We start from the raw sequence: 60,948 nt of genomic DNA on the forward strand, positions 1-60,948 counted from the left end.
AAACTCTACATTACTAATCCTTGTATTACTAATTCATGCGTTAGTAATCCCTGCATTATACATCTTTGTACCAAACGACTCCTTATAGCTTTAAGCTTATAAGCTACTTCAGAAAAGACAATTCAACCACTCTTAAGTTGGGACTATCCAACTTTTGGATTTTAGTTTATTTTTATAATTTTTCCACCTAAAAAAAATACTTAAAAGTATCTTTTGTCTTTTCCAAAAACATTCAAAAACAAAAGTCTTAAAAGCCAAAAACAACTGAAATAAGTGAATCCAAACTCAAGTATCTTTGTGATTTTTGTAATTTGTTTTGTGAACTTGCTTCGTACTTAAATTGTTTTTTTTCTAAAAAAGGAGCCGATTGGTTATGTTTATGTACTTGTCATTTTATTTCTCGACAAATAGAAACAAATTCTGAAGCAATTTACATTATGCTGTTTCTCACTTTTGAGATATTTTTACCATTTTCAGAAATAACATTACAATTTTGATTTTTTATTTTTACCATCTTCAAGAGCGAAATTGAATTAATGTTGGGGTTATATTAAATTAGGAAAAATTACATAATTACATGACTTAAAATAATATAAGTTTTAAAAGTTTCAATCATTTAAATTAATTATAAAAATCTCTTTTTCCTTCTCTCTCTTAACATTCAGATACTCTACTTCTATTAGATCCATTACAACTTTGTTTGTATACAATGTATCTGATACAAATATTATTATTGATACCTAACCCAATTATTTCAAATCTAAATCAGTATAAATTTGATTTATAGTTATGCATATGATACATAACTTATATATCTGATACTCTCTTTGTCCCTTTTTACTTGGTACACCCTAGTAAGAAAATATTGATTGCTCTAGTGAGTTTATCATTTTACCCCTATTAATTGATAAGATTCCAAATATCTTTACTCACTACATTTTTCAAAAAATATTAACTTAAAGTTAATAAATTGAAGGTATAATAAGTAAAAAACAAATTGTCATTTCTTAATTTGTCAAAAATGACAAATAAAAAGAATAAATTGAACAGGTAAAAAGGGACAGTGAGAGTAAATAACTATAGTATCATTTGCTATGTGTTAGACGGATGGGCAATGTATCCACAAGTTTTAAAAAATTCAAAATTATTATAATTTAAGAAAATTTTAAGATATGATTTGATTAGGGGCCATTTGGTTATGGGATAAACACAAAGCTAATACATGAATAGCTTTCATTATTCATATATAAATTTTATACCATGTTCAGTTTGTAAATAGGATAAAATTATTCACGTATTACTTTTATACAATGTTTGGTTGGTAAGTTTTTGAATGTTTAGTTGTCATTTTATTTCTCGAGAATTTAGAAACAAATTTTGAAGCAATTTACATTATGATATTTCTCACTTTTGAGATATTTTTATCATTTTCAGAAATGGCATTAAAAATATTTTTTTCATTCTCTCTTAACATTTGGATACATAACTCCACTTTTATTAGATATATTATAACTTTATTTATCTTGTATAAATATTATTATTAATAAATAATCCTAATTATTTCGAAACTAAATCAATATGAATCTGGTTAAGAGTTATGCATACATAAATTGTATATATGATACTCACTCTGTCCCTTTTTACTTGTCAAATTTTGATTTGATACACCTATTAAAAAAATATTGATTGCTATAATGAGTTTACCATTTTATCCTTATTAATAGGATTCTAAATACCTTTACTACTATTAATTTGATATTTATAAATTAAGGGTATAATAATTAAAAAAATAATTTTTTTTTTAATTTGTCAAAAATAACAAGGAAAAATGATAAGTAAAAAGCGACTGCGAAAATACATAACTTATGTATGCATCAGACGAATAAGCAATATATGGGTGAGTTGTAAGAAAAATTAGTAGAGTATACTAATAATTTAGAAAACCGTCAAAATATGATGTAATTAGTGGGTGCGTCAGCAGAGACTTGCCTTTTAGTATCTGTTTTTGTTAGATTAGATAGAAGTAGTAGTAGCAAGTTGAAAACAAAAAAGAATACCCGAATGAATATGGCACAGTGATCTAGAACTTGTCAGACGAAATCCTGTAAATTAGCATAGCGTGTAAGGCGGGACTTTTCGAAACTTTCCCCCCTAAAATTATATATCTCTCCCTCCACCCACAGTTTTTTCACTCTTCTTACCAAAACCCTAACCCCCCCAATACATACTAATCAGGTTTGATTACCTACCTATCCCTTTTTCTTTTGGGGGGCCAAAACGTCGATTTCAGAAAAAAGGGAGGATTGTATTGTAGTTAGTAGTACAAGGAATTTTGAGAAACTGCGATTTGGGTATTATGGAGGAAAGTATTGAAAAGAAGGTAAAGTTTGATTCTTTCGAGGAAACTATGGTGAAGAAGGACGATATTCAGGTAAAGTTTCAATCTTTGGAGGAAACTACTGTTGAGAAGAAGGGGGATATTCAGGTAAAGTTTCAATCTTTGGAGGATCTTAAAGTAGAAGAAGAGATGGTTTTGACTGAGGTTGTTAAACCAAAAAAGAAAAGGGGGAGACCACCCAACAAAAATAAGGGAAAACAAAAATTGGAGGAATCTGCAGGAAAAGAGACTTGTATTAAGAAAAGCAGGAATCTTGGTAGGAAAAAGAATGATGTCAATGAAAAAGAAGACGAAATTGATAGCAAGAGAGAAGAGGAAAAGATTGATTCTGATACAGTGAGTACTACTCATAGGCCAATGAGGTCGTCATGTAAAAAAGCTATTGAGAAGTTAAGTGAATATACTCAACAAATGAATGAATGGGATGCAGAAGACCGTAGTACTAGTAAGAAAAGAAGGGGTCAAGGCAGGAAGAGTGGCGTGAAAACAGAAGAAGAGAATGTTGATAGTGGTGAGAAAATTGCAAGTAAAAAACGTGGAATAATGAGTTCGAAAGAGAATGGTGGAGATTCTGATAGTAGAGAGGAGGAGGGTAATGGGAGTAAAAAACATAGGGCTGAGGAAGAAGACAAAGTCGAAGGATCAGAACCTGGAAGGCAAAGCAAAGATAATGCATCAAATCCCCGTGCTAGAAAGAGGAAGGATGAGAATGTAAAAAAAAATCTTGCTTTATTTGAAAATTTTATCATTTAATTTGTTCTTTACTAACCCCAAACGACCTTCATTCTGAAATTCAAAACATGGGCAGGGTAATGAGATTGTATCAAATATGTGTCATCAGTGCCAGAGGAATGACAAAGGAAGGGTTGTTCGCTGCACCAGCTGTAAAACAAAGCGATACTGCATTCCTTGCATAACCACATGGTACTGGAAACTTTTACTTGGTTGTGTTTGTTTGTCCGAATAACTTATATGAGATTTTAATTGTAAGTTGGACTTGTAAAGGCATAATACTCTGCTTCTTGTGGCTTTATTTGAGCAGTTTGTCTCTTGATGATATGTTTATATTGTCACAACTGATATGATGCAAAGCATGATGAACATTTTAACAACTCGAAGCATTATATGTTCAATCAATTTTGTTTAATATTGTCAACTTCAACACAAGTTATCATTCAATCATGTAGTTTTTCTCATGAGTGCATTTCCCTTTATGATCAATAATAGGTACCCTGGAATGCCCGAGGAAGCTTTTGCAGAGTCTTGTCCTGTTTGTCGCAAAAACTGTAATTGCAAAGCATGCTTGCGTTTGGATGGGCCAATAAGGGTTGAATTCTTTTGCTGTCCCACTATAATTAAGTTACAGTCTTATTTTGCAAGTTATCACTATGCAATATGCTCTTATGTTAAATCTTTTTGCAGGCTTTGAAGGACTCACAATGTGAGATAAGCGAAGAAGAGAAGTTTGAATATTCTAAATACATTTTGCAAAAACTTTTGCCTTTCCTGAGAAGATTTAGTACAGAGCAAGTGATGGAGAAGGATATTGAAGCTAAGATTCAAGGTTCTATTATCTTGTTTAGAAATAATGCCACAACAATTGTTTATATTTTTCAGTTGATAGGCCATATTTTTTTCATGTGGGCAACTGTAAGTGTGCATTTTAAAATCTGGTTAGGTAATATCTATTGCACAGTTAGAAAAGATAACAACATAGCCATTTTCCATATATCTGCAGTGTTGAGTTTGAATTGTCAAACAGGGAATGTGTTAATGTACTTTCTATTTCCCAAATAAGAAAACATAGTTTCAAGTAGTAGGTAGGGAGATACTAGCTTCTTCCAGGAAAAACTGTATGCCTAATGCATCTTCACTTGCTACCTGTTGTAACTAGAATTTCTTTTACATCTGGGCAGGGTTATCAGTGTCAGAGTTAGAGCTGAAGAAGGCGAAGTGTCATAAGAATGAGAGAATGTACTGGTGAGCATGAAGAGCCTCTTCTTTCCTTGCCAGTCCTGTAGAATGATGTTCAAATTAGCTAAATTGGGCAATCTTTTGTGCAGCAACAACTGCAAAACATCCATTTTTGATTTTCACAGGAACTGTTCTAGCTGTTCCTATGATCTATGCCTTACTTGTTGCCGGGAGCTTAGAGATGGTCACCTTAAGGGAGGTGATGAAGAAGTCATCGTGGAATTCGTTGACAAGGGGGTTGGTTATTTGCATGGTGATGTGAGGTGTGGTTCTTTATCAGATACCCGAACTTCAAGAAGGTCTAAATCTTCCAAGAAGATGGTTGAAAATGATTCGGTGGATGATGCCAGGTTTGCATTTGAAATGGAGCCTGGGGATAATGGAGGGCATCTGCAAGATAATTCTGGTGGTCCTGCTGGTGAATGGAAATCCAATGAAGATGGTAGAATCCCTTGTCCACCACAGAAGTTTGGTGGTTGTGGTAAGGGAATTTTAGATCTGAAGTGCCTGCTGAACAAGACAGAAGGTCTCTCTGAGTTGTTGGCAAGAGCTGAAGATATTGCCAAAATATTTGAATTGGAACGCATGCCTGAAATTTCTCAGGGACCATGCTGCTGTAGGAATTCAGTAAATGAAAATGATATCCAGAAAAGCAAAATGTGTAAAACAGTATCTCATGATGGGTGTGATGACAACTATTTATACTGCCCAGCAGCTAAAGATCTTCAGCAGGAGGATCTGAAGCATTTCCAATGTCACTGGCTGAAAGGTGAGCCTGTGATTGTCCGCAATGTGCTTGAGACTGCGACAGGGTTAAGCTGGGAGCCCATGGTTATGTGGCGAGCCTGTCGCCAGATAAAGAACTTAAACCACCCTCTTCTTTTGGATGTCGTTGCCATCAATTGCTTAGATTGGTGTGAGGTGAGTTTTAATACTTGCTAGTCACACATTCATTAACATTTTCTCCTTTTCAAGTAATTCTACTTGTCTTAGTAATCCTTAGTTTTATTTACCATTTTGGCCTTCTTCCTAAAGCCATCAGTTGTGGATTTTTTAGTTCTTTGTTTGTCGAGACCATTAAACATTGCAGCTAAAATTTAGCAAAATTTTACTTTCAGAATAATATCAAATATTTATTCTATAAGTGCAGTACAACAGTTTTTTTTTAAATCTTGCTTAGACTTTATATAGTAACAGATTGAAGTACCTATCAGTTTAAAGTTTATATCAATATCTAAGAACATAATGCTTAATACAGTGTGTATTACTATGATTTCAACCCTGTTAGTGTGTTTAGGTTAAATCAACTTGATGGTTGTGATTTGTAGAGTGGGAGTAGGTTCCAAGTATCTCTTTGAATGTATTCCTATTGGATTATTTATCCTTTCTTAGTTACTTATCTTATTATTGATAAGCAACTTTTACTCTATTTTGTTTTTGTTGAACTAGTTTCAAAAAACAATTTAATCGAGTACCTAATTCTATTAATTGAGGATAATGTTGCTTTTATCTGGTATGTTCTTTTAAGGGCTGTGTAAATCAATAGATTGGTTCATTTACATTGTCAGCCGGAGTTCTGTTTAGAAGAATAACTTGATTAATGTTTGTTATAATATCAGAAGTTCTTTTTTTAATTTCAAATCTTGTGGAAAACTCCTCTAGCCACATATATATGGTGACTTACAAGTGATATTCAAATAATTAAGGATGTTTCGGTCAGATAATAAAAATCATGGTTCTTTGAGTAGAAGTGAAATCAATTTGAATGGGATTGAAGAAGTATGAAAGGAAACATTAATTTGTTAATACATTTTGCTATGTAGTGCACAGCTAGCAGCAATCTCAACAATTTCAGACCAAGAAGTGAAGTAGTGTGTACAATTGCTAGACCAATGCTTTATCTTTTACCATTTGTTGTTAAGAAATGGAAAACTGTGTCGGTACATGCGTTTTTTTGTGTTTCTATTTTTTTTGTGCGGCAAGTGTTTTTTGTTTCATTTTTTATATGTTTTTATCTTTTAATTTTTGTAATTTGAAATCAACCCAAACTATTCATGTCTCCTTTTTCTTGAAAATAATAGCTCAATGCGATTTCCCATTGACCATGTGGAATTTTAGGTTTACTGGAGCCAGTGATGTTCAATGTTTTAGCAATGTTTTTTTTTTCTTGTTTTTTGTTTCATTTTATTTGTGTTATTATCTTTTAATTCTTGTATTTTGACATCAACACAAACTATTCATGTCACCTTTTCTTGAAAATAATAATAATAGCTCAATGTGATTTCCCAAACACCATATAGAATTTCAGGTTTACTGGAGCCAGTGATGTTCAATGTTTTAATAATGCTTTTCTTTCTCGTTTTTTGTTTCATTTTATTTGTGTTATTATCTTTTAATTCTTGTAATTTGACATCAACCCAAACTATTCATGTCACCTTTTCTTGAAAATAATAATAATAGCTCAATGTGATTTCCCAAAGACCATGTAGAATTTCAGGTTTATTGGAGCCAGTGATAATGTTTTAACAATGATTTTTTTCTCCATTTTAGTTTCTGAAGTTAGTTATTTGCTGTTGAAGTGATTCTAGGTGTGATGGATAATTTTGTTATTTCTTGGATGATTACAGGTAGAAGTTAACATTCATCAGTTTTTTAAGGGATATTTGGAAGGTCGAACTGATAGTGCTGGCTGGCCCCAGATTCTGAAGTTGAAAGATTGGCCTCCATCTGATTTATTCGATGAGCGATTACCTCGTCATGGTGCGGAGTTTGTTAGAAGCTTGCCTTTTCAAGAGTACACAAATCCACAAAATGGCTTCCTGAATCTTGCTGTCAAACTGCCACCCGATTCGTTGAAGCCTGACATGGGACCAAAGACATATATTGCTTATGGAGTACGACAGGAGCTAGGGCGTGGAGACTCTGTGACTAAGCTGCATTGTGATATGTCTGATGCGGTATACCTTGTTTTTTATCCATTCTTTTTTCATGCGTATTATTTTCTATTTTGTTTTGCATACTATTCTCCCTTGGGCACAGTTGGGATATTTCTTGAAGAATGTGGACATTCATGCCATGCAGTTTATTTGCAACTCTGTAACTGTGATTTCATTAAGCTAATAGAAGCAGGCAAGCTGGTTCTACATGTTTCCCTGTCAAAAAAGAAAAAGAAAAATGGAAGTCCTGAACATGGAATGAACTGTTGATTATTGTGTTCACCAATAAAAGATGGATTTCTTAAGTTGTTTGGTTTCCTCTTTTAAATATATCTAATATCTACTTCAAAATTGTTTTGTAGGTGAATGTGTTGACACATACTCAAGCAATAAACCTGACGCCTGACCAGCTTTCAGTAATGGAAGAAGTGAAAAAAAAACATGCTGAACAAGATAAAACTGAACTTCAGATGGTTGAGGACGAGAAAAAATGCAAAAATGAAGCATTATCTGAGTTGATTGATGACCACTCTGTGCACAGTGACAGATGTAGCAGAAGAGATGAAGGAAAAACTGAACATTTTGAAGTTCAAAGCTTGAGTTGTGAACCAGATTGTGGCAATCATTCAATTATTCCATCTGCTTCTTGTGTCGAACCAGAGGGAGATACTGGTTCTGATATGGTAATAAATGGTGCAATCAATTCTACTAGCTATTGTGAAGCAAGCGGAGGAATTAAAATTGATAATGATAAAAATGACGAGTGCAAAGATAACCCAGTGTTCGAAAAAAATGAAGTATTTGAGGATATGGAAGGCGGTGCACTCTGGGACATCTTTAGAAGGCAAGATGTTGCTAAGTTGGAGGAATATCTTTTGAAGCACTTCAAGGAATTCAGACATATCTACTGTTGCCCGGTCCCACAGGTATTAATAAAACTTGCTATGGTTTCTACTTCTACAAGTGCAAGGTGGTTTTTAAATTTTTTATATATATATGTGTGTGTGTGTATCTATATATATATATATATATAAGCTGGGGTGGGGGTAATCCTTTATCGTTTGTTCACATGTACCAGAACTCTGCAACTTGACTTTGAGATATTAACAATTACCTGTAGTTAGATGAAAAGAGCCTAAATAATATGCAGTTTCAGCAAGAAAGCCAAAAAGTTAGAGACTTAAGTTCCTTAATTAATGTGCTGAAAATATTCTTTCAGATATCTAATACTTCCTAAAATGTCTAGATTTGACTTGACATGAAATGTAAGAAAGAAAAAAGAAGACTATTGAATCTTGTGGTCTTAAACTAAAGATGTGTAAAATGTATCAAAGTGCCCTTTAATCTTGTAGTGTTAAACATGTCATGTGGAAAGTTAGAAGTGAGTTGCCAAAAAGGAAAGAAGCATTCTTTTTGTGCCGCATCGAAAAGGAAAGTAAGACAAACAAAAACAAATTAAAACAGAGGGAGTAAGAGAGTGCTTCAACCAACAGCCCAGACATGCTCCTTTCTATCACTTTTTTAACTGATTCCTTATGTTATTTACCTGTACATGACATTGAACTGCAATTACTTTTGTTTTTTTTGTATATGCAACTTAGTGGTCTGGCCAGGGATCTATTGGAAACCACCTCTCTACCTCTGAGGTAGAAGTAAGGTCATGTACATTCTACCCTCCCTAGACCCCACTTTGTAGGATTTTGATATGTTGTTTTTGCAGCTTAGTAGTCTGCTTGCTCACCTTGGAGACAACATCCTATCATTTTACATCATGTGATATTACATTTTGGGCAAGGATTTTCAATATGGGACATCAATTTTTCCAAGATGAAACCGTAATTCCAAGTCTTCCAATTTGTCTTCTAATTCTTTATTAGAGGGGGTGGGATGGTTTTGGAACTCAATCATTCAATGTTTGGGCGAGGAAACAATTTATGACATTGTTTTGATATTGGAATCCCTCAATGTGAAGTTTGGTTTTAGCCTTTATGACATTTATGATGAAAATGCTTTTAGTTGATCTTGGCTTTGTAGTAAATGTATATTCTTTCACGATTAAAAACGAAAAGAGAATGTTTATCATTTCATTTTTTCCAAGGTTAAAATTTATTAATTGCCTTTGTTTGGGTCATATATGCTTTAATATGTTTATCTAAAAAAAAAGCTTTAATATGAACATTTTTAGTGGGGACCCCATGATGTGATTTAATGGTCGATGAAGTGGGCACTAACCTTAGGGATTAGGGTTCAAATCCTAGCGGAGACAAAACATTAGAAGGTTTGTTCTCATTTGCTTAAGTATTGGTGGTTAGAGTTACTTGGTATGTGTTAGTGGGTGGTAGTAGGTACTCGATGGAATAATTGAGGTATGCAAAGGTTGCTCAACACCACAATTGTTAACAACAACAACAATGATAGGACTTCAAAATGAAGTGTTGCTCTATTTTACATTTGGTGTACATAGTTTTTATTAGCTCAAATAGAAGACATCTTTGATGTTCTAGATTGTTTATATGCAACTTATATAGTTTTCAACTTTTGATAGATTGTAATACTCTTGAAGGGGAACTACACTTTTGATTGTAGTATACTTGTGGATATATAGAGTAAGGTTATTAGTTTTAAAAAAACAATACATAGGTGGTGTAACTTCACAAGTCAGGTCTAGGTAGGATATAGTGTACACATACCTTACCGCTATGTCATAGAGATGTAGAGGTTGTTTCTGATAGATCCTTAACTTAAAATAAAGCAAGTCAAAGCAATCTAAAAAAGAGGTACAAAAATCAGAGCAGTAATATTAACATAATAATGTGCAATGGGAGCAACACAATACATAATAGAAAGAATAGTAATACAAACAAATTAATGCTTAATTGAAGCACAAAAACATAGAAACTATGAGAATAGTGCTAATACCATCGGTAAGAAAGAAGATCCAAGTACTACCACCAATTCTATCCAATAGGTAAGCGTGCAAGCAAGAGAAACAATTATCGTCTTATCTTCTACCATGACTTGCAACCTCCAAACCCTCCTATCCAAAAGATATATCCTTTGTAAGCTCTAGATGTGCCATGTCCTGGCTAATTGCGTCACCCCAATACTTCTTTGGCCTGCCTCTATCTCTCCTGATGCCCGCTATTGCCAACCTCCCAACACCTCCTCATTGGGGCATCTACACTTCTCTTCGCATGCCTAAATCAACTCAAGCTTGGTCCTCTCATTTTATCCATCACTGAGGCCTCACCTACCTTGTCTTGGATATTTTCGTTCCTAATCTTATCTCACTTAGTATGCCCATACATCCACTCCAACATTCTCATCTCCGCAACTTTCATCTTTTGAACATGTGAGTTATTGACCAATCAACACTTGGTTCCATACAACATAGTTAGTCTCACCACCACTCTTTAAAACTTACTCTTTAACTTTTGGGTGGGGGGGGGGGGACCACAATTATTAAAAATATAAAACACGCTTATACTTAATTCTTTATGCTTATTGTTTTGCTATGTTTGGAGGAGAGCCTTGGAACAACGATAAAGTTATTTTCATGTCACCTTAGGTCATTGTTTCGAACCGCGTAAGTAGCCACTAATTCTTGCATTGGGTAGATTGTCTACATCACACTCTTTGAGGTGCAACCCTTTTTCGGACCCTGCTAATGCTAAAGGCTTTGTGCACTGATCCCACTTCTTTAAAAAAAATATGTTTTGCTATGTTTCCTATAACTGCTAACTTTTTGGTCTTGTAATGTAGGTTATTCACCCTATACATGATCAAACATTTTACTTGACTGAGGATCACAAAAGGAAGCTTAAGAAAGAGTATGGTTAGTGTTCATATATGAGCTCTTAAGTTTTCACTATTCAATAGTTAAAACTCTTTACTTGTTCCTACTGACAGTTTTTATATTTATTATGTATTTTACAGGAGTTGAACCATGGACCTTTGTTCAAAAATTGGGAGATGCAGTTTTTATACCTGCAGGCTGTCCTCATCAAGTTAGAAACTTGAAGGTGCAGTTACTCGCCAACCTCTCTCTCTCTCTCTCATACACACACCCACACACATATTCCTCTTGATTTAAGACTTCTAGTTAATATTTGAAGCTATACTAACATATATGTTATGCAATCCCTAGAGGATGTGAAGGTCTGAAGGATAAATTATCATGTTTAAATACTAATGTATCCTTGGTATGTATTAGGATGAGCAGATGTTGCGATGGTATATTCAAGTATTTGATTAAATTATAGTGTGCAGGAAAACTCATCAAAACATCTTTAGGACTTAGTTGTAGTAGGCATGTCTTTTGCTCCAATGTTTATTTGCAAATAGGTTGTGAGCTATATAATTGAGACATCTTGCAAATTGTTGGTTAATTAGGTACTTATTGAAATACTGTTAAAGATTATCAGTGTAGGCTGATTTATTCTTGGTTTTAATCAAAGATTCAGGATCCTAAAACCGAGAACCAAATTGAATATCAAAGTTCTAAAGAAAATATTGAACCAAAGAACTAAATTAATATGGTCTGGTCCTGTTTTTCAGTTTTTTGTCCCACCATATAATAATAACCCTAAGTAGCCACCCCACCAAATTTCCTCTGCTTAGCATGTTGCACTTATTCTACAATCAGCCGTATAGAAATGTAACATTCATTTCGGAATGTACTAATAAGGAAATAATATCATATAAATTGCAATAGCAGAAGTACTATTTAGGTCATAGTTTTGCTCAAACCTATGACCTAGGTCACAAGTCTTTCAAACTGTCACTTGAACTAAGCTCGGGAAGCTTCTATTTTCTAATTATTTATAAAGCAAACACTTTATTCAATGACTTCTAAGATTTGATGCTTTTTATAGAGAAGCAAATTGTTTGGCAAACTCTTACTTGTTGTATATATCAACAAACAACCTTTTCCTCGTGAAATCAATATATTACTACTTTCATCAAATAATTTTTATCACTTCTCATGTCCAGACTTTTAGGAACTTCTCTTTTTTTGGTGTTCAAGATAATCTTGTATACATAACATTTGTGTATAAAGGGGATCATTGGTGGGAATGGTTCAGGCATTTTGTCGAACAACAGGATCTGCAAATTCTTGTTGGGGGCAGGGAGTGGATTATAATTGCTATACTACTAGTGCAGGATCAGTTTGTGCTGCCTATGCTTACTTTATTCCTCAAATGGACATTGGAAGTACATTATCGAATAAAGCCAAAGATGTGCTTCTTGTACCTCTAACCTTTAGTGGAGAGCCAGAGCACTTCATTGTTTAGGTTTTTTATTTATTTTTAATGCTATACAAAGGCGTAATCAACCTCATGAAAATGCTTAGTGAACTAGGTTTGATTAGGTTACCTCTGAGTTAGTAAACTTGTACTTCACATTAAAAATATCTTGGCGCACTTTCTTGCCAAATCTTCTAAAAGAATTGAATTAGAAAAAACTAAATTGGATTGAACTAATTTTGGTTCGATAATGCACTGGTGAGGAACTGAAAACCAAAAAACCGAAAGCCCGCCCCTAGTATATTAATACTTAACCACCATTTGAAATGTAATTGAGAAATAACCACTTTTTAAGGGGAACATAAAATATGGACAATAATACCCTGAGTGAAAATACGGAGAAACTTATGCTCATAGTGCTCGAGTTAAAAAATTTAAAGTGAAATTCCAACAAAATGTGCTTGAGTTTGTACTTGAGGACAAAATCCTTTAGTTCTTAGTTGTAAAAGCACAAATTCTAGTTCTCTTTCCTCGAGTTATCAGCTATAGAACCACAAACCTTGAGTTCTCACTTGTTGAAAAACACCATAATATAGTTCTTGAGTTATTAGTTATAGGACTATGAACTCCATTACTTTTTTCTCGAGTTCTCAATTGTAGGACCATACGCTTCCAACTCTTATTTCTTGAGTTTTAAGTTGTAGATTGCAAACTTTAGAACTCCTCTCGTTGAGTTCTCAATTGTAGAATCATGAGTTAACACTTCTTTGTCAAAGTTTTTATTCTCTATTTGAGAATGAAGCAATCAACCATCTCTTAAAGACAAGTATGCTAGTTACTCTGACATTTATTGGCTTTCATATACTTTGTAGTTACTAACTTTCATATACTTTGTAGTAGTTACGAACTTTTATATACTTTGTTTGTAGTTACTACTTACTACAATGATATGATTAAAGCTTCAGCCTTCTTAAAGTATTCTTCATATGAAGTTGGTTTGCTTTGGCAATCACTTGTAAATTTATGTGGTGCTCTTCATACGCTTTTCACCTTTTAACAATGTGGTGCTCTATATTAGCAACATTTATCAGTACTCTTTCTAGCTGCATTTGTATTCTTTTCAAAATGCTGGGTATGCTCATCATTCATTGACAAAGTATGACTTCTGTTTAGTAGTTTCTGCTGATCTTGATCTGCAACTTGATTGATTGTTTTTATCTTTATCTGAGTGAAATTCTTTTAATACATTTACTGTCTTTGTCTGGTTGGTAGTATTTACTTCCCTATGCTGTTGGATACTTGGACTGACACTGTGTAGGAAGTTTAAAAGCTTGATGTTGACTTACAAGTACTTGCATCTTTGTGTAACAGTCCTGTATTAAGGTTGCTCTTGACTTTGTGTCTCCCGAAAATCTTCATGAGTGCATCCGTCTGACTGAAGAGTTCCGCACTCTTCCCCAAAATCACAGAGCCAAGGAGGACAAGTTGGAGGTATGTCTAATTAGATAAGGAGTTTGGGTTCTTTGCTTCTATTTGTTCAGGAGTGCTTATAGTATTTTTTTGAAGGGATGATTATGGTAGATTGGTTGTGTGGTCATTGGTGTTTTTTTTTTTGAAGGGATGATTATGGTAGTTTGGCTTTCTTTAGCTTTCCAGAGTTTGGATGTTTTATACCATTAAAAAGTGACAATGAGTTGAATCCTGCATTTGAGGAGAAGGTGTGAACCAGATGAATATAGCAGTAATCTTATCATTAATTGTTCGTTGACATATGGTCATATTTTAATTATGGAAAAATTGTTTTGATCTGTTTTTATTTGTTCATGTGGGATGTCTTTGGATAGTAAGCTGCTTGGATTATTGGTTTAACTGTAGCATTTCTTTTCTCAAAAAAATGTGGAACGTCTTTGGAGAATTTTGTATTTTTTGTGTGTTAAGGTTTTCTTGGTGGTTGCTTAATTGTGACAGGTGAAGAAAATGAGCATTTGTGCAGTGAGACAAGCTCTAAATAAATTGGAAGGACTTTCAAAGTAGGTCTCATCAACTCTAGCTTCTCGTTTTGTCTCTATTCACCTCTAATAACCCTGTTCCTGTGAACTTTTCGCATATTTTATGATTCCGTACTTTTCATTATGATTCTATAGTAAGTAATCTACATGTAAATATTATTTCTTGGTGCTGAAATTTTCAAGTATGGGCTGGCCAACCACCCAGCAGCTGGATAGTTTATCAAGTGAGTTCATATCATGAAATCAAAATGCCCTGTCAACCACATTCTGATTTCTAAGTTAAATCTAGGTTCTGTTCTTTGTTATTCATTACATGCCTTTAAACTTTTGCGGGAAGAACTATATCTTCAGTTTCATGGGTATAACAGTGGAGTTTTAGTTCTTACTCACAGAATAAAAAATGTTGTCTCGCTTCCAAGCTATAATAGTTATTTGCAATTACTTTTAGATTTCAATGATCACCAACTGTGACAATTAGTGGCAGAGCCAGGAATTTTACCAACAATATTAAGAAAGTAGACACAAGTAGAAAATAAGATTAGTCAATATATTGTATATAGACTTGAAACTAAAGTAGACTTAGCTAATTACTATAATTTTCCCCGTAGGTATTGTATTTTTGTGTAGATATCATGGTGCATTATGACTAATTTTGTACCTTGAATTATAGGGATTCAACTGGCAAGAATGAGAAAAAAAAGCATAAAGTTGTGAAAGATGATAGAGAACATTCAGGAGAAGATTAGAATGGGATTTGGCAGGATTTTGAAGATGACAAGATTCAGCAGGACATTTCAGTAGCTGGAAGGAGGGAATGACAAAGGCTCTAATTGTGAAAAATCACTTTTTGGATTATGAATATATAGAATTATTCTATCATTTTTTGTTCAGTTTCTGGGGCAGCCATCTATGTGCATCTTTTTTGTCTAGCTGGTACTTGGATGGTAACAGAAATACTGTAAGCCTGATGTTCACTGTCTTAATACCTCCTTCAATGTAATATAATGTCATTCATTACTCTTCTATTAGAGATCACATTAGCGTGCTCTTGGAAATGGGTTGAGTAGACGTTTGTCATGCTGCATTCGTTTTAGATAGATATTAGGCTTCGTTTCCGGCTTCAAATTAGTGCTATACATATTTGATTGGAAATATCTGGGATACTTGGGGTGTGAACTTAAATTGTATTGCTATTTGATTGTGGTCTTCTACTTGCACTAACGATTTATATTAATTACATGAATTGGTGAGCATGGTTTGATTTATAAAAATGTCATATCACTTGCTGGTAGGCTATATGTATGTGACCAGCCACATCTTTAGGTTGATAGCACAAGGTCGTAGTTTAGTGGATAGCAAATTTTTGATGCGAAAATCACTTTGGTATTCTATATTAAGAAAATATTTCTTATTTATAATAATATAATTTTTTTTGAAGCATAACAATAATTTTTATTAGGGTAAAGCATATACACATCAGAAATTTATACAATTTTGAGCAAATATACAAATTAAACAAATAACATGATTTAAGAAACTATGATTGGCGAATCACAATTGATTCCAAAACAGTAGCTATAACATTTAATATCATTTAAATATTTTGTTCTCTGCAATTTTCATCCAAAGAATTTTATTCTCAAATGGTTGTTGCATACTAGCATTCTTCAATTACGGTTCTTACTTTTCAATTTAGAGGAATTTTGATTCAAATTCAGATGCATTTTGGTAAACTCATCAATGTAGAAGGTGAAACTTAACTTTTTTTTTTTGGAATTTGATTGAAATTTTGAAGATTTGAAAATTATATTAAAGTTGTATCAAAGCTATTATTAAATTATAACGATAATTGTAATATATTTTGAATTCAATATCATGTGTTGTTATGAATTCAACAATTGTTATTCTAGAACATACACAACATATTCCGAAAACATAAGCTAATTTAAATAGTTCTTGAATGTCTAAATTCAAGAACAATATTTTATTTGAATATACACCCACTTATAATACATATTGTAGATAGGAGTAGGTATAAATATCAGAAAGTTGAATCGAATCAAACTAATTCGGCTCTTTGGTTTATCGGTTTGATGTCGGTGTTAATTTTCAAAAGTTCGATTCTTCGATTTGGTGTTCAGTATAAGGGTCTTAGAACTTCGGTGCATCGATGAATCAAACTTTTATTAAAAAAAAGTGTATATATCTAGATCTATCTATCTATCTATCTTTACTACCTTAAAAACATGAACTCTTAAACTTAAATGTTAAATTGCTATAATACTCCAATTAAAAATACTCAATTTATTTTATTTATTATATTATATTAAAAGTAGATACCTTTTCACATTAATGGATTGTGACTTTTCCAATGAGTTGTGACTTTTTTGAGGGGTTGTGTCATTTCCAATGAGTTCCGACTTTTTTTTGAAGGGTTATGATTTTTCAAAGGGTTGTGTCTTTTCCAAAGGGTTGTGCCTTTTCCGATGAGTTGTGATTTTTTCAAAGGGTCGTGACTTTCTGATGAGCAGTGACTTTTTCGAAAGGTTGTGACTTTTCTGATAAGATACCTATTCATATTACTATTTCTTAGCTATAAATAGAGGGGTTTCCTCTTACTTTTAATCTACGTTTTTTACTCTTCTTCTTCTTAAAAGTCTCAAATGTTATTTGCAACAGTTGATTAAGTTCAAAATTCAATGAAATTTGAGGTACCACTTAAGAAAGAGTTGGTGAATACATTGTAGAAAATCATTCCTTAATTCACACTCATATTTTTCTCTTACGATTTTCATCACATACATACTTCAATATCATTTATATCACTTTCAAACATTAATACCCTTTTAATTAATCTACATATTTTATGTATTAAAAAAAAGACTTATTTACTACGAATAGTTACAACAATTTCAACCTTCATGTTTCTTCGGTCATAAATCATAACCATTCACTTCTTATAAATTCTATCTCTTTTCTACGACAATTTGACATAGTTTACAATTTTCATAAATGATTCATCCGCAATCCATTGATATGGCTCGCCGAAGTTCTTAGCATGAAAAATTTGGTATTGGCTCTCTATTAAATAAGAAAAACAAATGTGCAATTAATTGTACACTTTGTTTCACACAAAAAACTTTAATATATAGTGCACACAAATTTTCATTTCTTTTTCTTGTTTTGTTTCTTCAATTAATTTCTTTTGTATTTTCATTCAAGAGAAAATTTAATAATTAGTGTTCACATAACAAGTGTACAATGACGAATACACACATTGTGAATTATTTTTTCTAATAAAATTAATAGATCAAGTTGTGGTAGAGACAATAATAATAAACAAATATAAAAAAGGCACATGATCTTCTTTGTTTTTCCATTTTTTATTCTTTTACCCTCAAGCGAAGGAGTTTCTTCCTAATCTTTCTAAAATAGACGCAGTCCATTGAAATGTTAAGTCCACTATTTCAAAAATAGATTTTCACTTTTACTAATAATGTGATAATATAACCATGATAATTAATACTATTTTTTAATAGATATGTAAGTAAAAATGAACGGAGAAAGTAAAGTATTGGTGACAAGAGATTTCAATCAAATGGAGCACAAGAGTGAATATAGCATGAACATATATTTTCGTCTTCCTTCTTCATTGGTTATGAATTGTGTTTCATATATTTTTTTCTTTTTGTATATTTATATTGAGTATAAAAAATTTTAAGTATGGATTTCCTATTATTTTGTGTTCATTTTAATCTAAGAAAATGTTATGTCGCAAGATACACTCCTTGCTAGCTATATAAAATTAGATAAGAAAGTAATGATTGATCATAAAATGATCTTAAAATCAAATTAAAGATTCTATAAATAATACTTTAAATTTTATTCATTTCTTTTTATTGAAAAAGTTTAATGTTTTATACCATGATACAACTTCCATAATATAATAGATACTAGAACTTTCATTAAACAATAACTATATGATATGTGAGCAACAGAAAAAAGGAGAAGACTACAATTCCGCAAAGATAAGGTAGAAACTTTAAGAAATGAAATATTTTTTCACCATAGATCATGTTCATATATTAACATTAAATTATTCTATTGAAATATATATATATAGCCTTAATCAAATATTAATTGAGTAAAAATATATTCTAAAAAATATATATTACGTATAAAGATAAACTATTGAAATATTTATGGTAATCGTTATTAGTGTCATGCACATACTAAATTTCAAGTATGAATATTTAAGTGAAAAATTGTACTTAAATGATGTCCATCATTTATGGTCATAACCTTAAGAGGAAAGATGATTTTGATGACCTTTTTTATATTGATATTTTTTTCTATTTTGTTGGTTAAATTTGTTTACAAAATTGAGTGAAGTAAAAATACTACTACTAAAGAAATGTCACTTTCTCCCCATATTTAAACTTTAATGTATTTTGAAATGTTTCAATGATATCTGGTCATTTTGATCTTAAAAACAACTAACTCAATGATGATATGTGTTATACCCCATTTTAACTCGAGGTCAAAATGTGTACAACATATTAGTGATTTTCAAATTATTTACTAACTTAAGAAGTCACCACCTAATTAATTACGGTGAATTATGACACCTAAAACGATTAAGTTATTATCTAAAGTTAACTTCATTTTAAGGTCTACTAAACATGAGATTCTAGGTAAGGGTTCTAGTTATCCTAAAGGGAAGGGGTAATGCATCCTTTAGGATCAGTTTGAAAATTATTAACCGGCCAAACTTAGATTAATTAATTTTTTAAAAAAAGATATGAGTGCTAAAGATTAAGTAATTGAGTAACCAAGTTGGAAAATATTTTTTATTTTTAAAAGCTTTTTGCAATTGTATTAGAATGAAAAAGAGTAATTTCTTTAGATCAATTTAGACAAATCCATGGCTAAAAAAAGGTAATTAAACAAAAAATAGACATTAGCTGACAAAGTGTTCCCTTTAGAAAAAGTTTTAGAAAAATGAAGTGTTTAGAACAAAATATATAATTTTTTTTTTGAAAGACATTGTCAAGTTTGAATAAAACTTAATAAATTTAGTTGATTTAAAAATGGTGCAAAAAGAAGTGTTTTTAAAAAAAAGAATTTGCCAAATGAAGCTTATAAAAGCTAAAGTAACTATAAAGGTTTGTTTCTAACTAAGGTACCCAAATTCAAACATCTATATTAAGTCAACTATTATGAATCCAAACTAGAAATATCTAAATCACACAAGCAAGTATAACATGTAAAGAAAAACACATAAACAAATAATGCAAAAATGTAAGTAGCCATAAGTGACTCCAAGATAGGACCACTTGTTTTGCTTGCACTTTCGAATGGTCAAAGATGTAGTGAAGACTCCATGTGCGGGTGTGAGGATAATGTTGAGTCTATGAGACTCGATAATTGGTAGAATCCCAAATCAAGACTCCATTTTTGCTCCCAAAGTGTTCATGTAAAAGCAAGAGAAAATAAGGAGAGATTAGTAAGACAGGTCAACTTTAACGATATTTTAAAATAAGTTAGGTATAGAATTAAATAACATCATGAAGCAAAAATACTATTCAAAACAAGAAATATGCAAGCATCGGATAAAACAATCATTTGTAATTGAAGATTTTCAAACCAAACTAACGAGGCAAATCCATACTACACATTTTAAACAATTAGATAAACTCAAATTCCAAACATGTTTAAGCTATATGAACCCAAAACTATATCCATGGGTGCATCTAATGTATGCGCCTAATCTATGTATTCCCAATATTAATGAGCAGTTCACTAGAAAAATTAATATTAAAACTATATGAACCCAAAACTATATCCATGGGTACGTTGTTGCACAAATTATGGTCTGCAACAAGTACCAACTTCAATCACAAGTCTACACTCGAACAAAAAGGCGAGTATCACCTGTTGTGGGGCAGCGAACAGGGTGTTTCGATCACAAGTCTACACTCGAACAAAGATGAGTTTAAACACACTCAAGACTCGAGTGAAAAGATGAAATATTTTAGAGCAAATATTAGTGCTTATGAGAGTATGAGCGGCTGGGATTTTTTTTTTTTTTTTTTTTTTTTAAAGATGGGCTGAATGCGAGTATTTATAGGTGATTTAGAGCTAGGGTTCGACTTCTTTCAATTTGGGCGGGATTTTGGGGGAATTTGATTGAAAAAGGATCGTTTGAATTTTGAACGTTGGAAGCCATTTCCAATATATGACAACACACGCAGAGATGAAGCAGATTCTTAAGCCAAAAAATGGCAAAAAAGAAAGTAGAAATATCGAAACGAGAAAAGGTCTCACTTTTGATTGCTCTTCTCAAAAGTTCATTTGAAAATCTTGGTCAAAGTCTTCAGATTTCTGCAGGAAATCATTCGAAACAAGCACACAAACTTTGATTTTTCGACATAGAGGTCAAGCTTTGTCCAAAAATGAAGATGGAGCCAAAAATTCCTCCTTTGTTGTTACAGAGGGTGAAAGCGACGATTGAGGAAGAGAAAGAGACAAATTAATGAAAAAAACGTATCCGCACCGGGTGTTTATACCAAACTAATGCAATTTCCATTATTACGTGATTTATTGAAGTAAAACACATGTTGATTAATTAAGATTTAAGTAAAATGAACTGTAAATTTAAACACATGGCGTGCATGTATTGGATTTGTGTATACACCCGATGCAAGTAAGTTTTACCCCAAATTAAGGGCTGCAAATTCGTTTTTGTTAGGTTAAAAATTAGGACGGATTTGGGCTGAGTAGGTCAAGATTATTGGGCTTTTGGCAAAATTTATTTGGGTCGTTTCTCTTCTTCTTCTTTTAAATAGTTTTGGGCTTCTAACTTAATAACCAATACGATATATATATTGTAAGATGACAATTAAGAATTCATGAAATCAAAATATTACCATTACGACTCTACGCTAATATAAAATAGATACAAAAGTATGGATTTATAGTTAATTAAATACGTATAAAACTTGAAATAAGATGACGATAAATTCGTTATTTAAGGAAAAGAGGTATAAAAATGATAATAGTAATTTCGATAATAGTTTAAATAGTAATTATAGAAACATGACAACGATAATAACAATAGTAGCAATAAATATTCGTAGTAGTAAAGGATAGCTGTGAAAACGGATAATTTGTTACGTTATTAAATTAGAAGCTCGAAACAATAAATTAGAAGAAATGAGGGTCAAAATTGGGTGTCAACAATATGTATTAATCATTTAAAAGCACATTTTCTATGTTCTTTCAATTATAATCATTTAAAAGTACCTTTTCTATGTTCTTTCAAGTGTGTGTATATATCATTCATGGACAAATCGAAATAAAAAGTCAACTAACAATTAAATCATTCATGAACAAATCAAAAGATCAAAAAAATTATAATTCAATAGTTAACTTCAAAAATTAATTTCCAAGAGGAACCCAAACGTATTTTTATCGCTGTACGTTATGTTAATGAACCCGTCTTCATACTTGTTTTTCTCAACAAGTAGTTGGAGGCACAATGTTCTGGACAAAGACAAATATAGTGTTTTAGTTAACATAATAAGTGTTTCACATGGTGAGACACATCATCCTTTAACATAATTTTAAAATTTAAAGTGTTGTATACTTTGATCTTTTCCTCATTTTATTTTCCATTCGCATCAAACAATTGTTTTAAAACACCGAAACAAACCAAGTCGAAGTAGAAAAAACAGAATCGAATTGATGGTTTTATGTCTTTCAATTTATGTAGTTATGCATGCCTAGTGCTTTTTAGTACCACTTGTGCAATGCATGTTGGGAAAACATATGAAATGACATCATGTTGATAATCTCATGCAATGAACTTGTTTACTTTACTTATGATTTCAAGTGTTATTATTCATTGTGATTGTGCACGTGTTTGTGATTGTAGGTTGGCTCGGATACCACGAAGGTACATAAATACTAACGGTTGACTTGAATACCACACATGGTATAAATTCTAACATTGATTGACTGGAGTAATGCACTGGTACACTAACAAATTGTGTGTGGATTCTATAAGAGGTTCGAGTATATGTAATTGTGATCTTGTGGGATATGATTCATGCATTGTTTATTCATGATGTTGTGATTAAGAGTCTATGTAATTGTGATTGCGGCTATATGTGTTTTCCTTCACTGACCTATAATTACTTGTTTACATTTGTGTGTAGTGGTGCATTTCAATTCAGGATGAGGACTGAGAGTCCAGACTATGTTGTACTTGTGAGTTGATTGCATGTTATCTATTGTGTTAGTTGTGGTGATTAGATCAGGCTGATGACCGGAGATCGGGTGAATTGTTTAAATACGGGGATCAGGCATGGTTATTCCGTGTAAAAGTCTTGCATGTGATCTACTACAATGGGTCAAAGACTAGGGTGTTGACATGAGAGGTTGAGAAAGACTAATATGTTGGTTAACAAAGTTGGTAGTGGTCTTGTATTCGAGAAATTTCTATGCAATAAAAGGGTTGGTTATTATCTAATATAAGGTGGCATATGGTAGGTTTGGGAAGCCTTAGAGTGACCTAGATGGTGGAGTTGGCAGCAGAAAAAGGTGTGATAATTTGAGATAGAATGTATGGGTTCCAAGAAGCGTGGTCGTATCAAGCATGATAAATCGTGATCCAGGGTCTTAGTTTATTATTCAAGTTCATGTTTCCTAACTAATTGCATTATATTATGTGGTAGATTCGGGTTGATCGATGATGCCTATCAGTACGTGTTGTTTGTACTGATATTATTCTTGTTGTGCCACTTGACATAGTCTGATTGCAGGATTTAGTGATGTTTCATAGATGAAGACGAAGATGATCTCTGATAACTTCTACTTTCCTTTGGAGATGTATCTTATTTATTTCATAAATTATTTTCTTTAGAAGCTCTTGTACCTATTTAGAGTAGTTTCTTGGGGGAGGGATCAATGTATTTTCTTTACAAAGGTATTCTAATTTGACGAATTGTGAGTACTTCAATATATAAATAGATTGATTAGTTAAATTCTTATTTTTTTCCTCATGGTCTAATTTAAATTGGGTATAAGGGTTCTCCTATCTAGGTGTTAGAGTAGACACTTGCACAACCTGATATGTTGGGTCGTGATAGCAATGTACACATATGTCCTCTATAGATATCTTTTGTTAAGCAATACACCCCCATCTCATTTTATATGAACCTCTTTGACTTGACACGATATTTAAGAAAAAATAGAAGACTTTTAAAATTTGTGGTCTAAAATAATTCTTAGATATTTGTGTAAGTAAATCATTTCATTAACGGTAAAAAGAGAATTTTAAAGCTAAATTATTTTTTATTATAGTAAGGTGACGTTCTTTTTGAGACAGACTAAAAAGAAAATAGTTCCACATACAATGGGATAGATGGATTAATATATTAGTTCTTTCACGACAAAAAAATGGAAAAAGAATGAGACATGCGTTTAGAAATGAAGATGTAGGGATATGTAAAAAAGTAGAGGTGAACAAAATCAAATCAAAAATCGCACCAAATCACAAATCAAGAAAAAAATCGACTAGTGGTTTGGTTTGGTATTGACAAAAAATTCGACTATATTTAGGTTGATTTGGTTTTATCTTTAAAAAGTCAATCCGAGACCAAAACAACCTGACATTATATATATAATTTTTTAAACTTATTTTATACATAAAAGTATTTACTTTAATATAATTTATAAATGTTTGTTATACTTTTTCATAGTTTTTATCTTTTAATATGTTATTTCAAGTTTGACTTGGAATTTTAAATGATCTAGTAAAGGTTATAGTCCATAGATACATATTAGTAGCTCTAATAAAGTTCAAATCAAAATCAAATCAATACTAATGCTAACAAAAAGAATCATTTCAACACTAAAAATCACAATAATATTGATTTTTTGTTCTTTACTTTTACATTGGTATAGAAAATTATTTAAAATACATAACCTAATTTTCGTTTTCTTAATGTTTATCTTGCAATTGATACTTATTAGACTTATTTTAGTATGATTTAGTACTTTTAAATTATGGTCATTTTCATTTTGACTTATTTATTTACAATATTTATTTTATGCGATTTCATTATTATTTTTTGTTGAATATTTTAGTGTCGTCACTCATCATATTTTGTGTCATTTTCTTAAAAAAACACCTTAGATCATTATATTTTGGTAAGACTAAAGAAATATTTGAAGCACTAGTTAATTATATGTTTGTATCAATACTTTACCGGAAAATCTGAAAATCCAAAAATATCCGAGGTTGAAAAACTCGAGTTTATTGATTTGGTTTGATTTATAAATTTAGAAATCCAACACATATGGTTTGATTTGATACTTGAAAATCCTGAACCAACCCGATCCATGTACACCCCTACGTAAAAGTACTGCTTTTAAAGCTATTGATTGTTTTACCCTTTATTGTCCCTATTGGACTCACCTTTATTATATAGTTTAATTAATAGTGACTGGTAGGGCTGCTCATGGTTATGGTTTAAAAATCAAATCGAATCGCAATCCGAACCAAACCGATTAAGCAAATCGATATTTGGTTTGGTTTGGTTTTATATTTTGAAAAACCAATACTATTTGGTTTGGTTTTGGTTTTACTAAAAAACAACCACAAAAATAATCAAATTGAATCAATAAATTAGATATATAAATTTTATAAATATTTATATATTATTCATAAAATAAAAGATAAATATTTTTAATCAAATTTAAGTATTTAATTTTACCATTTTCTAAAGCCCAACACTTAAATTTTAGCCCAACTATTACAATCTTAAGTCCAAATCCATCAAAATCCATTACTTTAGTCTTTACCTACCCTACCTCACATAAGATAGTCACAGTCTCTTAATTGAATCACTCTAGTATTGCTTAATTGCTTAATTGAACCGACAGTAGCTTTCCTATTGATTGTTCATGTACTAGGTGTTTGTGTCTATTGAAATACGCATGTCCTCACAAAATTTATTACTTTCAAACAAAAAAGCCCAGAAAAACTGTACCAAACCGACAATTATTTTTTTGCTTGGTTTGGTTTTAGAAATTTTAAAAACCGACTAGATTGGTTTGGTTTTAACCAATAACCGATCCAAACCGAACCACTAACATGCACCCGTAGTGACTGGGGGTATCTGGTGGTTATTAGTTTTAAGCTAGAGTTTTGTCACTCCTGAGCCTACACCTTGGGAGGAACTGTCACTCGAGAACCATTGTTGGCTCCAAGCGAACCCTTGGCCTGGTTTACTTACTCAACGGAAGACTTTTAAGCATTAAGAAGAGAACCCAAATACAAGATAACTCAATAGTCTCAAAACTAAACTCATAATGTTTCAGAAATAAACATTTAACTTAGCCAAAGTGGAAACTCAAATCTGAACATAAGCCAATAACAAGATAATGAAAAATGAACTAACATCTGACTGTCTGTCTATGAAGCCTCTAAACAACTGAGATGGATGTTGGACAAGACCCAGGACATCCTAATGAACTAACTAATACTGAAAGAAATCAAAAGGGATCCTCCGGAAGCAAGGAGGCTCACCAACAAACTCTGGAGCTCAACTAGAATCAATGATCCGTTGGATGCTGATCCGGGTTACCTGTATCTGCATCATAAAAAGATGAGGCCAGATGACATCAGTACATTGAATGTACGAGTATGCGAGGGGAATTCTAAAATAAGACATAAGCTTGAAAAGAACCGAAGAACTTACCTGGCTCAACTCAACTCAACTTAACTGAACCCATTTCAATATAATGCAGTATAAAACAAGTGCAATATAAAGAAAAGCTTTTAAAACATGGATCTCAACTCTGTGTATTTCAGAATACAATAGTAACTCTGATGTGTATGCAAAGATACAATAAAACTCTGAGATGTATATAAAAATACAAAATAATACTACTGTGGGAGTTTCTCTAACCGACAACCATCATGTAAGAGCTATTGTGATGATACAAAATTTTTTCTCATGCTACCAGGGCCGTCCTATACCTTGCCGAGGGTATATAACCTGACTACAAAGTGGATCCACTAGTCTATGCTAAAAAGCACTAACGTAATCATCTAAAAAGTATGACCCTTTTCTACCCGTGATGGCTACATGGTTTATGGGGACTGTGAATTGTATGAACTCTTCCCCATATTGGTGCTCAATACTACTCCCAAAATATGATACTAGCTCTTATGTTTAAAAACATACTTCTTTTTGTGATTTGAGATAATTGCTCAAAAACTTAGCTCAAAGGCAATCTTGGAAACCAAAGTTTCCTCCCTTGCTTAATTGTGAAAGCGTTTACTCTTTTTTGAAAACTAGCTCAAAGGCTCTTTGGAAATACATAGTCCCCATATACTTTTGAAGAAATGAACTTCAATCTTTACTCCTTACTCTTTACTCAACTTGAACTTTAAGTCTTAAAACAAAGTTAAAACATTTGGAAAAGACTTTTGGAAAACTTTAAGAACTTTTCTTGACTTGACTCTTACTTCTCTTGACTTTGATCTTAACTTTCCTTGAATTGGATTATGGATTCAAGGTTCATGATCTCATGTTTATGGATGATTTCATGATGTTTAGACGTACCTTAGAGTGTTGTAATTAACAAGAAAACATAGGTACGTTGCTAAGGAACTAGTACGGAAAGATGGGGGAGGAATGGGAAAAACTGGCGTCCCTGGCGCTATGAGAGGCGCGGGGCGCCAGAGGGAAAACTTCAGAAGCTGGGGTGGGGAGCGCTGGCTGGTGCGGCACCCCAGGGTCCAAACTTCAGAGTCCTCTTCTCGGGGCTCTGAGAGGAGCGACCCCCCAGCTCCCTGCCCAAGTGCACTCCGACTTTTCTCCTTCTTTTTCGCCTCTAAACCCTCTATTTCAACTTGGTTCTATCCCCATACACTTAGGATCGATTATACCCTCAATATATACAAGATTCAACTCAAAATCACACCCAAAAACATGAATCGAACTCAAGAAACTGCAATAACACAAGCCACAAGAATTCAAACGAATTCCATCAAGCACTCATAGGATTTACTTTCAAATCAAATAAACTTCGCTGAATTGAATCATTATTGGCGCGTGAGTGAACTAACCCAATGCTATGTGATCTCACATACCTCGTAGGATTGAATCCTTGACGAAATCCACAATCAAACTTGAACGTACTTGACGAATCTTGCCTGTTCTCTTTCTTTCTCCTCTTTTCTCCTTTCTCATAGCGTAAGTTTCCAATTCTCTAAACTGACCAAATTCTGATTTGACCCCAATTAAACTCCTAAAAACGGATTAAAATAATTGTGAAAGGAAAAGACTAAAATACCCTTCCAAAATCCGGTTTAGACTTTCCTTAAACGAACAACTCAACTTCAAATGGGAATATCTTACTCATACGAACTCGGAATCGTGCAAAATCAGAGGCATTGGAAAGATTATTCCAAGATCTTTCCTACGAAATCTGGAAACACACCTAAATCTTCCTGAGCTAGGGGTTATGGTCGTTTGAAGTTGACCAAAAACTCAAACTTAACTTAACTTAACCAATTTTCTAGATTTTAATTATTATCAAAAATCACTCTTTCTAATTCTAGCTCTTTCTAGTTACGGGGTGTTACACGTTTGACCACAAATTATCAAATATTTTTGACAAGTCATTTTTGAGTGAAGTTCCACCATGCGTTTCGCCGTAGATTTTGGGAGAAATATTTGACTTTAGAAAAAAATGATTTATTCCCATAAGTTCTAATAATTATTAAAAATACTCATAAATTTATATTATCATTTTATAATAAAAATGTTCCGTGAAAATGACAACAAACATAATTAATATGAATTTAAAAAAGAGAGGAAGAAAACAAAAGGAAAATACCAATGATTTGTATACAAAAAATTACTATTACTATTTGTAATTGGAAGTGAGAGCAAGCTTGGATAAAAAATGTATAATATATATATATATATATATTTTGTACAACGAACTATGAATGAAATTTAGTACAAAACTATAAATGACGGGTGTTCTTATAAATTATAAAAGTTTGGGGTAATTTTTAAATTTTAAAAAATTCCCAAATACTAAAATTTGACCCAAATTCTATTTTTTTTCTAGAACTTAAAAACTTGGATGGTTGCCAAATATATTTTCCAAGTAATGGCAAAATATATGGCTAAACACTAGTTATCAAATATAAGAGTGTTATTTGGATCTATGTTAGTTGTTTTAATAGTCTGTGGCTGCGTTTGAATGGTGTTAGTGGTCAAGGATATTTATATCCTTAGTTTAGGTAGAGGAATGGATTGATTGATCTTTGGTGTTTGTTGAAGTTTCTTTATTTAGAGACATTGATGACCCTCTGGGTCTTTTCCTTTGTTTTGAAGTAGATGCCATTCCCTAAAGGTGTTCAAGTTCAGATAAACATGCTTTGGGTCAAAGTTTGGGGATGTTGTCTAACGAAGCTTCCTGACTTTCCTTTCGAGAGGTTCTAGGTGTGTTCTCCTTCAATTTGCCCTACTTCGATATATCGACGTTATGTAGCAGTTGTGTTTTTCCATACTTTATGAACACTTGTATAGCCAAATTTCATATGTAAACTGATCCTGTGCTGCATAATGCACAATACAAAATGACAAGTCTAACAATTATTTTGCAACTGTCCATAGTTAATTACATTAGCTCCTATTCATGGATTGTTTTGCATGGAATAATCTAAAACAATGTTCAATGCATTTCAGAAAATATTCAAATAATTGTGCTCGAAAAAATGTTTCCAAATTCAAAATACACAGTAACATCTTAACTGACTAAATATGTCACAACGAGGCAAATTTTGCTTTAAAAGCCTGGCATTTGTAGCAGATCGATTGTCATATCAAGTACACAACTTGTACATTCTTAATGAACTACACTTTGAATCTTGTAGTTCTTAAGCCTGGATTAATGTTGCTGATTACATCAAAATCTACTGTTTGACATGCTCCAATTCTTATCAGCAAATTGAGTATACACAATGGCTAACAGTTGGTGGACTTGCAGCTTTGCCTGCCTTGTGTCGTGGCTGGAGGCAATGAAAGGTATAATTTATCGGAGTCTCTGTGTGTATGGAACTCGAGACTTTACAAAACAAAATTACCTTTGAATAACACCATCTATTCAGACTTTTCAATTTCTCGGAATCTTTTCTCCCATTGTTGTGCATCATAATCTTGCTCATATAAGTCCTTGTCTGTACTGTAAACAATTCGATCCTGGCCAATAAAAGTTCTCTGTGCCATATCCCGGGCACTCAGAAGCTGAAAATTATACATATCATTAAGAGAGTTGGTACATCTTGAAAGTGGGAACGAGACATAAGTAACAAAAGCTGTGAACATAATCACTATGCATCAAACATTGGTATTGATTTGTCAAGCATTGGCTCGTCTCACTCAGGTCAATTTGCAGAGAAGGGGCATTGTGTTAAGCAATAAATGTTACAGGTGTGGAGACAATTAACCATTTTTTTGTACACTGTTCTGTAGCAGCTCGAGTTCGGCAAATGTTCTACAACATTTTGCGTTCGAGATGGATGATGCCATTGTCCACTACAAAAGTTTTGAAAAGCCGGAAGAGAAAAGATTTGCCTAAAGCAATGAAGAGCATGTGGAACATCAGTCCAGTGTGTATTTGGTGTAGTACGGGGAGAAAGAAATATAAGAATCCTCATTGACCATGCTATATGAATACGTTTACTTCATTTAACTCATCTCAGAACCACTATTATACAAACTAATAATAATAACAAAAATAAAAAGTATGTTCTTTATATTTTCTTTTTGAGCTTATGTTCTTTATATTTTCCAGTGATGTATCTTTGAAAGGCTAAACAACTGCTAGAAAGGCGTAGAACGTAAGTAAAAATGATGACATGACTAAAACAACTACTCCCTCCGTCCCATTTTATGAGACACAGTTTAACTTGGCATTGGCATGGTGTTTAAGAAAGAAAGGAGAACCTTTGAAACTGGTGGTCTAAAATAATCTTTAGATACTTGTGTGACTATAAATCATTTCATCAAGGGTACAATGAGAATTTTTAAGTTAAATTGTTTCTAATTATAAATTTATAATAAGGTGACATTCTCTTTGGGACAAACTAAAAAGAAAAGAGTGTCACATAAAATGAGACGGAGGGAGTAATAAGTAGAATCTAAATGGATCTCTTTTTTTTTTTATTTGTAGCCCAACTTTTTTTAGGTCTTAAAGGATCACAAGAGGTTGTAGGCAGGGGCGGATCTACAAACATGGGTCAGGGTGCCATGGCATCCGGAAGCCTAAGTCGAAATTTTGTATATGTATAGCAATATTCTCAAATGTTTTTTGTGCCACCCATAGTCACAAAGTAGCGTGAGGTTCCAGTTGCAACCGGTTAATCTATGTCTCAAGGATGTGAGCTCGATTCTAGTATGACACTCTTGTAGAATTTTTATGCTGTGTTCTTCATTTCTTTTGAAAAAAAATTCATGCCCGAATGATTCGAACCCACAATTACTTGATTAGAAGTCGAGCACTTTATCCATCAAGCCATGGGACAATGATCTTCAAATGTATCAATATATTGTATTTAGCTCACACTAATCAAATACGTTAGTTGTAAAAAAAATTTAAACTTAATTATTGTTGACCTTGGTAACTGTTGGGGATGACAATGGGGAAGGGTATCTTAACCCGCAAAAATTTCAACCCACCCGGCATGATATTTTTCTTTGATTTCAACCCGCTCCGCCCCGCCCGGCATAAATCCACTTCGCCCCACCCCGCATAAGTATTTGTTTTCTTTTTTCTACTTTGTTATTTACATATGATATTATTTTCCTTTCCTGTAATACTTTAAAAATATTGTGCAGAATAATAAATTAAAAATAAATGAATTTTAAAGAACATTCAAGTTAATATTTAAAAAAAAAAAAGAAAGAAGAAGAAGTTAATATATGACTAATACTACAGGGATTGTAGTGTTAAGAAAATAAAATCTTAAATGACAGAAGATGAATATCCTCGACAGATGCCCAAACCTCTGATCATGTTGCCTTTAGTAATTTTTTTAATGGTTATTTAAAACATTAAATAAACTTATTTTTAATCCACTCTTTATTTCATTTTTTAATTATTATTGTTGAATGTTGATTAATAGTAAATCTAAATTGGTTAAATTAAATTCAAAAGTGGTTAAAAAAATTGGAGTTCAAATGGGTCTTCTAGCACAGATTGTGATGAGTGAAATTAATGTTGAAATTTCAGCCATTTGTTTCAACCCACAACTGCCCCGCCCCGCCCCGCTTGAAATTTACAATTATTTGTTAGCACCCGCCTCGCCCCGCATAAGCTAAAAACCGCTCTGCACCTGCTCCGCCCCATTGCCATCCCTAGTAATTGTTTATGTATCTATTATGAACCAAAACAATGCATAGGTTGCACTAAACCATATTTACAAGAGTATTCTATGGTCTACTACCCTGTGACTATTCAAAAGGGATCATCAATAGGTTTGATAGTATCAGGAGGAATTTTCTTTGGCAAGAGAATAAGGAGAGAAAAGGCTACCATCTAGTCAAGTGGAAATCAGCGACACAGCAAGAAAAATGGGGGGCTAGAGATCAAGAACTTCAAATTACAAAGCAAGGCTCTGATTACATTTGATTTCTTCGGCCTCTTTAGATTTATTATTATGTCAAGGCTTGAGACTTTTTTTTTTTTTTATGACAAGGGAAACCCGCAGTCGCTACACCTTGGGTGCGCACAAGGTAAAACCCTTGCTCCTATGCAATAGCTTACAAATCACATAGGAGAGGTAACCCGCACTAGGCAAGCCTGGTGTGACAAGCTCAAATCCCTTGCTTTCGCTGGCAAGGGGTTTCGAACTTAGACCTCCAACATGGAAGTCCCAAGCCCAAACCATTGGGACTTCTTAATATTACTTCGTCTAAGTTATTGAAATTATGTATGTGAAGATCTTCGGCCTCTTTATATTTAGTTTGTTACTTTTTTTTTTGATGACTATGGTGTTTGAGTTAGCTTTTGCGCACCTCGACTTATTCCATGAGATACTTGTCACCTCTCACCAACAAGTACCGGTAACTCTGTGCACCAAGGCAAAGACAAATGTGAAGAATCATCTAGTATTTTTTGTCCCTGCTGAGTTTTGAACCTGAGACCTTAGGGTTCTCAACCACTTTATATTTAATTTGTTACATAAAGTGTTAAGTATTTAAATAATACAAATAGTTATGCCATCATTAAGTGTTTTTAGAATATGAAAACTTGTCGAGTGCAATTAAAAATCGATGACATATTTATGATATTACTAATATTGTTAAAAGCTTTTTCTTGGCACTAAGTTGTCATAATTATTTCAATTTTTTCGTTTGATCGATTTGTCTATATAAAGAAAAAGACAAATAATCCGAACCAAAGCGCAAACGATCATATCTTTACCTTATTTGGACTTTATAAATAGCAGTGTTGTGTGGCACCCCTACCCTCCAAATCCTGGATACGCCTTTGGTTTTAGGTCCTTCGAGACAACTTCCTTCCAAATGGCTCTAGGTCTACCTTGTCTTCTTTTAACGCCTTCACTCACCATGATTTTACATATAGAACTGATGCGTTTGGCGGTTGACACATGGCATGACCGCCATCTCAAGTTGACTTCTATTATTTTATCCTTGATATGTGCTACTTGACCTTATCACAAATGTGGTCATTTCTAATTTTGTCTAGTCATGTATGACCACACATCCATCTTAGCTTCCACATTTCTGCGACACTCATCTTGTGGATGTGTTGGACTTGAGCGGCCTAATATTCACTCCCATAAAACATTGTTGGTCTTATAATTGTTTTGTCGAACTTATCTTTCACTTTGGTAAGACATCTTTCTATCACATAACACCTCGATAGCACTCCCCCATTTCAACTATCTGATTTTGAATCTTTGTGTGACATCTTAATCTATTATTGCATGCTCTCGGAATAACAAGCCTAGATATCATAATTATTTGCATTTACACACCACAATCCCGTGTAATCTCACCTCAATTTCCGAAATAGTTCATACATGTATGGCATACATAAACGGGGATGTTTTGGTTTATTGATGTAATAAAATGTATCCCACAATCTTTGAGCCTTACTTTTTATAATATATATTTACTATTTCAACAGAAAAACACCAAGTGTAGATGAAGTCCAAAGAGACCAGATATAAACTTACAGAAACTTAAATACCGGACTGTTTAGCATGGTAGAAGATTGCACTAGGGTCGCGACGTCCCCCACAATACGTGGTCCCTTCTTGCCAATATAAAAGGTCGCTCTACTTACCAATTCTCAAAAAAAATAAAATAAAGGATATTCTCACATTCATAGTTTGAAAATAAGTACTTATCAGTCCAATAGGTTATTCATTCATCAATTCGCACTTGCATTCTCCTACAGTTTTCATCATATACATACTTCAGTATTATTTATATCATTTTAAAACATTAATACTAATTAGTATGAGATATACGTGTTCGAGAACTAGTGTGTGTATATATAATGATTGAATCGCACAGACATTCTTATCATTTGGTAAATCCAAGTCCATGGTCTAATATTTTTTTATTTTTGATGGTCGTGGTGTCTAGGCAAGCTTTCGCGCACCTCGACTAATTCCACGGAATACCTACCACCTCCCACCAGTAATAGGCAACCAGGTAACTCTGTCCACCAAGGCTAGGACAGATGGGAAGAATCACCTAGTGTTTTGTGTTTTGACTCCGTTGAGATTTGAACCAGAGACCGTAGGGTTCTCGACCACTTAATTGACCACTAGGCCACACCCTTTGGTGCAGTCCATGACCTATTATTAACTACATAAAACTACTTTTTACAGCCTACAACAAGATAACCAAAGACAAGTTTAAGTAACCAAAATACACAACTAAAATGTGGTTAAACATACCACATTACTTTTGTGTGGTTATAAAAGGATGTCATTAAGAACAAAATGAGAAGTTTAAGTTGATAGAATTTCCAATTTAGAAATTTACCATTCTTTTTGGAACGAAATAGAAAGGAAATACTACCACATAAATTGGAACGGAGGGAGTAGTAAAGAAAGCAGCAAAAATTTGATACCTTCGTCCGCAGTGAGACATCGGGTCGTTCAAGTGCTTGTGCATATTGTTCCCTGGATCGATTTCTTCTTTCAATTTCACCATTTCTCTTTTGAACAAGAAACCATCGGATCAAGGGAATGGTGAAAAATGAGCCAGCATAAATCTGCAAGTAACATCATACAGTAGTTAATGAATGAGCAGTTCGAAACACTATTTACTTCCAAATAACAAGGGGAATACATCTGAATTACAAAACTGCTGTATAATATTAGAATCACTCAAGACATGGAGTTCCCAAAATAATTAATTGGTAATCAACTAGCACTGGAATTTGCTATAATTTACTCTAACTGCAGGCCAAAATTCACTAATACAAAGATAAAGAAATTCAGGCTCAACCATGGCAAAGTTTTAGTAAATACAATCAGACAATATTTCAAGATTATGTTTTCCAGTTATCAAGTCGGTTCGTACATCATTATTTCAAAAGAAAATAAGTTCCAGATGCACTAAATGACCTTGAAGAGCAAGTAAAATCATCAAACAAAGTTGTGAGAAATATAGGAGAAAATATTATTGAATTGTTGTATCTACATTGTTACATAGAGACCCTATTTATAGACACTACAATACAATCCTTTACCAAGTAGGATACTATTTATTATTCTTATTCCTAATACTATTCCTATTCCTATTCTAAGTAGGATTGTATATATCTATTCCTATTCTAACACTCCTCCTCAACCTGGTGCATACAAGTCATATGTACCTAGCTTGTTACAAATGTAATTAATATGAGAACCGATGAGGAGCTGGTGAGATATTTGCAAGTTGATCACTCGACTTGACAAGATTGACAGTCAATCTCAATGTGCTTAGTCTTCTTATGAAATATTAGATTTGATGCAGAATGTTGATAAAACACAAAGCAACTAGCTCTACTACGAGTCATGCCAAACTCTTAAATTACTGTGCTGAACTTCCCAAATCAAGCTTGAGAAGAACGTTTTACATTCAACATACAAGGCTACTCAACTCCCCTGAGCAGCAAAATTAGATGGTTGTTCCATATAGACTTCTTCCCAGTGCATGGTCGCCAGAAAGTGCTCAAAATCGGAACATGCTCATGTGTCAGAGTACTAGATTTGATGGCTAAAAGTGGTCACAATTTGAGAAATAAATTATATGGGTCGGGTCGGGTCGGAATGATGACACGATCCTACTAAGAAAGAGAATTATATGGTAGGGTCTGAATGATGACATGATCCTATTGGTAAATAGAAATTATATAGGTAGAATCTGATTAACGACACCACCCTACTAAAAAAGAGAAATTATACGGGTAGGGTCGAAATAATGGCATGACCCTACACAAATAAGGAAGTAGTCACCGGAAAAAATGATGCTACGCAAATCAAATATGAAAAAAGTAGTCACCAAAAAGATGGCACGGTGCTAAACGAATCGGATATGAGAAAGTCGTCACCAAAAGGATGCATGGTGCTAGACAAATAAGATATGAATGATGGCATGGTGCTACACAAGTTAAATATGAAAAAGTAGTCACCGAAAAGATGATACAATGCTACACAAATTAGATATAAGAAAGTAGTCATCGGAATGATGGCACGGTGCTACACAAATTAGATATGAGAAAATAGTCACTTGAAAGATACACGATGACCCAACTTTCGCTAACATAATCATTGGCCAGAGTCGCCCGCCGACAGCGGAAGCTCTTTCATTCTCTACCAAGATCTTAGAGGCTCTAATACCATGTGAGAAATATAAGAGAAAAATATTATTGAATTGTTGTAGCTACATTGTTACATAGAGACCCTATTTATAGACACTACAATACAATTCTTTACCAATTAGGATACTATTTATTAATCTTGTTCCTAATACTATTCCTATTCCTATTCTAAGTAGGATTGTATATACCTATTCCTATTCTAACATCATTGTTTCAAAAGAAAATTAAACTCCAGATGCACTAAAATAAAGTTTAGCTCACGGACAATACTACAATTGATACCTGAAGTAACGGAAATATCTCTGACACAAATGAGATGAAGCTACTTGGACTGACTGTCATGTTCCTTCAAAATACAATTCAAGCAGTAGATGTTAGAGAAACATTGCAATGACCCGAAGTAATGATTATAATTATTGACCGCAACATTACTTACATAAATATATAAGGGGGGCGGAGGGGGGGGGGGGGATAAATTACAATTTGGGCCTGAAAAGAATTGGATAACTAGCTAAATTGAAAGGTGGTGGGTCAAGTCCAAACCCATCATCCGGTAACGGGTAACCACAAGATGATCCACAAACTAGTTGCAGATTCCAAACAAGAGCTATGATTATTCAAGTGTGGATTATAAGAAATCATGCCTTATTTGTTTGGCTTCATACAATAGCTACTCTTATGGCTATGCAGGAAAAATGATGTATCAAAAGACATAGACTTCATTGGTAAAGTAGTGGTAGTGGCGGCAGAAAAGGGGGTATTTAGAAAAGAATACAAGCTGATTTGATTGGTTGTAATTGTCTACATTAATGTTGATGATATGGAGGAACAATTGGGATTAAAGGAAGCAATGGGCTGGGACAGTAGGCAACGTTGAGAGAAAGTTGATCGAAAGCTTGCATAGTGTCACCAGCACAGTGAAGAAAAACTGGGAGCAGTGAAATAGTTAATTTGTGTCAACTGCAATTTGAGGATGACAGTACTCCTCTTTTCTTTTCTACAGTAATTTCACCACAATTTATTTTTACGTTTTTTCTGAGTCGGGATCTATCGGAAACAGCCTCTCTACCTCATAAAGTAGGAGTAAGGTTTGCATACACCCCACCCTTCCTAGACCCCACCATGTGGGATCATACTGGGTATGTTGTTTTTGCAATTTGAGGTATCAGTGTATTTTCCAATACAACTAATATTATTTTTAACATGAATCCAAATATACCTAGATTTTTTTTTGGAATAAATACATATTCCAAAATACGACTCTCTCCATCCCAATTTAAATGTCTTACTTTTCCTTTTGGTTTGTCCCAAAACGAGTCTCTTTCAATAATTAGTTTAAGTTTTTCAATTTCAACATTCTACCTGGAAGTTCAAGACCACAAGATTTAAAGGACTGCACATTTATATTGGGATTGAGGGAGTATATGAATCTTCAGCACACAGATTGTGCTAGAAACCAAAAGATGTATACAACAAAAACCAAACTACAGACCTTGCTCTTCTTACAAGGAATCGAAAACCTGTAAAATTGAATTAAGATTATCAATATATTCAGTTTTACACACACAAAATAAAGGAGGACAATGCAGTTCATCTTGATCTTATGCATATTGCTAGTTGTATCTTCAAAGCATACTGAATTTCTCTCCTTCCAAACAGTCCACCAAATAGCTGCTAGGACGATCCTCCATCTGGCTTGTTTTGTAGTAATTTACCTCCTTCATTCCAACATGAAAAAAGTTTAGTTGTTCTACCTGGCATTGCCCTTATAATACCCTTGAGGTTAATAAACAAGTCCCACAGCTGACTAGTCACTTGCAATATAATAATAGATGGTTGATTGTCTCTACCTCTTGTCTATACATGTAACTCCTTGAACAAATTGATATACCTCTTTTCCTTAGATTATCCTCGGTTAGAACAACTTATTTAACTACCAACCAAGTAAAGCATGTCACTTTATATTAGACAGTTAACATCCAAGTCGAGCAGCTCGAGTCCTTGCCCAGATATAACTCCTATCGTACCACCATCTATTATTTATTTGTAGTCTAATGTTGTATGTAGGAGTCCTAGACTTGGTTTACTCTATTGTGTATATGTTCCCTTCATGTATCAATTCAACAGTGAGCAAGAAACAATATACTTCTGGTTCTGGCAGTACCCAACCTCTCTCCTTCAAGCAATCACGAATGAATTCCGGCAACCCATCTCCTCCATCACCCCTCAATCATGCACACCACTTTATCTCAATCACACTTAATTCTTCTACCTACCTATTCTGGCAAACACAAATTTTGTCATTCCCTCGTGGCCAAAACCATTTTGGATATGTTGATGGAAGTAACTTATGCCGTCCATCTCACCATCTCGGGCAAATAAAATAACGATAAAGAAGTTATCCCAATCCAGTCTATTCTCAATGGATTATGTAGGACCAAGTTATTCTAAGTCTCCTTATCTCATAACTCTCTGAAGAAATAATTTTAACTGTTATTGGTCTTTCCACAACCAAAGAAGTTTGGGACGCGTTGAAGGTTGCTCTCTCCTCGCCTTCCAAAACAAGAATTCTCAATCTTCATATGCAACTTCAAAATATGAAGCAAGATATGAATATCACTCAATATCTTTTTTTTAATGACCAATGTGTCCGAGCCAGCTTTCGCACACCTCAACTAATTGCACAAGATACCTGCCACTTATGTTGCCCAGACTCTTCAAAAATGTCAACGGGTGCGTGCGGATTCTCCAAAAGTAGTGTATTTTTGGAGAATCCGACACGCGTGCGGCATTGAAAGTGAAGAGTCTACGCAACTTAGCCTGCCACCTCCCACCAGCAACAGGTACCAAGTAACACTGTCCACCAAGGCTAGGACAAATGGAAAGAATCACCTAGTGTATTTTTTATCGACACATGGGTTTGAACTTCAGACCTTATGGTTCTTAACCACTTCATTCACCACTGGGCCACACATCACTCAATATATTATTAAAGCGAAGCTCATATGTGATGAGCTAGTTGTTGTCGTTCGTCCTTTCATATTTTCCTATCAGAATAACTACATATTAAAGGGCCTGTGAAGTGACTTCAAAGATATCGCTACAACTTCATTAGCTTGGCCAAAACCTGTCGCGTTCCGTGAACTACATAGCCTTCTTTTAGATCATGAGTTTATTCATGGCCAGACCCTCCCATCTGTGTCCATCACGGGCTCATCATCTTCACATATTATGTCCAACGATGTTAAATTCATTCAGCGCTCTTCCAGGCCAGATTGTACCACAAATTATAATAATTATTGTGGTCGAAACAATTGTCATGGCAGAGGAAAAAATCATTGGGTTGGGGGGGGGGGGGATCCAATTCCGATTGAGGAAGCTCAACTACAAGGCAATAGTGGTTTGCCAATGATTCATGCCAAAGACATCAAATTCACAACCATTTTAATCATCTAGCCCCAAAGTGTTTCTAGAGGTACAATCACACCATCAACCTACAACTTACTTGTCCCATCATGCTCAAGCCCTTATTATCCGCAAGGGTTTCCTGACATTTGGCTACTTATAACATTACTCTCGATCTTACTAGCCTACAACAAGTGGAAGACTAATGCGGCGTGGATCAAGTTCATGTTTGTGATTGTCAAAGGCTCCACATTCATCATACTGTTAATTTGAGTCTATCTATCTCTTCGAAATCCCTTTTCCTCAAAAAATATTCAAGTTCCTTCTATTAGAAAACGTCTACTCTCGGTTCAAATATTTGCACAAGATTATAACGTATTTTTTGAATTTCATCCCTCTTATTATCATGTAAAATATCAAGCATCCCCGACACTTCCTTATTTTGGGTCAGAGTAGTGACAACCTCTACTCATTTCCCCTCAAGTGAACCTCTAGGCATCATCCCTCATAGTCTCCCTCCACCTTTCTTTCAACAAAAACGTCCTCTACCGATTGGCACATTCGGCTAGGGCATCCTCACCAACGTGTCCTTCATCGACTTATTAGGAAGTATGGTTTACCTTGTTCAAGTTTTAATTTCAATCATATTTGTAATGCGTGACAACTTGCCAAGTCGCACAAGTTACATTTTCCAATTTCAATCAATATAAGTACTTCGCTGTTACAAATACAATTCGTTGACGTTTAGGGACATGCTCCCACCTACAAAGGAGAGAAAATACTCAACTACCAAACTAACTTGTTATCCTAATCCCCGTCTTTTGTTGGATATGTTTATGTCATGTCTAATTACCTCTCCCCAATTCTTCCTCAATCTACCTCTCCATAGACCTATCACTACAAATCTCTCCCACCTCATCATTGGGGCATCTGTACACCTCCTTTTCACATGCCCGAACCATCTCAGCCTTGTTTCCTGCATCTTGTCCGCCTCTAAGGCCACTCCTAGTTTACCCCATCATTCTTAATTTTTCTCTCCTAGTAATGCTCACACACCCATCTAGCATCCTCATTTTCGCTACATTCATTATATGAATGTGTGAGTTTTTGGCAGGCCAACACTCTACCCCAATAATATAGACAGTCTAACAACTACTCTATAAAACTTACCTTTATGTCTTGGAGGGACCTTCTTAACACATGATGCGAGTTTTCATTTCATCCATCCCACTCTAATACAAAGTGTAAAAACACATCATCTATCTCCCCATTTCCTTGAATTATTAACTCAAGATACTTGAAGCTTCCTCTCTTGGGGATGACTTGTGAATCAATCCTCACTTTTGTACCCATTTCATGTGTTGCGTCACTAAACTTGCACTCCGTGCACTTTGTCTTAGTCTTGCTCAACTTAAAGCCTTTGAACTCTAGGGTCTATCTCCAAACCTCCCATCTATCGTTATCTCTACCATGTGTTTCGTTAATCAATACTATGTTTTGCAAATGCCATACACCATGGCACCTCCTCGTGAATATGCCTTTTCAATTCATCCATCAACAAGGCAAATAAAAATATGTTCAGAGTCTCCTCCTATTGTTCTATATTCAGAGTCTCCTCCTATTGTTCTCACTCAGGTCTTGACACCATCGTACAAGTCCATAATCACTTTAATGTATGCCACAAATGGATCTTTGCTCCAAGCCTCTCTATAAAACCTCTCTTGAGACTCTAGAAATATTATTAGGATACATTACATTACAATCCTTTTTCACATAGGACAATATATATAATCCTATTCCTATTCTAATTTCTAACCATTATTATAGTTCAAATCTTCCCTCCCAGTGTGTTTGTTAGTTGTTGCATGTTTGCCCCTCATTAACCAGAAAAATGTAACTCTTCCTTTGGTTAATGTGTATCCCAAAGATAGCTTCAAATAGGATCAAAATAACTATTAAATACTTAGACCAGGCTTTTCATTTGCAACACAAAATATTAGTGTATCGTCTGCATACGGAAGGTGAGTTACCTCCAACCTGGTATAAGATTGTTTGCTATATAGTATATTCAACCTCCCTAATTCATTCATTACCATTAGCAATTTTGATCATATTGTTCAAATACTCCCTAGGAGCCTAGTTAGTATGAATAGAAAAGAAAAGGTGAGAATGGGTCACCCTATCTCAATCCCCTTTGAGAGGGGAAAATACCCGTAGGATAACCATTGATTAAGATGGAGAACTTGATGGTGCTAACACAAAATCTGATCCAACTCACCCATTTCCTTTCCAAAATCCAGTTTAGGAAGAATACGTGATAGAAAGTCCAGTCCACATGGTCATATACCTTCTCAATGTCAAGTTTGCACATTATTCTAGGAATCTTCTCCTTGATATTGGAATCTGTACTTTCATTAGCAATTAGGAAAGCATATGTGTTTTGTCTACCTTTTAGAAGGGTCATCTGGTTTGCATCTACCAGTTTGTGTATCACTCTTTTTAGCTTTTTAGTGAGTAACTTAGATATAAATTTAAAGATAACTTCCGAAGTCCCTTTAACTCCTCGGCTCTATTCTTTTTAGGGATAAGAGCCACATATGTAGCATGGAAGCACTTTAGAGAAAACTCCAGAGAATGGAACTTCTTAATAGTTGCCATTATATCAGCTTTGACCACTTCTCAACACTTTTATATGAAGTTAAACCATTAAAACATGGTATTTAATGGTGGAAAGTAGGGATTTAAGACTAAGGCTCCTAAAATAGAAATTAGGGAATTGAGGGAGTTAATGGACTCCAATTCAAAATCTAATTACCTAATTGGACTCTACGACTTATGGCTGACAAGAAATGTATTTAATTCGGGGGTTTTGATTTTTCCCCGCATTCAAATTATGGAGTTAAGTCCAATGGATTATCTAATGTTGTTAATAATTCCTCTAAATAGATCAGTCATTTGGAGGAGATTGCGCATGGAAAAAGGGTCATAAAACAACAGCTTGGCTTGGATGGAGGTAAGTTAAGGCCTAACAGAGGAGGTTTCCCCTTAAAAAGTATAAGATTGTGTAATTGTTGGTATTTTTGATGGATTTGGGGATTCCATACATGCGAGGTGACAAATGTATATACAAGATCTGGGGTATGTTACCTTATTAAAAAAAATATAAACGAGAACCAAGTTATACTATCAGGTTGCTAAAGCATGGTTACTTTTACTTATGTGTGGTATGTGATATGCTTCAATGATTGATGTGCATACTATATATATTCATGCACATTGCTTATGCCAGTTTTGGTTTTTGAGAGATGTAACCGGGTTGCGCCTCCATTTGTTCCATATTGATATATATGCGTATTTTGAAAGATATTATCAACTATCCTAACCATGTCTGATATATTGTCAAGATTGACTATATTATGATTTTCAGTTTATGTTAATAAATATTGTGTTGTGTGGTTTACTTGTCATATTTTTTGCTAAGGGTTGTTAACATGTCAATTTTTTTTATAATGGTGGTTTACTTATCCTATTATATTGATTATTTTGGTAAGTTCCACCACAACCCTTTCAACGGCAGACCAATGAAACTTACTTAGTACTCTACATACTCATCCTTCTTTCACTTCTTACATCCATGCAGTGATAGTTCTGAGTGCCATCGAACCAAGTGTGTAGCAGATCAGCATTTGTGATCCAGCGGTGAGTCAACCACTCCAGTCCTGTGGTGACTAGATGTTTTAATTTATTTACTTCTACTCAGTATTGTCAGGTTGCGTCCCACTTGATTCTGAGATTCTCCTTTGACTGTTGTTGGGTTTAGATTTATGGATTCAGCTATATACTTTGGATTTGATCATCTTTTGGGCTATGATATTTAGAATTCCTTATCATTAAATTGTAGTTTTTATGCTTAGAATGTTTATGGAAATGCTTAAAGGGATGGTTCACTCGGTTAGGGGTTGCTGGGTGCTGGTCACAGATCCTTGTGAAATTTCGGATCGTGAAAATATATAGAAGCAAAAGTTAAGAAGTCTAAAGCACCACATGGAGATCCTTACTTCAACATGGTACCAAGAACAATGACTCCAAACAAATTGAGCCCACCCAATCCAATGACCAATGCCCTTTCCGATGAGCTTGTTTTACTGCATTGTAAACACTCATCGTTGAGAACTCAAATCCACAAGTAAGAAATCCAAATTTACCAGCAGTTAAGACAAATGATACCTAAATTGCCACTTCTTCTCTTGAAGAAATCTTTCAACCTGTCCAACCCAGTCAGTCCATCTTTTTCCTACATACTCCTTCCTTCCACTCCTTTGTGGAGCAGCTGTACGCTGAAGTGATGGAAATCGGTACAGGATATTTCCCTGGAACAAACAATTTATATAGAACAAGAATGTGAGAATGTTTCTGTAAAGAGATCTTTGGGCGTCTAATGAGAGAATGAGACATCAAAAACCCCTCAACAACCATGTATTTATGCATAGAGTCTCTTATAAACTATTATGTTTGCCTTAGTAGCCCTTTATATCACTTTTACCACAGCACCCCATGCTGTTAACTCCCGTAGGACACTATAAAGATATTTAAATTTTGGCACCACACTTGTACACAAAAGTCAATGACACCAATAATATACACAACAGCTCAAATCAACCATTACTTCTAAATTTTCTGAGCCCTTAAAGTTGAAATTTATTCAAGAGGAGAAAAAGTCATTTACGCAGTGATCTGTGCTCTTTGTACTAGAATGCAGAAACAACCTTTCAACAGATACTGAGAAAGAAAAAGGAAGCCCAAATGAGACAGAAGTTTACATCGTCTTGCATAATATAACAATGAAACTCTTTCATACCCCTTGTTTCTTTAAGTTCAACTCCTAATTTCATTTACATTGTTGATGTCTAAATCCTGATGAAATTTAATAAAAACATAGAAATGACTACTTTATCCCGTATCTTGAGCTTTGTTATCCAAATTTATAGATTAGGAAAAAAGACTTGGCTCTGTTCAAAGCTTGGACAATATATTTGACCTTTTCAGATATCCTCTTAGGTCAAAATATGATAATTAATGCTCTCTCAAACAACTCGACATATGAGTTAACTACAAACAGAGCTCAGGTGTGAAATTGAGATTAGTATGTTAAAACTTTTTACAGATTCTTTAGATTATTTTGAACTATTAATACAATTACAATATCCATAAAATAACTAATCAAGTTTGCCTTTTGGGCCGAGCTCGTCGCACCGGGCTTGCCTAGTGCGGGTTACCTCTCCTATGTGGTTTGCGAGCTATTACATAGGAGTAGGGGTTTTACCCTATGCGCCCAAAGGGTAGCGGCTGCTGGTTTCCCTTGTCATAAAAAAAAAAAAGAACTAATCAACACAAGTACAATACATGTTGAAGATTTCAGGAATCAGGGTGAGGAGTCTAAATGAAAAGGCTGGCAAAGGCAACAGTGTCAGTAATGGGGTTAATTGAAGTGAGGAGAATTGATGGACCAAAAGTTTAATAACTTCTGATGTCTGTCGCCCAGAACAAGGTTTCAGAAAATGACATTAGAGACTTCAACAGCAACATATCCAGTCTGACTCCATAAGTGGGGTCTGGGGAGGGGTGGGTGTATGTAGACCTTACCCCTACCTTGTGTGAGGTAGAGAGGCTGTTTCAGAAGCTAAAATTGATTCTCAAAATTTTCTTGAAGTCAAGGTTGCACTATGGAAGACATCAAATCCTTTTCCAAAGCCACGTGCACAGAAAAAGGCATCAACCATACTAATCCGAAGGAAGAATTCAAACAAAAATATATCATTTATAAAGCTTTCACATACTTCCTCATCTACTTCTGGCTGACCATCAAACCGCAAAAGCACCGGAAGAATGTATGACTCATCATCCTGTCAGAGAACCCACAGGTAATTCAAAAGTCAATTCTCAGAACAGGAGTAAGATAGCGAAGTGTAAATAAGCACCAAATTAAAGCAAGATGAACAATCAACAAGATATCAAGTATAACTGAAACGCAAATCATGGACTCTCAGGATTACCATATAACTAAGTACTCAAAATGTTCAATGGATTTAAAAATAGTTTTCCTGAATAGGCCACTGGAACAAAAATTATAGCACATTACTGCTGTGGAAGGGGAAAGACAAAGCAAAAAGATAATGGACAACAAATCCAACATATGGGTCGTGTAAGACCCATCAAGTACCGTTTTATTAGGAGTCTCCACATCAAGAAAAGGAGCAAGTTCTTCAGCAGCAACAACGCCACCATTTGATGATATATACTGCCCTACCTGCAAAAGTTTTTAAACAATGGTAATTATTATATGTTGCTAGAAATATCTGATTATAACATAAGAAACTGTAAAAGTTAGTGACAGCACATACATTGAACTTTTTTTTTATGACGTAGATGTCACTAAAAAGCGTCAACAGATGCAAATGTAACAAAGGAGAGATTCAATAACACTAAGGAGCTGACAAACTCCAAACAAAGATCAGTGTTATTTACAGGGGAAAGGTTAAGCCAACTAAAATGACTAACAAAACATCTAACCTTCAAGGAGTAACTTGAATTTGTGAAGGCATCAGAACATCTATGATATGATTTCTCTGTCCGTACATACAACAACTATATACCCAGTGTAGTCCCACGAAGTAAGGCATGGGGAGGGTAAAGTGTACGCATACCTTACCCCTACCTCAGAGGCAGAAAGGTTTTTCCGATAGACCCTCGGCTCAAGGAAAAATAATCCAAAGAATTCCAAAACAAAGTAATGAAAGAAAAAGCATAACAAATCATTTGAAACAGTTACTACAACAAAACATTACGATAGACAAAGTACAAGAAACAACAAATAGTAACAGAAATCGAAGAAAATGAAACTACAATAGCAATACTACGACTACTAGTATGGACGGATAACAAGACAATGCACTACTACCTACTAACCATCTACCCTAATTTGTGTCCTCCACAACCTCCTATCTCGGTAAGCTGAAATTGTGTCATGTCATGTCTAATCGCGTCTCCCCCCAACACTTCTTCAGCCTACCTCTACCTATTCTGAAACCATTCATAGTCAATCTCTCACACCTTGGACTAGGGCATCCGAGCATTTCCTCTTCACATGCTCAAACAATCTTGGTCCCGCTTCGTGCATCTTATCCTCCAATGCAGCCACTCCCACCTTATTCTGGATATCCTCATTTTCTAATCCTATCCCTTCTAGTATGCCCACACATTGATCACAACATCCTCATGTATGCAACTTTCATCCCCGGTCCTGAATAAAGAAGAAGTTAACATTAAGTGCCCCTTTGAATAAACTTATTTTTAGGTGTTTTTGAATTTCGAGTAGTTTTTTAGTTTGAGATGTTTGGAAAGGTTATAAAGTGCTTTTAACCACCTACTTTTAGGGCCAAAAAAGTTTTAAAATAAGTCAAAAGTAGAGTACCATCTACTTATGACTTTTGACTTATAAGTTACTTTTTATAAGCCCATCCAAACATGCCCTAAGTCTTTCCAAGCATTCTCTTTTTGTTGGTATATCAATAATAGTTACTCTTTACCTACCAACAAAGTTAACATTAAGCACAGAAAATCCCAACTCGCCACCACGCTAAATTGTACCTCACTCTCTTCGATTCATTGCTCAAATAACCAAGTAGGTACATGCGACTATGAGCGCATTGGCATTTACACCTCTCCTCTATCAAAAAAAAAACAATCAAACATCCCTTCCATCGAATCATTTCTCACTAAACTTAGATACAAGAGTATGACTACAATCTCTTAGTCATCTATATGATACATACTAAAAGATTGAAGCAAGGGTCACTTCATCCGGGATACCTACCCCTTTATCCAGACAAAGTAACTATAGAGATGTCCTGGGGTATCAAAAAGGTATCTAGATAAGGGAAAGTTTGTAACTACAAAGAAAAGATTGTTGTGAAACAACCAGAACACTTATTGTGGATGAAAGCTGCTGTAATGCAGAACAACTAAAAGAGAACATTTCAATATCTTGTGCCATTTTATGTGGGTAGAGATTAACCCCGACCAAAAAGCAAAATCAAAGAGTTACCAGAAGCAGGAAAGAGAAGAGGAAAAGACAAGTAGAAAAATTATCAGAATGCCAGGAATAAGTAATTTAAATAATAGACTACTTGACTTGGAGTTGTAGCTTAGTGGTTGCAATTCCATCCAGAATGAGTAAAATGTAATCCCACCGAATGGTATCCTCTTCTACTTCCCTTTCTCATTATTCACATGCCCCAGCCCACCCCCACCACAGAAAAAAGAAAAAAAAAGCAACGGACCGCTAAATTCAGTGCTCAATTATTACCAACTTCCACCTCTCCTCTTCAATCTCTTGATTTGGATCACCATCACCAAATACAAAGGAGAAAACCTGCAAATTTAACAACCGTTAGTTATGAAAGACTCAGACGCAAATATAAAAGCATCTGCTCTAATTCCTTTTACCACATACAGATTCAATGAAGTTCATCCCACCACTTTCTTTGCGAACTCGTCGTCTCCTATAATAGTATGGATCCCAATACCTGACAGAAGTTAACTAGATTAGAAAGGTGCCCGTGGATTTCATGAAGCTTTTAGCCATGGTGCATAATATTTCAAAATGGAAAAAAGAACCCTAAGGTTCACCCATATATGGTTCATGATAAAGTTACCCCATTGAACATGTATCACGGTTGCTAGGTTAGAACATTAAAATGTGAAAATAAGTATATTTCTTCCCTAAAACAGAAGCAGTAATATTTCTTGCCTGTAATACCTAAGAGCAAAAGATAGTACTTTTATGGTATTAGGCTAGCTGTCATGGTCACTGATCAATCAGGTAAAAGGAAAGGATGAAACCAACCATCTTGGTGCTATTATTGTACTGTTTTCAAATAAATAATGTTCCTTTTATTTAGATTAACTCAATTAAGTATCTTCTTCCCCTTTTGAGATTCTCATTGTCTTATATTTTCACCACAGTTATCTTCACAGGGTCTTGCCCAAACTCAAAGGGAAACTCTTATTTTGCAGTACATAGCAGAGATTGTAGATATCTGGAATAGCTGCTTCAAAGAGCCTTGGACTAATCACTTGTCTACCCATAATGAGATCTTCATCCCATTACCTTGTTTATATATTGCTTTATTTCTGATTAATGACCAAAGGTTCCTTATGGATCTCCACACACAGATCCCACCCCATATAAAGTGTTCACAGGATTTGTTGTCGAATTACCTCTCATCCCATACTTGGTTTTAGTCACCTCTTTCAACAGTGAGTTCTCATCTAGAGCAACCTCCACAACCACTGCAACACCAGGCTTTTATTCCGGATCTTCTGGTCTCTAATTGCCCAACCTCATTTCTTTTTGGTAACTGTCAGAGTGCTTCACCCCAGACCTCACTTGTGGGATTTCAATGGGTACGTTGTTGTTAGAGTGCTTCAGTTAACCATATGTATCTTATTTTTCTCACTGTTTCCTTTCCAAAGGAAATTCCTTCTTAGTGCATTAATTGTTTTTCTCACGTTTGCAGGCATTGGAAATATAAGCATCATATAAGTAGGCAAAGCATCAAGCACACTAAGTATTGACTCTTCCAGCTAGTCAATTTCTTCTTACATTTTCCTATTAACCATTACATATAAGACTAAAGGTATATGATATACCTTTAGACATGCTTTTGGCTCCTAGTGGCATTCCCAAGTATACTTTTGATAATTCTCCTATCCTTCCACTTAGGTTTTCAGTCAGTCTATGTATATCAGTTACCTCATTGATTGGGTAGACATCGCTTTTGAGACAGTTTACATTCAAACCAGAGATGCTTCAATTGGAATAAAGATCACCCTAAGCATTGCTAATTGAAATCATCTACATATTGCGGATGAGAGATCTCCTTATTGTTGCTTCGCCTAGTGTTCACCTTGAAACTTCTGATCTACTCATTCGCTTCTGCTGTCTTCAGCATATCATTCAGTTCTTCCATTGCTAAAATGAAGAGGAAGGGAGACAGAGGATCTCCCTGCCTCAATCCTTTGAGAACTTCATTGACTGATCTAGAATTTATTTTGATTGATCCATCGTCTTTCAAAAGTCATCTGAAAATGCATATCAGTTACCCCACATTGAATAAAGAAGGTCATTGAAAATCCATCAAGGTCGGGGCCTTATCTCCTGCACATACTTTGATATTGTCCCATATTTCCTGAGGTTCAAAGTGGTGTAGTAGTATCAAATTATCATCTCGTGATACCATGGGCATACCCTTAGATTACATTGTGGTCTCCATTCCTCTATTTCTGTATCATAGTATGTTACTATCTCTCTCTTGATGTCTTCAGGATTCACCAAAAAATCCCCTTCTAAAGAAGGTTGGTTAATAGAGTTGTGGTTATCAGAAAAAAAGTTGGTCAATAGAGTTATATCTTCTGTGAGCATTTGATGTTCTATGGAGAAACTGTGTTTTCTATCCCCTTGTTTCAGCCATAGAGCCCTGAATCTTCACCTCTATGCCACCTCCTCATGCTTAGCTATCTCCTCAAACTTCATAGATAAAGAAGCCTTTGTGGCTAACTCTACCTCAGATAAATTCCTATGATCCGACATTTCATCCAGTTCTGCAAGTTGATTAAGAATATTTTGTTTCTGCAAACCCAAGTTTCCATGGATTGTCCTGCTCCATTCTTTTAGTTTATCCTACAAAGCTTTCAATTTGTAGGCTAAAATGCGGTCTGGACTTCCACCACAAACAAGGGAATCCTACGCGTTCTTAACTCTTTCATTAAACCCCTGTGTCTCTACCACCAGTTCTCAAATTCGAAATAGGATTTAAGGTCTCATTTGTTTGCACTTAATGGGGTCTGAATCTGAATGGTTTAGACATTAAACCATTAAGTGTATTTGTTTTCATTAAGATTTAAGCATTTAATAGGTCTGAATAGGTCTTAATCATTAAGATCTAGAACAAAGTCTTAATATTATTAAGAGGTATTCTTGTGTGGATAAATATTCACCATCACTCTATTCACAATCATCAGCCACCACCACTAACTACCTTTGCCATCACAACCACCTCTTCTATCACAACCACCACCATCACCATTATTGTCGTCTACCACCATCTCTGCCATCACAACCACCACCATTGCTTAACACTACTATCAACTTCTATCACACTTAACTCCTCCATCATTATAATTATATCCATTGTCGCCACCACCACCTCTACCAATACTATCAAATCAGGACCACCACTACAGTTAGCTCCCACTACCAACAAACTACACCATCACAACTAGAACCACCGCCAACTACCACCACCCACCTCCACCTCCACCACTACTATCCGTCACTACAAGTCTACAACTATTGTGGTCAATTTCTACTGCCAACCACCTCCATCATCATAATTAGCACCATCACCAACTACTACAACCACACATTCTTCCGCCAACACCACCAACTACTAACATCAACCGACTTCATCATTACAACCACCAACACCACTACCAATCGCCACAATTATGACCGTCACCACAACACCAACCACCTCCACCGTCACAATTATCACCACCATCATTACTAGTCATTAACAACAATTACCATCACAACCACCACTACAAACTATCTCTACCATCACTAGTACGCATAAGTGTTTCATTTTTTTTTTGTATCAAATAATAATTTTATTATATTAATTTTTATTTGAATTGTATATTTATTATGTACATTCAAATTTTGAAAAACAAACCGTCTTAATTATTCCGTGTTTAGATCAAGAGACAACATCTTAATCGTTCATATGTGCATTCAGATTCAAACGTTTAAATCTTAATGAAAACAATTAAGGTCTAACTGGATCCTAATCACTACATTGTAGCATCAAAGGAGAGTGATTTGAAGTAACTTTGTGCACAACAAATTGCCTGATATTTCAGAAGCCTTCATCCCACTCCTCTAAAATTAAGAACATGTCTAGTCTTGCGTCTATGACATGTCTATCCCCTTTATTCAAAGTGAACTTCCCTACTGTTAATTGTAGATCCACCAGCTCCATGTAATTTATAAAATCTGAGAAGTCGGACTATTGTATCTAAATCAATTCTTTTTCTCTCAAGAAACCTCTAACAATGTTAAAAGTCCCCACAACCACCGAAGGCCCTTCAAGCAAACTCCTTGTTGATCCAATTCCCCATCATACCTTTTCTATTTCCTTCCTAGCATTTGGAGCGTAACACCAATGAGATGCCAACTGAAATCCTGGGTCCTCCCATTAAACTTGCAGGTAATGTAGTAGGAGCCCAAACTACTGATTTGGCTTGGAAAACTAAAAGGCAGCTATTTACTCTTATATAAACAGCACAACTTAATGCTTTGGAGTTTGACTACACCCGAAGAGAGAGGTGTCAATGTGAGAAGAGTTCTATACACAAAGTTTTATCCATACAGTTTTTGAGTGTAATAATTAGTTTCTTTGTGTTGGTTCAAGACAATATCTTGATTACTTTTATAGTTGATTCTAGTATGTGTTGCTTAGTGTTTGTAAGGGACTTTATTGATAGGGTAGAGTCATTGAAGAGAAGAGTAGAGAGGTAAAGGTTGAGATTGTTGGGAACAATTTCTTAGGTGTTACAAGGACAGTTGTAAACCTTAAATTTGGGTCGATTTTAGCGGAAGAGATTGAGTAAATCCTACATAGGTGGGTGTAGTTTTGTCTCCCTTGAGCAAGAAGTTCTCCAAGCTAAATACTTGTGTTGATTTACTATTCTTCAATTTACCTTCCTGCATAGTTGCTCAAAGAACCTGACTCTTTGAGGACTTAGGTCGCAGCCAAACTAACAAAAATGCATCATAAAAATAAATGTTGACTCAGATGGGGAAATAAGTTAACATCAAATAAAGGAAAAGAAAACACTCAGTTATCTCTAAATTTAATGTTCTCATGTTGTTACAATAAATAAACATAATAAGAAAACTATGAAATCAGTCAAAATATAAGAACATGAATGCACAAAAGAGGTCATAAGTGAGGCCCTTAATAAATTTCAAGAAGCAAACAAAGGTAAGCAAAATTGCACTAGAGCGACATTGCTCTTTCCTCAACAATGGATCAAATTATAATTACCAGAATAAATCGGTTGGGCTGAAGTAAAATGAGAAACCGCTGTCATAAGATCTGCCTCGTCTTCCCCGATTGTCTTCTTCACTGTAAAGAAAGCAAATGTCAAACAAATGGCCCAAAACTAACAGTTTGGAAAGCCACCTTGTAACTGGATTTGGTGTAATTACTATCCTAGTAATGACATAGCCTAGTAATTACACAAAATAGTAATTGTGAATATCTATTTGTTTGTCATAACGTAATTACTGTGAAATTACAAACGTAGTGTTTGGTTGCCCAAGAGTAATTACATAGTTAGATCTTTTAAACTTTTAAATAAAGTTAATTATCAAAAACTAGACGTTAATGTTTGATAAACATGTGTCTATATAAGAAATATTGCTAAATCATATATATTTGTAGGTATTCAAAATATATATTTATTTTTTAAAATGTAGCATTAAATAAGTGTAGATTTGTAACTAAATATTGTAAAATATAATTGATAGTATTTGGTTTTCAAGAAAACAATATTATAGTTGAATTAATTAATAAAAAATTTAACCAAACACAGAGTTTGCAAAACGTCCTATATAATGTTTCCTCTTCTTTTACTTGGGTTGTCGTACTTGAGCTGAGGGTCCTCCGGAAACAGCCTCTCTACCTCCATGAGGTAGTGGTAAGGTCTGCGTACACTCTACCCTCCCCAGACCCCACTTAGTGGGATTTCACTGGGTATGTTGTTGTTGTTGTTGTTACAGAGTTTGCAAAACATAGTGGGGATGAATGTTTGACAAAAAAATCAATATTGCAGCCATAATTTTATAACATTTTCAAATGTTTGATAAAAAAAATAATATATGAATTCTTACATCTCTCAGTATGAGTCAATTGTGAGGATGCATGTTTGACAAAAAATAAATATTGTAGCCATAATTTTATAACATTTTCAAATGTTTCATAAAAAATAATATATGAATTCTTACATCACTCAGTATGAGTCAAGTTTGCCTCTAACCTCATTCAATAAGGAAATCTAACTTTAGTGACAAATCCAACTTTAATGACATCACTCATTATAAGCCAAGTTTGTAGATGACTCATTCTTTCTACAATTAGGAGGTGTAATTTTAAACAATCAGAATAATTACACAAATAAGCAAAATGAAGGAGAAAAAAATAAGAAAGAAAGAAAGAAAGAAAATATGAGAAATTACATCGAAACATATGGAGTAAGGGTTTGAAAGTAAGAAGTAAAGAAATAAAAAATAAATTACGTAAAAAGAATAATACATTAAAAAGTAAAAATTTAAATATAAATTTAAAAATTGAAAAAAAATATAAATTAAACAAATACGGAAAAGTAACCTTGTAATTACACCATATAAACCAGCAATTCTCAACTATTGAAGAATGTAATTACTACCCCCTCAATGTCAAACAAACATGCCAAAATTGTATAATTACACTCAATTCCAATTATAAGGTGACTTTCAAAACAGGCCTCAAGGGGAAATGTGGATTTGAGAAAAATAAGTATCTCAAGCAAAAGTAGGTACAAAATGCTTCCAAGATTTCTAATGTCAACAGATACCTTCTACTAGAGAGGATAGCAATTATGGTTGTATAGACAATGACAATCGAAGCAATTAGTGTTGTACCAAAGGAAACCCTCACTAAGTATTCACCTGCAAGCTGCAAAATATTGAGGTTCCCTCGGAAGATAAGTATTTACGGGTAGACCTATTCCCAAAAACACATACTGACATCACCAATAAAATAGAATTAATACCTTTGCTTTCTCCAGCAAAGGCTCAATCTTCATCCTAAATGATTTAGCTGTGAGATTTGAACGATAATCCTTAGGAAATACATACAGGACATCACCTTCATCTGACACCTGCCAAAACCATATTAGCCGCACTCTGATTAAACAACCGAAATGTAGCATAAATGCTTCACGCTATAACCCTACAAGTCATCCATTAAAAAGGTGATCAACTTCCAAAAGAAAGAACTACAAAGTTCAATGATATATTATTCCACAAAACCTTAGAGCATTCCAACGGAAAACCCTAATAAAAAGCCTTGAACAAAATTGTCACCAGATACATCATATGAAATTGCAAACTTTTCAGCTACCACTGATCACTCTTAAGAACATACTCATCATCCTTTGGGTTAACCTTCTCTATTTTTATTTTTTTTGGAGACAAGGGTAACTACCTTCTCTATTTTTTCTAACCGGTTTATTAAATCAAAATAAGAGAAACTAATCTTTTCTGGCGAGCTTCACAAGCAATATGACCCAATGGCAAGAAAGGTCTTCACTATTCCGAAAAACCCAGTTATTCCTTAAATAAGTATATCCAACCATTAGGTCCTCCAAATTTTTCTTGCTTAGCACTAGCCTCCATATATAATAATTTTCTGATTAAAACAACCTTTGGAAAGTCAAATGTCTAGCTCACGCAATGGAATTTATGACATTTAGCTGAAGATCAATTAAATCTTCACAAAATAAAAGGAAGAAAAAGTAGAGGAAAGTATGATTTGCATTTATTTCCCTTTTCTTTGTTCCCTTTTAATATTTGGGATAATATCTTACATAAAATAAAAACATTTAATAAGCCATTTGAGCTAGAGATTTTACTTTTAGAGGTTCTTTTGGCTGAAAAGTTTGATGTGATGACCGTAGGCAGCAAACAAGTAGAACTTGGAGGACCTGAAAGCTGGAACCCATATTTCATAAATGCCTTCTATGCATTAACTAAAATAGTTTAAGAGCCTTCTATGCCATTAGTAAAATTTATAGTTCAGCTATATTAAGTGATTATGCTACTACTCTTTCAGATCTACTCCCTCCATCCTAATTTATAGTTCAGCTATATTAATTCTTTTTCTTAGTAGGGTTGTGACATCATTCCTAACCTACTCATATAATTTTATTTCTTAGATTGTGACCAATTTCAACCATCAAATCCGAAATCCAATGCATGAGTATGTTTCGGCCAGTTACGATGACTTCCCAGCTTAAGATCTGCTCATCTCTTGATTTCAAGACGATCCATATATCTTATACCAGATTTCGAGTACTTTCCAGCAACCAATTGCATTGTTTCTGAAAGATCTTAGTTTTCCTGCAGTGTTCTCTTTCGGTTTCAAATTTACTTTTGCCAAAAAAAGGGTATACTCAAATATTTGGGTTGGATTATAGTGATATGGTTGTCGTTCTCCATTGGCTTTTTAATTAGTAGGACATTAAGAATGTTTTTCTCCATAGTGATCTCGAGGAAGAAGTATATCTCAGGGGGAGGCAAGTAGCGTTGTATGTCAATTGTGAAGGTCACTCTATGGTGTGAAACAATCTTCTCAAGCTTGGTTTAGGAAGTTCAATAATTCAGAAATTCGGCATTACTTGTAGTGGAGCTGATCACTCTATGTTTTGTCGACATTCTGCATCAAATACAATATTTTATGAGAAGACTAAGCACATTGAGATTGACTGTCAATTTTGTGAAGTCGAAAGATCAACTCACCAAGCCCCTCATCGTTCATCATATTAATTACATTTGTAACAAGCTAGGTGCATATGACTTGTATGCACTAGCTTAAGGGGGAGTGTTAGAATAGGAATAGGAATAGGAACAAGAATAATATATACAATCCTACTTAAAAATAGGAATAGAGATAATATATAGAATCCTACTGAGAAAAGGATGTATTGTAGTGTCCTAGTAGGAAAAGAAGTCTAATGTTGTGCGTATAATAAGGTCTCAATGTAATAATGTAGATACACAATTCAATAATATTCTTCTCATATATTCCTCACACTTGTTTTAATAATTGTTTTTAAGTGTTAAATTTATTCTCTTTCCTTGTATGTTTTAATTTCCAACATCAATGATCAGTCTGGAAGTTTATTGCTCCTGGTTTATATATATTTATTTTCCACACATGTGCCTTTAATTACTCCTTATTTCTCATACACCTTTATAGTATCCATCCTTTCATGTCTCCTCACAACCCTTCACTTTCTCCTCTCACCACCTTATAACCCCTCCCCTTCTTCACCTCCTTACTCACCTCTTCCTTTTCAAATCTTCTTCTCTCTAAAGTTCTCTCCCATGGCAAAAGACAAACTTCCTTCCATTTCGCTCATACATACGCGCAAGCATCTTTAACGCTCTCAGATTCATCAAATGTAGAGGTTGTCGGATCATCCAAGACCAACACAAAGAAACAGTCTATATCTCAATGTCAAGTAAGCAAAAGGCTCAAGTCAAAGAAACCAGGTGATATCTTGAAGACATGCAACTCTTTGGGGGTTCACAGAAAAGAAAAGGTACTCTGCCTTCGAGACCAGGCCTATTGCCACCGGAAGGATCATAAATCTTGAACAACTTGAGGACTCCCATTGCCCTATAAGTGTTTTCTTCAAAGCCCATAAATTATCTTTACTATTTCAACTTTGTGAAAATAAAGTGTTTTGCCAATATGGGTTGTTGAAGATAAAGGAAACTGAAGATATGGAACAGGTTGATTCAATCAATATGTACAATGAAGTTAGAGTCACACTAGGATTAGGCTACTTATATCGACTAGGTACTACTTCTTGTAGTCGATTAGGATTAGATTACGACTAGGATTAGGTTATTTATAATTGCAGTATTATTATAGTAGTAATAGTTATTGTAGTAGGACTCTAATTATAGCTAACTTAGGATTCTACAATTCACTCCATATATAAGGAGTATGTACTCAACAATTTTAATCGTCAATACAATCCTTGATTTTCTCTTATTCTTCATGTGAGAATTCTACATGGGCTACCTGATTTTTTATGGTAAGTGGTCTAAGAAGTCTCTTTCAAAGACCAAGGCACCCCTAACTGTTGAAGACAAAATAGCGGCTTCTTGATGGATTAGAAGGTGGAAGAGATCAAAGGATACCTTGGCTAAGTGGAAGATGGCATGCAGAAGGTTAAAGAGCCAGTGAAATGCACATCTCTCTAAAGGTACCATCACTGATGTGGGTAAGCTGCAGCAAGCTGTTGACAGCCTACAGCATGAAGGAGTCAAGTCTGTGAATGAAATCCTAGGAAAGTTGAATCAGCTGCTCGTGTGACTGAGACTTCAAACACGAAGCTAGTTGTTGCTGTCCAGAATTCGTACTCCACACTCTCCAAGAACATTGAAATGTTCTATTATTCTTTCTCTCCAGGGTGATCAACACCCTTAAGTATTTCCTTGGTGGAAATTAAGACTTCTAAACTGTTTCTTTTACCCCTCCTGTGGGTTTCTGTTTTGGGTTGTATAACCTTAATAGCACTCTATGGTGGCCTCTCTTGCACCCACCAGTTCCTTAACTCCTCTTCCTCCTCTGACTGCTAATCCTTTTTTATTCTGAAGGGGGAGAATATTTATGCATGTAGCTTTTAAATTGCTCATCTAATATCATATGTGTATCTCTATCTCTAAGTGGTATTATTAATTTCCTATGAATATTTAGCTGCTTGAATGAAATTGCTTTTGTGTGCTTAAGTGTGTCTTAGACACAAGCTTGTTGTGTCTCTATGTGCCGTACATTTCATCTAGTATCACATGCAGGGTTGTTACCTATTGGGAAGAAGACTCAAGCCACTTAATATCACACAAGAGGCAAAGAATGAGGGGGATCTAAACATGAATCTACAGACATACATTCAGGGAGAGAAATCATCCTAAATACTCAGGGAAGTAAAATGAATAAACAATAAGTACCCCTTTGATTGTCATCGTAAAAAATGGGGAGATTGTTAGCCCAATAGATTCAATGATGAAAACTAACCATTACAAAATATTCGTCTTAGCAGATCAAAAAGGAAAGAAGTCTCTATCACAAGGAAGGAAATTTGCAGTGCAATCAAACAGTCCCAAGGTCAAGGGTCAAGGACGATATGCCAAGTCACCAGATCAGAAGTTGCCCCAATTACAAGGCAAAGATCCATCAATACATAGGCATTCAAGGATTCCAGAATCTGTCAAGGTTCTAGACATGGAAAGAAATCTCATAAAGTTACACAAGAAAGGAATGTGACTAGTGAGTACAATAGAAAGGAGAGAATTGGTAGCTATATGGGTAGAGGTTGTTGCCAAAGGTGAAACTGAAGTGATCAAGGGACTTTTTAGCATTGTACTTCAACAACTACACGGTACCCAAGTTACACAACAAAGCTCTAGAGAACCCTTGTAACCCAAGGGAACTGGACTAGGCACCACGTTGGTGATCCGAACCAATATAAAATCCGTTTCTAATTTACATTCTGCATTTACTTCACTTTTTATGTCTATTCTGTTGTCTTGAACCTTTTGCAGGATCAACGTTGACTACAGGCTTACAAGACACCCCACCCCTCTTGAATAATCACTGATGTAGAAGCCATGGTAGACATTATAGTTCTCCACAATCTTTGAGAACTTTTTTGGCATACACTTATGTTCCTACCAGCATATTCTTGATGCTAATACTTCTATAAATTTTTACCTTATCGAAAATATAAAAAACTCAAGGGAACGAAAGTGGAAAAGGTAGCAATTAAAGTTGTAGGCACTTTGCATAAACATGATTTAATTACATGAAAAAACTCAATTGATAAAATCCCAATAATTTTCACAAACCAAGCATTTGATTTTACAACGCCAAAAACAAATAATATTCACAAGTCAAACTTTTTCCCCATAAAATAAATGGAATATTTACCTCCAAGAAGCCATTTGTATCAGCAGCCAGAGCTTGCAAAGCTTTCTGAGCTTCACTCAACTGTAGCCCAGCTTTACTAGCAACATCCCCAACTGTAACCCTCTTTCCCAATACATCAATAGCGTCCATAGCCCGCTTCCGTACATCAGACGGCAGCTTATCACTCTCCACAATCCCTCCAGTCTTAACCTCAACATCAAGACTGGCCCTAACTAAATGAACTGAACTCCTCCTATCCCTCAAACCCCCATTTTTGCTCAAATTCCAAGAATTAAAAGAGTGTATTCGTGAAGGTTTTAGGACAAGGGAGGAGGGTTTTTGAGAGAATAGGATGGATTGAATCCTGGTGGGTGTGACTGTGAAGAAGCATGTGGAAATGGCTGCCATTTACTATAAATATCTTCTTCCAAATCAAGACATTCCCATGGAAAAGAAGAGGTTTTTGAATTTGTTTCTGCTTCTCTTTTGCCGTCAACTCTCTTGCTGGCCTTGAATATGGAATTTGCTTGGTGAAGAAGAAGGAGGATGAATGGTTGGATTGGTGTTGTTTGGTTTGTAGAGAAAACGGAAAAGGGCCAGAAATGACTTGGAATATGGAAAAACATATAAATATATATAACGCTTCATCTATATATCTTTTGATTATTTTGTTTGTTTAAGCTTCTTGCACAAAATGTACCCTCAAAACAAACATAAATTCTCTATCATAGCAAATCCAAATGAATGCACTAATATGGAATATAGGTCAGTAAATATCCAAAAGGTTGTCACAAAACTTATCACATTGTAGAAGAAATATCATTATTATTTCGGAAAAGGGTCAAAATTTCCCCGAAACTATGTAAATAGATCACTTATACCTTTCGTTACATTTTGGGATAAAAAATACTCTCATGTTATCCCAAGGGACCACAAATACCCTTCATCGTTAACAACAGTGATTAGGGTTGTTCATGGTTATGGTTATAAAATCAAATCGAACCGCAATCCGAACCAAACCGATTAAAAAAATCATTATTTGGTTGGATTTGGTTAGGTTCGGTTTTAAATTTTGAAAAACCGATATTATTTGGTTTGGTTTTGGTTTTACTAAAAATTAACCGTAAAAATAACCAAACCGAACCGAGAAGTTAAATATATAAATTTTATAAT

The 60,948-nt window shown here is 34.4% G+C and overlaps 2 protein-coding genes across 2 annotated transcripts; one reads left to right on the forward strand and one right to left on the reverse strand.

The window, feature by feature from the left end:
• The first annotated feature begins 2,325 nt into the window (after positions 1 to 2,325).
• LOC125856631 (lysine-specific demethylase JMJ25-like) lies at positions 2,326 to 15,588 on the forward strand. The gene is made up of 13 exons (XM_049536220.1): positions 2,326 to 3,109; positions 3,207 to 3,322; positions 3,626 to 3,725; positions 3,821 to 3,962; positions 4,315 to 4,378; positions 4,462 to 5,293; positions 7,000 to 7,329; positions 7,671 to 8,234; positions 11,071 to 11,143; positions 11,245 to 11,330; positions 13,926 to 14,045; positions 14,523 to 14,584; positions 15,234 to 15,588. The coding sequence occupies exons 1-13, from the start codon at positions 2,357 to 2,359 to the stop codon at positions 15,307 to 15,309; spliced, it is 3,318 nt and encodes a 1,105-aa protein (XP_049392177.1). The 5' UTR covers positions 2,326 to 2,356; the 3' UTR covers positions 15,310 to 15,588.
• Positions 15,589 to 29,339: 13,751 nt separating this feature from the next.
• On the reverse strand, positions 29,340 to 60,371 carry LOC125856633 (uncharacterized protein At5g03900, chloroplastic). Its single transcript, XM_049536222.1, has 13 exons — positions 59,797 to 60,371; positions 54,848 to 54,955; positions 54,650 to 54,750; positions 53,080 to 53,160; positions 48,423 to 48,495; positions 48,276 to 48,341; positions 46,131 to 46,217; positions 45,748 to 45,813; positions 44,138 to 44,280; positions 43,969 to 44,055; positions 36,788 to 36,851; positions 34,769 to 34,912; positions 29,340 to 29,901 (listed from the first exon to the last, which is right to left on the reverse strand). Exons 1-13 carry the CDS (start codon positions 60,181 to 60,183, stop codon positions 29,758 to 29,760), a joined length of 1,551 nt encoding a protein of 516 aa, XP_049392179.1. The 5' UTR covers positions 60,184 to 60,371; the 3' UTR covers positions 29,340 to 29,757.
• Between the last annotated feature and the right edge of the window lie 577 nt (positions 60,372 to 60,948).

Source organism: Solanum stenotomum, chromosome 2 (assembly GCF_019186545.1).
Source record: "Solanum stenotomum isolate F172 chromosome 2, ASM1918654v1, whole genome shotgun sequence".
NCBI lineage: Eukaryota > Viridiplantae > Streptophyta > Magnoliopsida > Solanales > Solanaceae > Solanum > Solanum stenotomum.

What these genes read in the sequence shown, in the direction of transcription:
- LOC125856631 (XM_049536220.1), top strand. Translation starts at nt 2,357, where the DNA reads ATGGAGGAAAGTATTGAAAAGAAGGTAAAGTTTGATTCTTTCGAGGAA. An exon ending in GTTTGGATGGGCCAATAAGG is followed by an intron (nt 3,726 to 3,820) that starts GTTGAATTCTTT and finishes ATCTTTTTGCAG; the next exon opens with GCTTTGAAGGACTCACAATG. An exon ending in TATTGAAGCTAAGATTCAAG is followed by an intron (nt 3,963 to 4,314) that starts GTTCTATTATCT and finishes ACATCTGGGCAG; the next exon opens with GGTTATCAGTGTCAGAGTTA.
- LOC125856633 (XM_049536222.1), bottom strand. Translation starts at nt 60,183, where the DNA reads ATGGCAGCCATTTCCACATGCTTCTTCACAGTCACACCCACCAGGATT. An exon ending in TGGAGACTCCTAATAAAACG is followed by an intron (nt 45,814 to 46,130) that starts GTACTTGATGGG and finishes GTTCTCTGACAG; the next exon opens with GATGATGAGTCATACATTCT. An exon ending in GAGAAGAAGTGGCAATTTAG is followed by an intron (nt 44,056 to 44,137) that starts GTATCATTTGTC and finishes TTTACAATGCAG; the next exon opens with TAAAACAAGCTCATCGGAAA.